The sequence below is a fragment of the Cucumis melo genome, chromosome 2 (genome assembly GCF_025177605.1).
Source record: "Cucumis melo cultivar AY chromosome 2, USDA_Cmelo_AY_1.0, whole genome shotgun sequence".
In the NCBI taxonomy this organism is placed as follows: domain Eukaryota; kingdom Viridiplantae; phylum Streptophyta; class Magnoliopsida; order Cucurbitales; family Cucurbitaceae; genus Cucumis; species Cucumis melo.
The window spans coordinates 9,775,318-9,847,406 of record NC_066858.1 but is presented as its reverse complement, the minus strand read 5'-3'; the positions used below and the strand labels follow the sequence as shown (position 1 = coordinate 9,847,406).

General features: G+C 32.3%; 2 protein-coding genes and 2 long non-coding RNA genes across 8 annotated transcripts; 1 reads left to right on the top strand and 3 right to left on the bottom strand.

Moving 5' to 3' along the window:
• Window positions 1-9,181: 9,181 nt before the first annotated feature.
• Window positions 9,182-17,519, bottom strand: LOC103487206 (polygalacturonase). Its single transcript, XM_008445434.3, has 5 exons — window positions 16,992-17,519; window positions 14,904-15,193; window positions 10,527-10,588; window positions 10,071-10,237; window positions 9,182-9,671 (listed from the first exon to the last, which is right to left on the bottom strand). The coding sequence occupies exons 1-5, from the start codon at window positions 17,499-17,501 to the stop codon at window positions 9,453-9,455; spliced, it is 1,248 nt and encodes a 415-aa protein (XP_008443656.3). The 5' UTR covers window positions 17,502-17,519; the 3' UTR covers window positions 9,182-9,452.
• Window positions 17,520-43,768: 26,249 nt separating this feature from the next.
• On the bottom strand, window positions 43,769-44,949 carry LOC103504427 (transcription initiation factor TFIID subunit 12-like). Its single transcript, XM_051081750.1, is given in 3 exon segments — window positions 43,769-43,927; window positions 43,930-44,775; window positions 44,922-44,949. Coding segments are annotated over 3 exon segments (978 nt in total). The 3' UTR covers window positions 43,769-43,823.
• A 495-nt stretch (window positions 44,950-45,444) lies between these two features.
• On the top strand, window positions 45,445-48,599 carry LOC103487205 (uncharacterized). 2 transcript variants are annotated; one of them, XR_007819111.1, is made up of 8 exons: window positions 45,445-45,591; window positions 45,874-45,927; window positions 46,627-46,703; window positions 47,000-47,290; window positions 47,371-47,513; window positions 47,604-47,644; window positions 47,750-47,826; window positions 48,351-48,599. It is a non-coding gene; the product is annotated as an uncharacterized LOC103487205 (long non-coding RNA). The 2 variants fall into 2 exon arrangements; XR_007819110.1 differs by having other exon boundaries at window positions 46,627-47,290.
• A 6,473-nt stretch (window positions 48,600-55,072) lies between these two features.
• Window positions 55,073-58,089, bottom strand: LOC103487204 (uncharacterized). Of its 4 annotated transcripts, XR_007819109.1 has the most exons (5): window positions 57,190-58,087; window positions 56,774-56,820; window positions 56,539-56,697; window positions 56,177-56,281; window positions 55,073-55,310 (listed from the first exon to the last, which is right to left on the bottom strand). It is a non-coding gene; the product is annotated as an uncharacterized LOC103487204 (long non-coding RNA). The 4 variants fall into 4 exon arrangements; XR_007819108.1 differs by having other exon boundaries at window positions 56,177-56,403; window positions 56,539-56,820; window positions 57,190-58,089; XR_007819107.1 differs by having other exon boundaries at window positions 56,539-56,820; window positions 57,190-58,088.
• Between the last annotated feature and the right edge of the window lie 14,000 nt (window positions 58,090-72,089).

The window sequence follows — 72,089 nt, the reverse complement described above, 5'->3', positions numbered from 1 at the left end:
CTCTTAGATTAGTTGCATATTGACTTTTAACTTTTGGGAGCATGTTGATTCTTATCTTTAAGATTCATTAATGGAGGGTTACACTTATAAGAATTGCGAAGATGTTAGTATATTCTTGACTAAAATAGCGATAACTAAGTGCTATAGGAATAAAGAGTTATTCTGTAGTTATCTTCTAGTTAAGATGGTCTCAGTTCAAAGGAGGAATAATTGACTATCTTTCGGTAGAGTTTATTTTAAATTGGTAAAATATCGTTGCAAAGCATCATAATGATGGGTACATTATTAATATTTGCTAAACTAGATTAGTTCTTAAACTAAATTATGGTAAGTTCACGAATCTTTTTTTTTTAATAATGTATTTTTTAAAAATAATGTCAAAAATAAGGTAGAAGACAAACTATTAACAAAAATATGACAATTTGAGCAAAGTCGTAGACGGGGTCCACGACTTCAATGCGTGGACCCCACATTTTCTTTTTTTACGTTATTTAATATATATATATATATATATATATATATATATATTTATTAAATATTTAAATTTTCAAATTCAAATTTTCAAAAATATCTTTCTTATTAAATATTTTTTCAAATTCCAATCTCTACAAAACCTTAATGTTTTTAAAAAACTTGGCCTTAATGCCTGGCTACCTGAGGAAGAGAAACTTAATACGTAAGTCAAATATTTAGTGAATGCTGAGTTTAGAAATACTTTTGGGGATACAAGTCAATTATATAAATTCATTTTCACTTTCATAAACATGCTCTTAATGCCTCATTTTAATAAAACATATAAATCACACATTACCCTCTACTTATTCTTTTCCACCAAGAACATGAACCACTTCTACATGTAGACCTTGGATTCAGTTCACCAACATCTTTTGAGTCTTTTTGGTTCATTTCTTGTTGCCTAGGTTGTTGACTCAAACACATTTGGCCTACTTCTCAACGTCATGCAGTCATTTTCTACATGGTTGCCTTTACTTATTATGTGTACATAATAGCTAGCTCATTGATAGGAATAAGGCTAATGGCTTACTCGAATACAAGCATCACAATCATCACACATGAAACAATAGTTTAGAAACTTTCTTTTCAAATAACAACATCAACATCAACAACAATACGTGGTAAACATAAATATAACACAAGACTGAAAAAGAATGCTTTCAAAACACCTCTTTCTTTTAGAAAATCACTCACAAAATACTTTGTCACACCCTGCCTCAAATGTTGTGCCCTGCGGCCAAATGAAGGGTGTGCCGCCTAAATGCTCAATGCATCTTCTCTTTTTGGGATGATGCGCCAATTGTCTAGTAAGCGAAACAACTTATTACTTTAAACTTTATACGCGGAAGGTAAACTTTAAAGAAAGGAGAATACTTCATTAATGTAGTTATAATAGTACACATGACCATGGTACCCTCAAAATAAATGAAATACACTGACTCGACTTGCTGGCGTAACCCCTACATGTTATGCGAAAAGACAGTGGCCACTATTAAAATGATGCGATTTTAAGGCACAGAAGGCGATTACGACTGCAAGTTCAACGCAGGATGTCCTTCACTACTTGGGGGGGATAAAAAAAAGTTTGAAAGGTTAGGCGAAAACATCTAGTGAGTGGGGTATTTTTTTTTTACTATTAAACAAATCAAGTTGCCGAGTGGCCTCATAATCGAGGATGATAAAATCAGTCATATCAAAAAGTAACTTTATCATTTCACAATTCTTCATATCGCATCTCTTAAGCATGCTGAATATTCATTTTATGTAATCATTTTACACATTTGGTTTACACACTTATACCCTTTTTCCTGCTCAAACATTTACCACACTCTTTTGCCCAGTTGTGGCCATGCGAAGTAAACTCGACGCTCGCATTAGCAATGCCCATCAATTTCACTACGCGTTATGTGTCTCCCAATGCCAGATCACACAACAGACAAAGGACATCTCATACTAGATCACGCAGTAGTTATGAGGCATCCTATTCAAGATCACACAACATGAATAGGGCATTCTATTCCAAATCACACAACAAAAATCGAGCATCTTACTCCATATCACATAGCAAGGGTAACACATCACTTCATCAAGGGTACAAGGTTAGCTTACTTCAAAACATAACATTAGATCTCAATATTTAACATGTAATGGTACAATATTTAGAACGTTAAACCACCCGATTTCAGCATAAAGTTATTAAGAGAGCATATTGTCACACATTCCTTTCATCGGTGAACTTACTTACGACGGTGGTGGAAAAACATGTGGAAGATTTCACATCGTCCATAAACTCAAAAGAAGCTAGTAAAGCATTAAATAAGAGATAGAAACTCTTTTCTTGTTTAAAAAAATTTTAGTAAAAAAACCACTCACTGTTATCGTCAGCCCTTTTTTTTGCTTCTTCGATCAAAGTCCCTTTGCCAATTTTAGAATCCTGGCATAATGAGCTTGCCCCCGCCTCAAATCCTTAAGCATCTTCAAATTTTCTCTCTCTTAACAAGATCAAGGTAAGAAGTATTTTTAGATGACTCGTGCTTTTTATTTATAGATCTTTCCAAGCGAGTCTCTCTATACTGAAATGATTTTCCTAACCGGCAGTGGAAAGTGGCTCAATCCAAAAATGCCATGTGCATCTGATACGTCTTATCCTGAACTCAGATTGGGCAACCAGGTACCATCAATCGTCAACCTACTATCTTTTGCATCACATCACTGTCTCTAAGTGAAGTAGATTGACTTTACTCATTTGATCATCGCGCCCCCTTCTAGCGTTAGGGTTCTTATTGCGATTTAGCTGTAGCTAACACTTTTGCAATCAGGAAATCTCCTCGCGTGTCATTCTTATCACAAGGCTTTTCATCGCATTGGCTACATGTGATCGAGGTCATACATACTTAGTTTCCTTCCTTTCAAAATACTTAACTTTAGCTTCTTCTTTTAGCCTAGTGCTTCTCTTAGCAGCTTAACACTAAGGAAATTATCAGAATGACAACAGTTAATTATTCCTCTTCAAACCCTTTAATCTTATTTATACTATTTCAAAAATGGATTAGTCATCCTTGAGTCTCTCTTAGCTCGCTAACTCCTGCTTAGCACTTTATACGTGTTGTTTGTAACTTATCAGACCATGCATTAAGCTTAAACTCAACATGTAACCAGCTGTATAATCGATATTAGACATTTTCTTGAAATGCTAAACTCTTCTCACTTGACATCACTTCGCAATCTACTTAGAATGCCTAACTCTTCTTGCATCGGAATGTCTAACTCTTCTTACATCGGAATATCTAACTCTTCTTGCAGCCAAATGCTTAGTTTCTTGCATCATTACTTGGATGCATGCTTTCTCACCACATCGCCTCTCTTCAATACCAACTTTAACATGCATCCTTCATAATTAATTCAAAATGACCCTTCTATTATGTACCTGGTCCTCGCAGATGGTTTAGAGGACCCATTGACTTATAAACATGAAATGAATGATGTAGACCATGATCAATGGATTAAAACCAGAGACCTTGGAAAGTAGTCAATGTACTTCAATTCAGTTTGGACTCTTATAGATCAATCGAATGATGTAAAACCAATTGGTTGTACATGGATTTACAAGAGAAAAAGAGACCAAACTGGTAAAGGGACAATTCCTACTGGATGCACCCTAATGGGACCCTCCAATAAGTCTATTGGAATTGGCTCTGTATCGATGGAATCTCATCAGCCATACATAACGAATTAATGTGGTATATTCATATCATAACATATGAACAGTAAGAACTGGCATTCTTATATAGACTCGAACTCATAGGGAAGAAAATTTATGGATGGAATCAAATATGCAGTATTTACAGACAAAAGTATTCAGTTATTGGAGAAAAATCAATATACTTCTAATGTCGAATCAGGATCAACTAGGACAGAAATAAAGCATTGGATTGAACTCTTCGGTGTCAAGGTAATGGCTATAAATAGTCATCAACTCTAGGGAAAGGGTAAAAGAATGAGACCTATTATGGGATGGTAAAGTACAGACTTTTAAGGCATGACTTGTGGCAAAGGGTTACTTAGAAAAAGGGAGTGGACTACGTAGAAACTCTCTTCCATTGCCATGCTGAAGTTGATTAAAATACAATTATCCTTTGAAAATTTTTATGATCATGAAATTTGGCAAATGAATATCAAGACAACTTTTCTAAATGACAATCTTGAAGAAATTAAATTATCTATATGGCTTAACCAGAAGAGTTTATTGCATAGAATCAAGAACAAAAGGTTTGTAACCTTCAAAAATCATTGATGGATTAAAACAAGCATCTAGATCCTGGAATATAAGATTTGATACTGCGATCAAATCTTATAGTTTTGAACAGAATGTTGATGAACCTTGTTTTTACAAAAAGATAGTTTTCCATTGTAATGTTCTTAATTTTGTATGTCGACGATATTCTACTCATTGGGACTGATGGAGGTTATCTGATTGATGTCAAGAAATGGCTAGCTATACAATTTCAAATAAATGATTTAGGAGATGCAGAATACGTCCTCAGGATCTAAATTGTTCGAAACTGTAAGAACAAAACACTATTCATGTCTTAAGCATCTTATATAGACAAAATTTTGTCTAGATATAAAATGCAAAATTCCAAAAAGGATATGTTGCCGTATAGATATAAAATTCATTTGCCAATAGAGCAATGTCCTAAGACACCTCAAAAGGTTGAGGGTATAAGACATATTCCCTATGCTTCCTCAGTTGAAAGTTTGATGTATCCTTTGTTATGTACTAGACCTGACGTATGCTACTTGATACGTATAGTCAGTATCTATCAGTCCAATCCCAGACGTGATCATAAACTATCGTTAAGAATATTCTAAAGTGTCTTAGGAGAACAAAGAACTACATGCTTGTGTACGATGCTAAGGATATGATCCTTACTAGATACACTGAATTTTATTTTCCAAACATAAAGATGCAAAAAAATCTACATCAGGATCAATATTCACTATGATTGGAGGAGCAGTAGTATAGAGATGCGTAAAGCAAAATTGTATGCTGACTCCACCAACAGAAGCTGAATTGTTTCCTTCCAAATTTATGCTTTAAAGCTTTATTATTCTACTTAAAAGACTACAATAACTTGTATTTCTACAAGTTATCACCGGCAGGCCTAAAGCTTTAGTTATGAAATGGAATAAATTTCTACTTCCATTCTCCCATTTTCTTATCGCACAAATTCATTTACGTCTAAGTAAGTATGGGTAAATATGTAAGGAATAATTAATGCTAGAGAATCTGGATTTCTACATCATTTGTGTTGTTTAGTTAAATGCAACCATTAATGCCTTGCCTTTTATATTTGAAAGAAAGGATAAAGTGTTAACTGTTATCATTTGATGCTTGCTGACCTTGATTTAGCTAAACAGGCGTTGAAAGGCTTGTAGCTATGCAATCCTATCGTCGATCTTATTCTTAGCATACATATCAGAAATATGAATGTGTGCGTTGAAGGCATTGAGAGGTTGCTTGCCTTAATATAGGATGAGTTGCATATAACTAATTTAGAAGGATTAGATACACATCATCTTTTAACTTTAAGTATTTAAATCCCAAAAACCGAGCAAGTATGGCGAAAGTACCAAGAGGTTACTTGCCTTAAATCTGTAGTTAACAAATGTTTTGTATCACCTTGTCACATTTAGTTATCCTTGCTTTACACGTAATTAGTTAGATATTCCTGCAAATCACTACCAAATACATGATTTCATATTTCATTTCATTCCATCATCTTTTCCATCTTGCTGCTCCACACACTTAGTGTAAATATCTAGGGTACGTAAATCACATTGTGCATATCAATTTATATTGTATAGATACCACATGATTTTGAACGCACAATTAACCTTTGAGGATCGGTAATTCTCTGTGTTCGACTCTGACTTACCCAGAAAACCTCTCTCTTCGCTTACACTTGCACAAGAGGGAAGAAAACTTGTACTCAAAACGATGAATTAATGTAGTTAGCAACATGTAGGTAAGATTATATCCATTTTATTACATGACCCTAACCTAGTCACCAACTCTAGTCACCTACTTAGATCCTAACTAGAACATGTTCACGAATTGATGTTGTAATATGAAACAACCATTGTCACATTCACATATGCCTACTTCTGTGTTTTGAGATGGCATCAGAGCGGTAGAGAGCAACGTCGTGGCACTGCCCAATTTTAAAGCTTGTTGTACCGTACAACATTTTGCCTTGTTTACCCTTCAATGACATTCCACTCATTTTTATTGTTCTTTTATCTTGATTGCTTTAGTCAGCCTGTAACTACTACATTTTAGTTCCTTTTGAATTTAGATTGTTTGAAGAGTCTTTGAAATGGTAAGTGAAGATAATGAAAACATAAGTTCTTACCTTTGTAATAACAAAGATAACTCAAGGATAACTAATCTATAGTCGTATTCTTACATTCGTAATAGGGAAAAAAGTGAAGGGTTAAACTTTTGTTCTGTTTTCTTTTAGAAAGTATATGTTAATATCTCCACCGACTTAAAAAAGAAATATTATTAATAGTATGTAATAATTTAGAATGGAAAGTAAATTGGAGAGAGATAAAAGTGGGAGGAGAGATGAGATGGGAATAAAAAAGGCTAAAAATAAAGATGGGGTGAGAGAATATATTTGGAATTCTGTAATGTCAACTCTCTTCTTTTCTAGAATCGAAAATCATAGGCCACACAAAGAACTTACTCAATTTAGTAAGCTTTGGGCTTCATTTTCTTTGTGGCAATGGATGACTATAAAGTTGAAAGGGAAATAACGTAGACCCATGCACTTCCACCCTTTGTTCTTCATATAAACTACTTTTTCATTTTCCTTTTTCAAACGTTTGTTGGAAATGTTATAGGCATTATGAAAAATTTCTTTTTTGTTCTTTTTATAATTAGTTGTGTTAAGTTGGTTCAAGATTTTCAATTTCATGGTTTTAATTACACACAATTTCATAATTTCACATGCCAAATCATATTTTTGACAAAAGGGTGAAGCTTTAATTTAGAACCAAACTACTTTTCGTAGTTTCCAACTTTTCTCTATTTTCAATGTTATTTTTAATTCAAAAGATTTTTCTTTTAAGAATTCCAACTTGAAAAAACTCCAAATAGAGAAAAAAAATTAATTTTCATAAATATTACAAAACACCAAAATATTTACCATCTGTGTAACAAATTAAATCAAAAGTCCATGAAGTCGGTAGAAATCTTTTATAAATTTCAAATTTGTCATTAATATTGCAGACGATTCATCACTTCTCTTTTTTCTTTTCCCTTGCGATATATTCATCTTCTCTTCCAGATTTCTTCAGCTCTTTCTTCTTCTACTTTTATTTTTATTCCATATTTCTTCAGCTCATCCGTTCATTTTCTTTTAAGTAAATAAAATATAGATTTCCTCAAAGATTTTTTTTTCTTTCATCTTCTCTTTCTTTCTTACAGCTTCTCTTTCAGAATATCAAGATTGTTTAAATATCACTTTCATATGATCTAAACGATCCTTTAGATTTGAAACATTTTTCTCATCGTTAAAAAGAACTGCACAATCATGTATCATTTCCTACATGATTGTGTATCATGTCTTACACGACAAAATCTTGTATCATGTCCTACACGACACGATCGTGTATCATTTCCTACATGATCACGTATCATGATCGTTTACAAGAAGAATTACATGCGTCGGTGTTGATACTGCCTAGATAATCGTGTATCATTTCCTACACGATTGCGTATCATTATCGTTTAGAAGAAGAATTACACTTGCACGTGTGATCGATTAATTGCTTGTTAACTGTGGTATTTTTTGTATTTCTCATTGTAGGCATGTAAACTTTTTTCGTATTAAAAAATTGTTTTATAAAATGCAAATATTTTTTAGTTTGTTATATTTGGAAGAAAAAAAAACTCATACTTACTTTTAACCTCATTTAAATCTTTTCAACTAAATCTTCACATTATTTCACCGGACAAAGTGAATTGATATGAGTTGTTTTTACTTTACTATCTTAAACTTTCATAATTTTCATATTATCTCACCTTAAAATATTTCTAAATTTTATATTATATGATAATTATTCCTCCCTTTCTTTTTAATATTTTTGCTGTTGCATCATCAACATTGGATATCTAAATATTGTCTTACTTTAAAGAAATGAGGATTAAAAATAGTGAATTATAGTTTAAGTAGGGCAAAATCAAAGTTTTATTAATTAATCATAAATTTTTATCGATTTCCATAAAATTCTCAATTTTTTTATCAATAAAAATATTTTCATCAAATCGAGATCGTGATACTTTCATCAACATCGATATTTCAAAGTTTAGTTATATCACACATTAGAGAATAAAGTTGGCTTTTAAAATAAAAGGATAAAACACGTGTAAACTTGAAGTTTTATAGGATAGATAATGACACAAAATATAAATGGAAAAGTAACATAGTATCATCGTCACAAAAGTGACAACAATAAAGTTTGGATTGAAACAATTTAATACGTTGCTAACTGATTTTAATATTAAAATAAATTCAATTTTTATGTGATTCATTCCAATAGAAAATGCTAAATTTCCAGCACGAAAAATATAGCACATTATCATAGAGAAGCAGAGATCGAATATAACTCGATTAAATAGTTACTCTACAAAATTCAAACTTGAAACTACATATATTTAACTTTTGTATGTTTAATTTTTAATTGAAACTTATCCATTTTGATGTTTCAATCTACTTCTGGAATGTTTTAAAATTAAACAGAAAATTATATGAATTTTATTACAAAGTTGTAATTACGTCCAACAATATGTATATCTAATTGACTGTTTTATTTCTAAACATGTGATAACATAATCGGAAATTTTCTTTTGTTTCTAATTTGATAAATAAAGAATATAGAAAACATAAAAATATTTGAAAAACAACACACAAATTTACATGGTTCACTAACAATTTACGATAATTACGTCCATGAGATAAAGAAGAACAACAATTTTAATTAGATTCAATACTACACACTACATAATGGTATTTGTTAGAATTTATGTCATAAAACTCGTAGTTTATAAAATTAAAACCATGTTATATTCAATAAGAATAAAGTGGTTATTAAAGTCTTACTAGCAAAAAGAAGCCACATATTATAATTTTGTTAATTCCTAGATTCTGTTTACATTTCGATATTCCTTCTCGAAAGTGAGAAAAACTTAAACCAAGAAACATAATACACTATATATCAAATCCTTACAGGTTTTTTCTTAAAAAGAAAACGCGAAACAAGAAACAGGGAAAAAAAAGATATATACTCCTAAATCTCGTGCATCCTTCTTTTTTGAACTTCTAGAACACTTCTAATAAGTGTTCTATCAAAACAACAAAGAGATTCATTCAAAAACAACCTTCTGGTTGAACTAAACCTAATGTTTTTCCCTTTGCATATTCACAAGAGGACTTAGCTTCTTCATTTTGGTAAGTCAAGCGAACATCTTCAAGTCTTATTCCATTGCAAGGATTCTTTGAACTACAATCAAATTTTATGGCAATTGGTGTTGCTGAAGTTCCTACAATGTCCTTATATATTATATTGCTTATCTTGATTCCTGATTCCTGTTATCAAATTATATTTAAATATTGTAAGAAAATAAAGACAACAAATTAGTCTTCTTTCCTTATCAAAGACGAAAGAAAGAAAAACATTGAATGTGTGAGAATATTGCTCAAACAAGAATAAGCTCATCCAAATTATATTATTCTGCCTTCAAAGCTTAAAATTTGCAAATAAAGTAGAATAACTATCGAAAAATTGTTAGATACTATATAAATGCATAGTATCTTCAAACTATTAGAAAAATAAGATGAGTTGAATGGATTATTTGGTTCAACCTCAGAATTATTATTTCACTTTTGCAAAATAAAAAAATGATATAAATTTAGTTTAATAGCAATTGAAGAACCTAATTTTTAGGATTGTTGTATTAAAAAAAAGGGTAGATATTTGGTTTATACCTGACCGGGGCAGTTTATGTTGTTGGGGCAGTAGTGTTGGTCAATGAGAATTGGGTTTTGGACATTATGCATGGTGGCTCCAAGAAATTGGACTCCGTACACAAATCCAGTGCTGGGTCTGGCCCATGACTTTATTCTCAGCCCATTTTGAGTACCGTAAAATATTGGGTAATTATAATAGGTAGCAATTTCTTGAATAATTATGAACTATGTAGCAATATTTTAAAAAAATTGTAAATATAGCAAAATCTATCAGTGATACACTTCTATCGTTGATAGACTCTTATGATTTATCAGTGATAGACCAACATTTGCTACATAGACTATCAGTGATAGAGCCCTATCGTCGATAGATTTTGACAGATTTTGCTATATTTGCAATTTTTTTAAAATGTTGCTATATACTTAATTATTTTGAATATAATTGCTAAATTTGCAACTATCCCTAAAATATTGCCTTTGAAACGGTGACGTTTCCTACCCCAGGCTCGTTCATGTTGTGTGCTAAGCTTCCTATGCTGAACACATCAGGGGGAAAATATCATTTGTCTATAAATTTTCAAATAGATTTCTTTTAGAGGATTTTAATCTTTAAAATTATAGATATGATGATGGTTTCACTTAAACTCCTCAAATTATTACTAAAGAATCAAATTGGACTTATTCATTTGAAAATCGCTCGATGTATCAACTTTTACACATATATGGACTTCTTTAATGGTTGGATTAGCAGAATATATACACAATTATACATCAAAGGAAATCTTAGCCAAGTGCTTTAATTGATTCTTAGAGGTTTAATTAATCAATTATATGTCTTACATGATCTTTATCCAAATGAAATCATATGTGAATGGTACAAATTAATACGCTTATGTATGTCTAAAATTCTAATGGATAGAATTTAGTAAGCTCATAGTTTTAATTAAAATAATTCAAAGATTTAGGAATCTAGCTTTAAATAAAATAATTCAAAGATTCAGGAATCGGTAATTGCTTAAAACTTTTGTTTAAATTGTATTTGAATCGTTGCTAAAACCTTTTAACTTATTTTATTTTAGTTTTAAAAGTCAAATATTTTGTTTTATTTCAAAATTTTCATAAAAATATTTTAAACCCTTTTTAGTAATTATTTGGTTTTTAGTTTCTCAATTTAAATATATTTCCTCTAATTTCTTACAATAACCTGCATTTTTTTAAATACAAGATTAAAATAGAAAAAAAAAATTTAAAAACTATTTATATTTTAATTTATAAAATTTATCTTGATTTTTTAAAATACGGATAGAAAATAGATAATAAGTAGGACACATTAAAATATTTATCATAAATCTTTTTACAATGAAGTATTTACATAAGGAAACCCATCTCTTTTGTTTTATGTATAGGATGTGTAGATGCTGATGAGGACAAATGTTTGATGCCTAATGTATGGTGGTTAGGTTATAGGGTTTTTTGAGAATGAAACCAAAATTTGTGTCAAGATTATCAACCAAAAAAAGAAAGTTAAAAATCGAAACAAAAATGATTTTTATGGACTAATTAAATAGTTCAACAATTACGGTTTTACAATTAAGAAAAATTTAAATTTTTTTTGTCCATGAGGTCAGACATTGGTTATTTTGAGATATATTTGAATTACATTTTTATGAAAAAAATTTAGACCTAACCCGTAATGGAAATAATAATTCAAAGGATGTATTTGAATTAATTAAAGTAAAAGATTAGCTATTTTGAAAAAAACGCACGTGTTTGGTAATTAAAAAAATGAATTTATAAAATAATGTGGTTTATAATAAAAATTTAAAACTAATTTTAAAAAAAAATGAATCTTAGTGTTTAATGGTTAATCTCTCTAATTTGTACGAAAAACTCTAGTCACCACAACTTCGGCTATCTTTGCTAGTCAACCTTCAACAATCGTCTCTACCAATTGTCATCGGTCAACATTCGATGATCACCACCTATGAATCTCTGACCATCATTTTTCACCCAATCGTCGACAACTAGTTTTTGTTTATCATTTTTCCTTCAACCCCCGTTGGCCAACCTCCAATGACCACTTTTCGACAATCGTCGTTAACTGAACTTTGAGTGATTATTTTCTAGCTACCATCATAGACACAAGTACCTACTAACATTGATCATCGTCAGTGAACCTCCAATAACCATTTCTTTGCTTTCATCAATCTTTGACGATCAACTTTCATCTATTGTTTTTTTGGCAACCATTGTCAACTAACCTCCAAAAACCATCATAGACCAATCTTCAACTAACGTTTTTCGATGTTCGCCACCTGTCAACTTTTAGTGACCAAACTTCAACTCAACGCCACCTGTCATCATTTTTCAATGACCACTTTTCGACAATTGTTGCCAACAAACTTTGACTACATTTTTTTATGATCGTTTTCTAGCAATTTTCGTTGGCACACCAACGAACACTATTGACCGTAGTCGGCAAACCTACAGTCATAGTTTTTTTTTGCAACCATTTTTTTGTCGACCCTTGATGGTTATTTTCGTGTACCATTTTCCCGCAACCGTTACCGGCAAACCTCCAACAACTATATTTCGGTAATCGTTGGCAACCAACATTCATCAACTATTTTTCGCTCAATTTTCGTCAATTGTTTGTGTTAACCGCTGCCAATTAAATTTCTTAGATTGTTTTTCGAGCTAGACAACTATTGACCATTGGTATTCGGTGATCATTTTCGACCCCACTTTTATTGATCGTAATTTAGTGATCGTTGTTAGCCAACTTTTTTTTACTGTTGTTGGATGATTGTTGTTGACCAAATTTAGGTTATCGTTGTTGGTCAACTTTGGTCAACCATTTTCATTGACTATTGTTGGTCAATTTCATTGACTGTATTTTTATAATAGTTGCTGGTCAACTTTGGTTGAACATTTTCATTGACTATTGTTAGTCAATTTCATTGAGTGTATTTTTAGAATAGTTGCTGGTCAACTTTGGTCAACCATTTTCATTGACTGTTGTTGGTCAACTTTCATTGACTGTGTTTTTATAATAGTTGTTGGTCAACCACCGATGACCATTTTTCAGTGACTGTTGTCGGCTATTGTTCGGGACCATTATCGGGCAACTCGTTGACTATTTATATGACAGTTGCTAGTCAACTTTTGTTCACCGTTTTCTAGTGAACGGTTTTTGTCAACTTTTTCCAACTGCTGTTTGGTGCGTTGTTGCCCAACTTTTGTCAACTATTTTTTGATGAGCATTGCCAGTAAATTTTCGTTGACTATTTTTTGTGACTGTTGTCAACCAACTTTCATCGATCATTTTTTTGATAGCAGTTGTTGGGCAATTACCTACGATCTTGTTTTGGTGACTGTTGTTGACCAAATTTTGTCAACTGTTGTTCGACGACTAGTGTTAGTTAACTTTCCGTGACCATTGTTTGTCAACTTCTGTGCATCATTTTTCAATGATCGTTGTTGGACAACTTTCATCAATTGTTTTTTGGTGACCATTACCCCCCAACTACCAACAACTATTCTTCAGTGACTACCATCAATTGACTTGTGACAACCAATGTTGTCAATTTTGGGTTACCGTTTTACAGTAACCGTTGTCAACCACCTTCGATCACCATATATCCTCAATAATTGTTAGCCAACTTCTATCAAAACCTCCATGAATTTGAAACTAGAACATTTTTAGTATATAACGATAAATCAAATAAGTTGTTCCCTAAAAATATTTTTGAAACGAGTTGCTAAACGCGTGTATATTTATATTAAGGAGTTTTTAAAATAACATGTTTAAATGGAAGTACATTTTTTTTAACATTTTTTTCTTCGGTTATTTTAAAGAAACCCTAAAAGTCCCTTTATTTTCTGAATTCACTAGAAATATATGAAAGGAATTATGTATGTGTGTGTGTGAAAGGAGAAAGAAAAAAAGAAAAAAGAAAAAAAGAAATTAGTAAATTGACTTTTGATATTGATTTATTTAATAAAAAATAGAAATATATCGTGCATGGTTAAACTAGCGATTTACTTTAAAATTCTATGAGATCGAACTTAAATCCAACCATTTGAGTTTGCATTTTATAAGGTAAAATAATAATGACCACTAAACCATTGAGATTTAAAATTGGTCATAAGTGCCTAAAAAAAATAAAAATCTCATAGATTAATAAATTAGCCAACTAATTGATATATTTATTAATATAGTAAAATGATTAAAAAAAACATCTAATGCAATATTGTCTTTTTCTTGTGTTTGGAAATATTTCAATATTTTGTTACTAGATTTTCTATATAACAAAGAAACGATACATAAAATAATTATGAATAATAGTATAATAAAAACGATTTAGAGATAGTTGCAAATATAACAATTAGATTCAAAGTATATTTAATTTATGTAGAAACATTTTCGAAAAATTTTAAATATATCAAAATATGTTAGAATCTATCATGATATAAACCTATCGCAGACAAATTCATATTGCAAATATTAGTCTATCGTTTATAGTCTTTGTTATATTTACAATTTTTAAAAATATTGCTATAAACTTGACTATTACCTCTTAAATTACTATATATTATATAATAAAAAAAAAGAAAAGAAAAGAATTAAACAATCCAAAATAATAGTAATAATAATAAGCATCCCATTGTTGTTAAAAGTGATGGATGACTTGATCTCCTAATTCTCGACATGGTTGAACTAAAAAATATTAAAATTTTAATAACTAAAAATAAAATATAAAATAAATTATATAAATTAAGAGTATGTTGTTTTATATGATCTAAAAATTCATAGCCGTGAAAGTAGAAAGATTGATGATATAAAAGTACCTAATGCCATGACCAGGTCCACATCGAATGCGTTGAATCCAAATATTATAGGACCCAGGACCGATGGAGATACAATCATCTCCCGTTTGAATGGTAGAGTCAATGATGGTCACATGCGTGGATGTTTCCACGTGAATGCCATCAGTGTTCGGACTATTACTTGCTGCCATCACGTTGACTTCTTCCACTAGTACATTCTTACATCCATTGATCACTATATGGAATAGTTGGCTATTTCTAGACATCAATCCCCTTATCCTTATATTATTTGAGTCCCTAAAACTTAGAGTCTGCATTATAAAAAGAAGATTTTTTTTTTTCTAATGATAAACATGTTTTGATAATTATATTTAAAAATAATAATTTCTAGGTTTCATGTGCTTGTAAAGTACACATTTAATCCTACATTGTTCAAAGTTTGTCTCTCTAAGAGATAGAGGAATGTGTTTATATTTCTTAATAACATTAAGATCAAGAGATGAGGTCCCGTAAAAAGGTGGATCAATCGATGAAATTATAATATTTTCATAATAATTTTGGAAAAGTACATTTTACACTAAATTTAAAAATGGCGAAATTAATAATATATTCAAATGCATTAACCCCTGTATAATAATTAACAACATTTTAAAATTGAACAAAATAAATTAAAATATTTACAAAATATAGTAAAATTATATATTTTATCAAAATAAAAACTTACTATCGTTTATCAATGCACTGATAGATGCCGATAACAGTCTGTTAGTGTTATTGTCTATAATTGATAAAATCTAAAATTTTGCTTATCTTTTGTCAATTTTGTCATTTACAATAATTTTTCTTATTTTTATATACTAATATCCCTTAAAAACTACTCATAAGATTTATGAAAAATATATATAGAATATATTTGTCTGTTTCAAAAAATTGTACCGGAAAGTGAATTATATTTACATAGTATTTATAGCAATAACTATTAGTATTTGGGTAATGTCCCAAAATTCTCACTTTATTCGATATAAAGTAGTTTTTTCAATAAATATAATAAATTGATAAAATATTTACACAGTATAGAATACTTTTGAAAACAGAAAAAATTCACACTCACAATAAGAAAATACTAAAAATGTCATAGTCAACACGCTTTTAGTTGACCACACGCGCGCGTGTAATTTTTCTTCTAAACGATCATGATACGCGATTGTGTAGGAAATGAAACACGATCGTGTACCAAATTATCTAAATGATCTTGGTTCAAGATTGTGTACCAAGATCGTTTAGATTTGGTGGTACACGATCTTGAGCCAAAATCGTTTACTTTTGGTACACGATCTTGAACCAATATCTTTTATCTTTGGTACACGATCTTGAATAAAAATTGTTTAGCTTTGGACACGATCGTTTAGATCTGGAAGAGCAAATATATGAGAGATGATGAAGACCGTTTACCAAGTGGGAATTTAAAGAAGTGAAAAAAAGAAAGATATAAAATAAAGAATAATAATAATTGTAGAACAATGATCATGATTTCAAAAAATATAAAAGAAAAATTGTGTAGAAGAAGAAGAGTAGGAAGAGATGGAAATGAAGAAGGAAGAAATCGTCGCTGTGGAAATTCAAAAACGACAAGGGTAAACCTGGAACATTTTAAAAAAAAGGCCGGTTTCATGAATTTTTCGATTTTGTTACATAGGTGATAAATATTTTGGCGTTTTGTTATATTTATAAAAACTAACCCAATATAAATGTGTGACTAAATGACCTTTTTTTTTCTATTAAAAAATGTGTATTCTTTTAAGATATAAATTGTAAATCCTACCCTTAATTTGTGATAAATTATGATAAGCTATTGCCTATTTCATTTTTAGTTGTTTGTGTTATATTTAAAAAAAAAAACTATGTAAAACTTCCAAAATTATTTTAGATTAAAAAAAATAAATAGTAAATAATAGTAAAGTTAACAAAATATTTATTTCTTTTAGTAATTTTTTTACTAAGGGTAAATAGTTGTTTTCTTTTTCTCGAAAAAGTCCATTGAAAAAAGGAATAGGTCCTAAAATTGAAAGTTTCAAAAGGAATAAGAAAGATAGTTGTAGAAGTAGTTACCCGGGCTCCAACGGGGCAGTGGGTAGTGGAGAATTTACAAGACCATAAGGCTTCACCATTGGCATAAAGAACTCCACCAGTCAAAGAAACGCCATTAACCTCCACAAAGCTTAGCCAACTTTCGACATTACCAAGGATCCGGTAGTCAGGAGGCCCGATGAGAGCTCCATCAATATGGAAACTAATATCTTCATTATGACATCCTCCACCATGGAATTCAATTGGTTGAACAAGAAACCTTCCCTTTGGAATGTAGACAATGGTAGATTCTTCGGACTTGCAGGCCACTGCCCATGCACGATGGATGGCTTGGCTCGAATCATAACCACGTATGGCACCAAAATCCAAAATGTTCAACAAGTTCGCTGAGTGCGATCTTCTGATTGTATGGGAGATCAGAATTACGAGGGCTAGGAGGATGATCGTTGGTTGAAATGGTGAGTGAAATGATGAATGGTTGGAAATTTTGGCCATTGGGTTTTGAAGTAGATAAAATGAGATTTGGTTCATTTTGGCCTAGAGGATTACCTACTACTTATAGGCCATTGGCATTGAATGAAGTTAGGGAGTATAAGCTATGAATCAATCAATGTTTGGTATGGATGTTAATCAAATGGTAGAATATAGATTGGGTGGAAAATGAAAGATATTTTTGGTTTTTGTTGGAAGAAATAGATATGTATACATCCTAGGCAACGTACTCTTTAATTTTTTAGGCACACCTTAATCACATAGCAAAAATGTTTAATTTAAATTTACATCCTTTTGTTTATTATGTCACTCTGTTTGATAGCTAAGGGTCTGTTTGATATTACTCAATTTTTTTTTCTATTTTCTGTTTCTACTTTCCATTTTTTTAAAAACAAACATATTTGATAATCGTTTCTGTTCACCGTTTCTCATCCCAAATTTTAAGGAATGTTTCTCAAAATTGGGCAACAATTGAGAAACCATGGAAAGGAGTTTCTCCGAGTTTTTTCTTATTTTATTTCATTCCTATTGGATGAAAAATTTATTGACCATTAAACGTTACAAAATTAAATTTTTGACCGTTAAACGTTACAAATTAATTTTTGACCGTTAAACGTTACAAAATTAAATTTTTTGATCGTTAAAAGTTTTATTATAATAAATTTGTAACGTTTCACAATTAAATTCTTTTGACCGTTACTAATCCTCCACCACTATAAATAAATCCCTCACTCTCATTCTCAAATACACAACAAAAACATTCTTCTCATTTCTTACAAAGTTTCCCGAGCTATGTTCTTTTTTGAATGTTTGGATTCCAATTAGTTTCTGTGCAAAACTAATTGACGAAAAAGGGCTGTTTTATCCTGGGGACGACGAGGCATAATTCTGTTTGCACGATTCAGAGCAGAGCCGCAAAAGGTCTTAAAGAGAGCATGTTCCGCGACTCAGCCTTTTACTAATCCAGTTTCTGTTTCTTTTAACAATCCGTTCAGTTGTTGCTTCGTTTCTTTCACCACTATTTTTCGGACTTGGACGATTTTTTGCATTGAAAACCAAAGTGCAACAACAATTCCATTTTCTATTAAAATGTTTAGTTGGCTCATTTCTAGTGAAGCATTCTTGAAAACCATATATTTGCAAGAATATATTTGTCCTCGAGTCTTGGGTTCAATTGCAAAGATTATGCTTTTGTATTTTTTTTTCCTTCTTTTATTAAATTTTTTATAAGTATTTTCATATTTATATGTTTTGTATTACTTAATTTGTTTTGTTTTTTTTTTTTCACATTTATATGTTTAATTTGATTTTGAATTTTGAACTCGTGCCGGCTTATGTGCACCTTAGATTAATCTGTCATGGGACGCCTGATCCTACGACGTCAAGAAATTAATTCCTAAGTAGGTGTCTACCATGGAATAAACCCGTGACTTCTTAGTTAGTTATTGAGAGTATGTCCCATTTTTAACGCTAAGGTTAACCCATGATGATTAATACAATTAAATTGAATTTGAATCAACATCATTTAAGACAAATAAATTAAAGGAGTTTTTTTTTTAAATATAACAAAGCGGCAAAGTATTTACATTGTATATAATAATTTCGAAAATGGAAAAAACCCAAAGGCCCACCGTGTAAAATACTAAAAATGCCCGTCTAGCTACTACGTCGTCAAGAACGCGCGCGTAAAATATTTTCGATCGTTTAGATTTGGTTATTGTTTGGTACGCGATCGTTTAGTTATGGTTATTGTTTGGTACACGATCATTTACTTATGACTACAATTTATCGTTTAATTTTGTTTTCGTTTAATTTGGTTACACAATCGAACCCAAATCTAAATGGTACACGATTTTTTTAATTCTTTTGGTACACGATCGTTTAGATTTCTCTAAACGATAATTTATTTTTTTACACGATCGTTTATTTTTTTTTACACGATCATTTACATTTGGCTACTCCAATCTAAATGACTTTTTTTCAAGATTTTTTATACACAATCTTTTATTTTTTCTACACGATCGTTTACTTTTTTTACACGATTGTTAATTTGGTTACTCCAATCTAAATGATTTTTTAAAGATTCTTTATACACGATATTTTATTTTTTTTTACACAATCATTTACTTTTTTTACATGATCGTTTATATTTGGCTACTCTAATCTAAATGATTTTTTTTCAAGATTCGTTATATACGATCTTTTATTTTTTCTACACGATCGTTTACTTTTTTTACATGATCGTTTATATTTGGCTAGTCCAATCTAAATGATTTTTTTCAAGATTCTTTATAAACGATCTTTTTTACTTTTTTTTACACGATCATTTACTTTTTTTACACGATCGTTTACATTCGGCTACTCCAATCTAAATGATTTTTTTCAAGATTCTTTATACACGATCTTTTATTTTTTTTACACAATCGTTTACTTTTTTTACACGATCGTTTACATTTGGCTACTTCAATCTAAATGATTTTTTTCAAAATTCTTTATATACGATCTTTTAGATTTTGCTGTCTTTTGTATATGGTCGTTTAGATTTGGTTACCTAAATTTAAATGACGTAAAAAAAAGAGGAAAAGAAGAAAGACGATGGAAAGAAATCACAACGGAAAATAATAGGAAAAGAAGAAATACGATGGAAAAATTAAATGACGTAAAAAAAATCAGAAAAAAAGAAAGACAATGGAAAGAAATTGCAGCAGAAAAAAAAAAGAAGGAAAAGATGAAAGACGATGAACTATCGCAGGAGGAAGATGAAGAAAGAAATCGCAAGGAAGAGAAGAAAGATTGAAGGGCAAACCTGAAATATTTAAAAAAAAATGGCTAACTTTATAGGTTTTGTTACACGAGTCGTAAATAATTTGGTGTTTTGTTACATTTATGAAAATTTTCCTAAATTAAACGAGAAATAACATTTCAAATCAAATTTTAACAACATATGATTAGTAAAATTTATTATATCATAGTTACTAATTTTGTAAAGGAATTTATGTATAGTTGATAATGTTAATGTCTTATAATTATTTTTTATATTTCAATGAATTTATATATATATTTTTTATTTTTTATTTTTTATAATTAAATTATATAAAAACTAAAATAATAAGCGAAAATATTAGAAAATATAGTGCAAGAAACCATAAACAAAAAATGATTACCAAACAAATTTCTATTTTTGTTTTTTTTTTAAGAAACAAGAGACATAAATAGTTATCAAATACAGTCTCGTTTTTTGTTCTAAAAAAAAAAGAAATAAGAAACGAGAAGCAAGAAACAATAATCATGAAATAAAAAATAGGAACGTTATTAAACAGACCGTAACTAAATTACAAAAGGATTACTTTGATGCATATGAGATTTTTTCGTTGGAATTTGGTGCAAGTGAATTTGGTTTATTTTATATACTTTAATTTATTTTCATGGTAATTATATTGTTAAAGTTTACTTTTTTTAGTTACGAATTTATTAGGAAAATTGTAAAAAAAATGTAACAAAACACCAAAATATTTACGGCTCGTGTAATAAAAATGAAAGGCCCATGAAATTGATAAAATATTTTCATAAATTTCATATTTACCTTTGATATTGCGAACGATTCGTCACTTCTCTTTCTTCTTCTTCTTTGCGATTTATTCATCTTTTCTTCTAGATTTCTTCGGCTTCTTTTCCCGATTTTCTTTCTTCTATTTTTATTCATCTTCTTTTTCTTTCTTTCTTCATCTTTTCTTTCTTTCTTCCAGCTCCTCTTCCATATCAATATAAAGATCGTTTAAATATCACTTTGATATGATCTAAACAATTGCTTACCTAGTCAACATGATCGTTTAAATTTGAAGCCCTTTTCCCATCGTTTAAAATTATATAAACAATCGTGTGAATATAATCTAAACGATCGTTTACCTAGTTAACAGGATCGTTTAGCATGGTCAGCATGATCGTTTAGATTTGAAGTCTTTTTCCCATCGTTTAAAAAGAACTACACGATCGTGTGGATATTGATCTAAACGATCGCTTACCATAGTCAAGACGATCATTTAGATTTAGAGCATTTTTTCCATCATTAAAAAAACTACACGATCGTGGTTATACTACATACACAATCGTGGATCATTTCTTACATGATCACGTATCATTATCGTTTAAAAGAAAAATTACATGCATGCATGTGATCGATTAATTGCGTGTTGACTGGGGCACTTTTTGCATTTTTTCTATTATAGGCTTGTAAATTATTTTTCGTTTCCAGAATTGTTCTATACAGTGTAAATATTTTGTCGATTTGTTATATTTTTGAGAAAACCCCAATTTATTATTGGTTTTAATTGGGTCTCTTTAAAAGAGAAAAGTTCAATACAACTTAAAAAGATGGTTATTCTAGAATAACTACAGAGAATAATAAAGATACAGAATTTAAGCAAGGATAAAATAAAATTAAAATCTATAAAATGTTGAATTATCTGTGACCATGTAAGGAGAAGTGATTTATCGGAATTGGTACATAGACACCCTGTAATATGGAAAATAAAAGGCTAAAGGGACATATACGTTTTGGACCACATTGTATGAATAAGTTAATTTATTGAAGTTTGCATAATTCCCCAATATCAATGGGTTGATTTTTGATCTACAAGTCACACTTCGATGTGGAAAGTTATGAGCTTATAATTAAGTGATTAATTTGTTTATTAAACTAAAGGTAGATGCCATTTAATTTTTGTTGTCCACACATATGAATTAATTATTAAATTAATTCTAACATTCTAGTCTCTAAACTATGCACACAACATTAGTTGATAACATTTGTTGAATTTTTTTCATTATCATTTCATCAGGTGCTAAGGGCTTATTGATAATTTCTTTCTTCCTCGATCTTCTGCTGGTGCCTATGTATTTCCCTCTAATTTGGTGAGATTAAAGAGCCATGGAAGATAAGTAAGGTAGCCTTTGTCACGCGGTTTCTGAAATTTCAATGTTGATGCTTCTTGAAATTGTGGTAAACGGATCGGTGGTTTTAATTAACTCTCAAGGATCTACTATTTGTATTTGTATTAGGTAAAATGTCATAAATCGCGAGGGTGGCCCATTAAAGCATTGGAGGACGAGGTTATAAGAGTTTGTTTCTTTTCTCTTCTCCAACTTAAAAGTGCAGTGATCTCACTATATTCGTTGTGGAATTTGATTTAGCACATATCAGATATGTTATTAACGAGTCATCATTTGAAATTTTCTGAAACGAAGAACATGGTTGATGGTGTGTTTTGGATCTCGCAAATCATATTGATATTATTTTGTTAAGTGTAGCTTCTCTTGTAATTTTGTAGCTCACGCTTTAAGGCAAACTATTCTCGATGTTTTTGTTCTACATTTTTCCAGTTTAGAAGCTCATGAGACTTATTATTAGGCCGTGATTTTTATTTTGAAGTTATCTTAATTAAAAGAGAAAACAAAAGAATGTAAATTTGTTTGAAAACTATACATTTAAACGAGATAATATCATTCTCCAACACTTTTGACTACAAAAAAATCATAAAATAGAAAAACAATGAAGAAGTTCTATAAATGAATTTCCTTTTCCTTTTAGCTTCTTTTATATTTCTTCTATGGTTGTATCATTTTAAATTTCTTTTATAAATATATTTATAGAATAAGATAGAAGGGTTCTTTTTTTTATACAAAAAAATAAAGTTAATTTTCACCAATATAACAAAACAACAACAAAATATTAACGGTCCGTATAACAAAATCAAAAAGCTCATGAAGCGGTCATTCTTTTTAAATATTTCATGTTTGTCCTTACTGTTTTTGAATTTTGCACGACTTCAATTTCTTTCATTTTCTTCTTTCTCTTCTTCATCTGCGATTTTTTTTTATATTTTTTGAAATCATGTTCATTGTTCTACGATTATTATTATTATTTTTTTATATCTTCCTTTTTTCACTTCTTCAAATTTTCGTTTAGTTCACGATCTTGTACCATGACCTCTTTCAGATCAAAATGAATGTACATGTACCAAAACTAAACGATCTTAATTCACGATTTTGTACCAAATATAAAAGATCTTGGTACACGATCTTGAACAAAAACTATTTAGATTTTGGTACACGATCGTGTATAAAATCTAAACGATATTGGTATAAGATCTTGTACCAAATGTAAAAGATTTTGCTACACGATTGTGAACCAAGATCGTTTAGATTTTGTACTCGATCTTTTAGCTCTTGGTATGCGATCGTGTACCAATATTTAAACAATCTTGGTTCATGATCGTTTAAAAGAAGAATTACACGCGCTTGTGTGGCCGGTGTTGATACTACCTACACAATCGTGTATCATTTTCTACAAGATCGTGTATACAGGATCTTGTTGATCGTTTAGAAGAAGAATTACACACGCATGCGTGGTCGATTAATTGCATGTTGACTTGGACATTTTTGGTGTTTTCTATTGTGGGCCTGTGAGATTTTTCCATTTTCAAAATTGTTCTTATATACAGTGAAAATATTTTGTCAGGCTGTTATATTTTTGGAAAAATCCTTGACTATTTACCCTCCATAGAAAAACAAAAAAACAAAAGTCATTACACGTAATTTTTCTATGAAGTGTACATAGTTTTTTTCTCCTATTTTTTACAATTGTTTTGACATAAATTATAAAATAAATTATTATTATAATTTAGAGAAGAAAACAAATTAATATTATTGCATCAGGACATGAATATTTGCATAAATATTTTAGTTCGTTTTACTATATATGAATAAATGTCCCATTGTAGAAGAAAATAAATTATTATCACAGTTATCAGTCTATCAATTTCATAAATATTTTAATTTATTATGCTATATTTGAAAATGCTCATTCCATTATTTCAATTAAAGGTAATTGAATTTTATAGTATTTTTAGAGTTAATAATTAAATATAGTATGCCATTTTTTAAAATATGCAAATACAACAAGATCCTTCGGTGATGCTCTTTGGGAGTTGAATTTAAATTTTGTGATATCTTCAAATTCTTTTGTATCGTACTATATCTATCTGCTAATATTTTGGCCTTGACGTTTATATTTTTGCAATTGCATGAGCCTTCTACAATGACACAGAAACAATTCTTTTGATAACTACTATTTAGGTTTCAAAATTTGATTTGGTTTGAAAACCTAGGTAAAAATTGGAAAATTCACAAAAGTAGCACTCTTTTGATTTTTATTTTCAAAAGTAGCACATTTTTTACAACGAGTAAAACTTTTTTTCTCGATCCATCTTGGGCAAAATTGACCACCGAGATTTCCCTAAAATATTATAATTTTCCAACTTATCGAATATTTTGGCTGTTTTTTGTTTTTTCTAGTGCATTTCGATAGACATTAAACTGAAATTCTACCATTTTTCAGATCTTCCCAAATCTTATTTATTTGTTTTTTATCTTCCAAATCTTTTCAAATCTTACACCAAACCTTAACCATTTATTTTTTAGTTTTTCAACAAAATTATGAATCTTTGTTCATCCCGTACAAAATTGTACCAAAAAAGCTTAAAAATTTGATAATCTCAGTTCATCTCCAACAAAACTGTATCGAGAAAGCCTAAAAAATTAATAATTTCAGACTTTCTCGGTACAATTTTATCTAGGATGAACCAAGATCAACCAAAACTTTTACTGAACTCTCGTCAAATTTTTTATTATAATCTTGCCAAATTTTATATAAAATTGTTGTTGTAAATAAGATTTCTATGATAATCTTGCCAACATAATTATGGAACACGTAAATTAGAATAAATTATTTGAGAAATTGTATAAAAATTAGGTCCGTAAATTTTTTGTTAAGATTCTATATAAGATTGAAAAAGATTATAGAAAAAAATTGTTATTTTCAATTTTGAAAAATCAGTATAAATCGACATTTTACAGATGAAAAAAGTTAGTAAAGATTTGGAAAGATTTGAATAAAGATTTGAAATTAACAAATTTTCAAAATTTCCTAATTCTTAACTAACCTTTTCTATCATTAAAATTATCAAATTTTTAGGCTTTCTCAGTACCATTTTGTTCGAGATGAAGCAAAATTATCAAGTTTTAGGTTTTTTCGATACAATTTCACCCGGGACGAATCGAGAACCATAGATTTTTTGAAAAGATAATAAAAAGGGAAAACTACCTTTTTAGTCCCCAACTTTTAATGAATATATGCTTTTGGTACCTGAGTTTTAAAAATGAACATTTTTAGTCCCAAGTTTATAACAATAGACACATTTGGTGCTCGAGTTTTCAAAATGTACCTTTTTAGTCAAGTTTTAAAAAACAGGTTTATCATGTCCTAAAATTATTTTATATTTGATTTTTAGAAATAACATGGTAGAATCTTGGCCTAATGTTTATCGAGATGCACTTGGAAAACCAAAAAGAGAACCAAATCAACCGATAGGTTGAAAAATTTTAATATTTTAAGAAAATCTCGATGGTTGATTTCACATAGACAAAAAAAATAAAAAGATTTATAGGATATTTTGGGATAATATTCGAAATAGTTAAATATATAGCAAGATTTAGAAAAAATAGAAAATATAGTAAAGTTTGTCAAAGTCTACTAACAATTTGATAGATTTTGCTTTGTCGAGATGTGATACACTTAAATATCATTATTAGAATTGCTATCTATTAAAATTATCCAATTTGTTAACTGAACTATATCGGGGCTAACCAAAGTATTTTCCAACTCTTGACACAATTTGTCCAGTCCAATAAATATCGGAAATTATACATTTGAATATAATTAATATTAGAGAGAGTTAGTTAGCTAACATACCTGATGTTAGTTAATTTAAGTCTTTGACAAACTTTTGTAGTTATACTTAACCCTTTGACTTTCGTTGTTATCTTTCCTTGCTGACATTTTGTTTTCACTTGAAAAATATTACAATAAACACGTACACACATAGACATATAAATATATATAAACACATATATAGAGTCATGATTTAGGAGAATTATCGTAGGATAATGGTAGCAATTTTAGTAATAATAATTATAATTTTTTTTAAAAAAAGAATAAAAGTCGATAAAATATTTATACTGTATAGAATAATTTTAAAAACAGAAAAAGTCCATAGACCCACAATAAGAAATACAAAAAATGTCCCAATCAACACGTAATTAATCGGCTACACGCATACGTGTAATTCTTCTTTGTTGAAGATTTTGTCTAAAAGATTTTTGGGAATATATTTAATTATATATCTTTGATTAATGAATTAATTAAAGAATGAGATATTCAAAGGATAAAAGATTTTCCACTATTTTAGGAATCTTGTTATTTAGCTTCAAAAGAAAGAAGATTTATACATGTAATATATATGTATAAATAGGTTGTTACGGAGTGTTTTTGCGTGTGACGAAAAACTGAAAAACACAAGTTGGAGAAGATTGTTCACGTTAGAGGTCGTCTGTAGAAGTTATCGGATTCTAAAGGTATTATGATCTTATGACTATGAGATCGACATGTTGATCTAAGTTGCAATAATGGATGAGTAACAGACGAGACAATGATTTGTATGATCATTGAGATCTTTAGAGGGATTTAAAGACGTTGTCAAAGGATATTCACTCATGTGTTTAGGGGAGCCTGAAGCCAGACATCGTGAAGAAAAGTAATTCAAAGGGAGCCTGGAGTCTGATGTCAAGACACATGTTATTAAGTCATATAATTGAACAGAGTACCATATGTTGTATTGATGTATATTTACTCAAGTGAATATTAATAAAGATTGCTCATTAAGGCTGTGCTCATTAAAGTTTCTTGTGTTATTCTCTTATGCTATCCTTCTAGTTATTACAAAAGTTATTTAATTATCTCACTGTTTTTTCAATTAGTATTAGAGCGGGTTATTAGATCATGGAAATAATCAGAGAGGGTCCATCAGCTTCTCGTCCTCCTATACTGGATGGAAAAAATTACTCATACTGGAAGCCTCGTATGATATTCTTCATTAAAACTTTAGATGGAAGAGTATGGAGAGCCCTTGTTGCTGGTTATGAACCTCCAATGGTTACTTTGGATGAAGTATCAGTGCCAAAACCGGAAGTTAACTGGACAGATGCTGAAGAACAAGCTTCAGTTAGAAATGCTAGAGCTATAAATGCAATCTTTAACGGTGTGGATTTAAATGTGTTCAAACTTATTAACTCCTGCACTACTGCTAAAGACACTTGGAAAATATTGGAAGTTGCATACGAAGGAACGTCTAAAGTGAAGATATCCAAACTGCAGTTGATAACTTCAAAATTCGAAGCCTTGAAAATGATTGAAGATGAGTTAGCCTCTGAATATAATGAGAGGGTTTTGGAGATAGCTAATGATTCGCTACTACTTAGTGAAAAGATATCTGAGTCTAAAATTGTTCGCAAAGTGTTACACTTTTTATCCAGGAAGTTTGACATGAAGGTCACTGCCATAGAAGAAGTCCAAGATATAACAACTTTAAAACTTGATGAGCTATTTGGGTCGCTACTTACTTTTGAAATGGCTATGTCAAATAGAGAAAGTAAGAAAGGTAAGAGGATTGCCTTTAAATCAGCCTATGAACAGGAGACCACAATAAATTAGTTTGATAATGAAGTTAATCAGAATGAGTCAATAGCTCTCTTCACGAAGCAATTCTCTAAGATGGCCAGGAAGTTGAAAAGTATGAATACTGCTGGAATAACTGTCAAAACTAGAAGACACGATGGTGAGAACTCTACAAGAAAGGTTAATGACTTCTCATACAGAAGAAATAGCGATCATGGTAAGAAAAAAGAAGATGTAGGGAGGTCTTTTAGATGTAGAGAATGTGAGGGGTTTGGTCATTATTAGGCTGAATGTCCCACGTATCTCAGAAGACAAAAGAAAAATTATTATCCTACCTTGTCTGATGATGACTCAGATGATGACGAAGTTGATCATGGCATGAATGCCTTCACAAAGTGTATTATAGAAATCAATTATGAAGATGATAATGAGTGTTTTGATAATGATGAGGATAAAGAGCTAACACTTAAAAAACTCAAAATGCTGAGGAAGGAAGACTCGGAAGCTAGAGCTATTAAAAAATAAAGAATTCTAGATTTGATGTTAGAAAATGAACGTTTGATGAGAGTTATATCTTCTCTAAAAGTAAAATTGAAAGAGGTTCAGAATGAGTATGATCAGATAATTAAGTCTGTGAAGATGCTAAATTCAAGAACTGACAGCTTAGACTCACTCCTGAACTCAGGACAGAATGGCTCAAGTAAATATGGCCTCAGGTTTAATGCTTCCATGAGGAGTGTCAAGCTTACACCTGAAGTAAGATTAGTTCCAACTTTAGTAAAAGGAATAACCGAACCAAATTGTGAAACTGTGATTACTAATACAGCTACTAAATCTTCCCGATGGGTCTGTTATTATTGTGGTCAAAGAGGTCATATTCGGTCATTTTGCTACAAATTACTAAGAAACAAGAGATATCAGCAGAAGTAAAAATTTGAAAAAAATCAGAATAATTTTATGTTTGCCAAATGGAACAAAAGTATAAGGGGAACTCACATGATTTGGAGAGTAAAGACTTTTGAGAAGTGCAAGGTTGCATTTACAACAGTTCAAACCTCTGTTGATGCTTGATACTTCGATAATGGATATTCAAGACATATGACTAGCAATTGATCATTCTTTACTGAATTAGAGGAATACGCCTTAGGTCATGTTACTTTTGGAGATGGAGCCAAATGAAGAATTATTGCAAAAGGAAACATTAATAAAAGTAATCTACTCTGTCTTAATGAAGTTAGATATGTTAATAGACTGAAGGCAAACTTGATTAGTATAAGTCAACTATGTGACCAAGGATATAGTGTAAACTTTAGCAACACTGGTTGTGTAGTTACAGAAAAAAATAATCAAGTGTTTATGAGTGGCAGACGACAAACAAATAACTGTTATCATTGAAGCTCCAATAGCTCAAACATATGTCACTTAACTAAAACTGATCAAACCTGTTTGTGGCATAGGAAATTGGGACACATTAGCTTGAGAAGCTTAGATAAAGTTATCAGAAACGAGGCTTTTGTACTCATTCCTTCTTTAGATATCAATGAAAAATTCTTTTGTGGTGACTGTCAAGTTGGAAAGCAAACTAAAACTTCTCACAGAAGTTTAAAGGAATGTTATACAATTAGAGTCCTTGAACTCTTACATCTTGATCTTATGGGTCTCATGCAAACTGAAAGTTTGGACGAAAAGAAGTATATGTTGGTTGTTGTAGATGAATACTCCAGACTTACTTGGGTTCAGTTCTTAAAAGGAAAATCAGATACTATTAAATTATGTATCAGTCTATGTTTGAATTTGCAACATGAAAAGGGACAAAAGATAATCAGGATCCGTAGTGATCATGGGAAGGAGTTTGATAATGAAGATCTTAATAATTTCTGTCAATCGGAAGGAATCCATCATGAATTTGTTGCTCCCATAACTCCTCAACAAAATAGAGTAGTTGAACGGAAGAACAGAACTTTACAAAAAATGGCACGAGTTATGATACATGCAGAAAAAACTTACCTTTGAATTTTTGGGTCGAAGCCGTTAACACAGCATGTCATATTCACAACAGGGTCACTACTCGATTTGGTATGACAATCACATTATATGAACTATGGAAGGGAAGGAAGCCAAATGTTAAGTATTTTCATATTTTTGGAAGTACTTGTTACATTCTAGCCGATAGAGAGTATCACCAGAAGTGGGATGTGAAATCGGATCAATGAATCTTTCTCAGATACTCTCAAAATAGGCAAGTGTACAGAGTCTTTAATACTAAATAAGGAATAGTTATGGAAACAATAAATGTTATGGTAAATGATTTTGAATCTAATGTCAACAATTTTAATATTGAGGATGATGAGACTTCTGTTATACCTAATGTTACTTCTACCCTTCTTAAGGAAATACCTAAAGATGATTCTCGGCCAGACAGTACGAAGATAAATTCAGAAAAAATAACTGATGAAGTTATGAATGATGAAACCGTACTTGTCCCGTCTACACTGTGAAAAAGAATCATCCCCCAAGTTCCACAACAGGTGATCCTTCAACTGGAATCACTACTAGAAGGAAAGAGAAAGTAGATTACACGAAAATGATTACTCATTTATGTTATGTCTCAGCAATAAAACTCACATCTGTTGAAAGTGCTCTTAAGGATGAATACTAGATAAACGCCATGCAAGAAGAATTACTTCAATTTAAGCAAAACAATGTGTGGACCTTGGTTCCTAAGCCTAACAAGGTGAATGTTATAGGAACTAAGTGGATTTTTAAGAATAAAACTAATGAATCAAGGTGTGTAACAAAGAACAAAGCTCGTTTGATGGCTCAAGGTTATGCTCAGGTAGAAGGTATTGACTTTGATGAAATGTTTGCACCTGTTGCCAGACTTGAAGCTATTCACCTTCTGCTCGGAATATCGAATGGATGTCAAAAGTGCCTTTTTAAATGATTACTTGAATGAGGAAGTCTTTGTAGCTCAACCAAAAGGGTTTGTTGATTCTGAATTTCCTCAGCATGTTTACAAACTAAATAAAGCTTTGTATGGGTTAAAGCAAGCTCCTCGAGCTTGGTATGAGCGCTTAACAATCTATCTGAGTGATAAAGGATACTCTAAAGGTGGAACTGATAAGACATTATTTATAAATAGAACCAGTAGTGAGCTCATTGTAGCACAAATTTATATTGATGAATATTATATTTGGGGGATTTCCCAAGGCACTTGTTGATAACTTCATTAACATAATGAAATTAGAATTTGAAATGAGCATGGTAGGAGAATTTTCTTGTTTTTTGGGTCTACAGATTAAATAGAGAAGTGAGGGTATATTTATCTCTCAAGAGAAGTATGCCAAGAACTTAGTCAAAAAATTTGGTCTGGATCAGTGTCAACATAAAAGGACTCCAGTGGCGACACATGTTAAAGTTACTAAAGACATTAATGGTACAGTAGTAGATCACAAACTGTACAGGAGCATGGTTGGGAGTCTTCTATATTTAAAGGCAAGCAGACCTGTCATTGCTTATGCTGTTGGAATATGTGCTCAATTTCAGTCAGGTCCTCGTTCTTCTCATTTGACCGTTGTTAAATGGATTCTCAAATATGTACATGGGACGAGTGACTTTGGGATATTGTGATGCTAATTGGGCTGGTTCTCCAAATGATAGGAAAAGCACTTCTGGAGGTTGTTTCTTTGTATGAAGCAATCTTATCTCATGGTTCAGTAAGAAACAGAATTGTGTATCATTGTCTATAGCTGAAGCTGAGTATATATCGGCAGGGAGTGCTTGTATCTGATTTGGATGAGTAATATGTTACAAGAATATGGGTTTGCTCAAGAAACCATGATTTTATATTGTGATAATATGAGTGACATTGACATATCTAGAAATTCGGTTCAACATAGTCGAACCAAACATATTGATGTCAGACATCATTTTATCCGTGAACTTGTTGAAAATAAAGTTATTAGACTTGATCATATTCGTTCGAACTTATAATTAGCTGATATATTCACTAAGCCTCTAGATGCAAATAAGTTTGAGTATTTACGCACTGGTTTAGGAGTTTGTCGCATTTAACTCCATGACCAGCTATTAAGACGGTGCATGTTTACACGTTCTAAATCATTAGGGATGTCAGTGCCGCTTGAGGATTTAATGGCTATCTTTTCGGCATATGGAGAGTCTTCCCTGACATAATGGGGGTCTTAACTAGTTATTATTTAAACGGCCATTGACTTGTTCGTCCCTTTATCCCCGTTGTTACAACAGTTCATTTTGGTCATTGTTCACTATGGTTAATACTCGCAAGGGTTCCTACATGACGCAGCCATATGAAGATGCACCTGAGGTTACAATTTCGTCGCCTCCTGTACGACAAGTGAAGGTGAGAGGATGAAGGTTCAAGAGTACTCCGCCATGAAGACCGTATCGACTTCCATCTGAAAAATCACAGGAAGAGGCCTCAAGTAAGTTGCATGAATCAGTGTTGCCTGAGTCTATGCTTGTGGTGTGTGAGTCTTCTGTTTCTGCTGCTTCTGTCGCACATGCCCTCGAGTTCCTACGACTACTGTGTCAGATATGGATTCAGATGACCAGGACGATGTACCTCTAGCTCGATTTTTGAAGAAGACCTTGATTCTAGATGTTTCAAATAAACTTCCTATTGATCCCCCTAGTTCTATTCATTCACATAAAAGTTCTTCTACTGAATGAGTACTTATTCCTACTCCTGGTATTCCCCCTGCATCTAATGTTTAACCGGGGCCGTTAGCTTGTTCCCCTCTTACATCGCCACCTCTATTTACTTCGGTTGATGCTCATAAATCTGTTCTTGATGCTGTTCCTGGTGACATTTCTGCTGCACCTATGCGTCATCTAAATGATCGCCAAGTTGGTGATATTTCTGGTGATATTTCTGTTGCACCTCAACACCCTGATATCGACACTGCAGAAGTTCCTCTGAATGATGATAACAATCTAGCTGTTCCTCCTGCTTCTGCTGATATACCCGCTGCATCTAAGCCAGCAGAAAAGAAAGCTCAACAAAAAAGGCGTAATATAACTACCAAAACTGACAGGAAGAAGATTCCTCCAAATGTTCCTTCTGTCCCCATTGATGGAATATCTTTTCATCATGAAGAGTGTCCAGCGTTGGAAGTTTGTGGTGCAGCGAAGGATAGCAGATGAGGTAAATGTTTCTGACAAACATCAATTCTGCATGAGTATTATGGACTTTATTGAAAGGGCTGGTTTAATAAAAACTATTTCGAATGTCGGTCCATTTTATCCTCAGCTTATTAGGGAGTTTATAATTAATTTGCCTAATGATTTTAATGATCAAAGTAGCCTAGATTATCAGACGGTTCATATTCGGGGGTTCAAATTTGTGATTTCTCCTATTGTGATTAACGGGTTTTTAGAGAATGTTATTGATGTTGACTATTCTCCGTCATCTCCTTCCACTGATGTTCTGGCTTCTGTCTTATCTGGTGGGACGTTGTCCACTTGGCCTGTAAATAGAATTCCTGCAGTCGCTCTTAGCATCAAATATGCCATTTTGCATAAGATTGGCATTGCTAATTGGTTCCCTTCCTCTCATGCCTCTAGTGTATCTGCTGCCTTAGGAATATTTCTGTATCGAATCTGCAACGATAATAAGCTGAATACGGGTGCATTCATTTACAATCAGCTGTTACGATATGTTGATTCATTTGGGGTTAAGATTCCCATTGCTCTTCCTCGACTCTTCTCAAATCTGTTACTACACCTTAATGGAGCTGTGCTCATTGCAGCTGATACTCCTGGACCTGACCCTAAAACTTTATCCCTTAGCTACAGACTCTTTCAGGGTAGTCATGTGTCTGATATTGATCATGATGTGCATCCATCTTGTGGCCCGCACGTTTTCGACACTAGGGACTAGGATGAGTCTGCTGAAGGTTTCTTTGTTGATCGTGAGTTAGTTGCCTGCATTGTTAATGCTCTGATTGCTAAATCTCGTGCTTTAACTAACTTCATCAATCTGTTGTCTGAACAACGGTTGGAAATTGATGCTCTCATTCGACACTTGAAGACCTTTACTCCATCTACTAGTCGTAGAGAATCAACTACTGATTGATATATTTTTTTTGGTTCAAAGGGGGAGTGTGCTTTTGTTGGGTTGGGTTTGTTGAAATAATCTAAAATGTAATTAATTAAATCTTCTGTTCTCTGTTATGAGAAGTTTTTTTTTAAATGAATGAATCAGAGTTATTAAGTGCTAAAGCTTGTGGTCTTGTCATGTGTGGAAGTTTTGTGTTGAACCAGAAAAGAAAGTCCTTTTGGATAAAAATGGGGAGTTTGTTGAAGATTTTGTCTAAAATATTTTTGGGAATATATTTAATTATATATCTTTGATTAATGAATTAATTAAAGGATGAGATATTCAAAGGATAAAAGATTTTCCACTATTTTAGGAATCTTGTTATTTATCTTCAAAAGAAAAGAAGATTTATACATATAATATATAATATATATGTATAAATAGGTTGTTACGGAGTGTTTCTGCGGGTGACGAAAAACTAAAAAACACAAGTTGGAGAAGATTGTTCACGTCAGAGGTCGTATGAAGAAGCTACCGGATTCTAAAGGTATTATGATCTTATGTCTATGAGATCGACATGTTGATCTAAGTTGCAATAATCGATGAGTAACAGATGAGACAGTGATTTGTGTGATTACTAAGATCTTTAAAGGGATTAAAAGACGTTGTCAAAGATATTCTCTCATGTGTTTAGGGGGAGCCTGGAGTCTGATGTCAAGACACATGTTATTAAGTCATATAATTGAACAGAGTCTTGTATGCCGTATTGATGTATATTGACTCAAGTGAATATTAATAAAGATTAATCATCAAGGCTGTACGCAACTCCCTAGATGTAGGTAATATTGGCCGAACTGGGTTAACAAATTTTCTTGTGTTATTCTCTTATGCGGTCCCTCTAGTTATTACACAAGTTATTAGCTTTAGTATTAACTGAAGATTTAATTATCTCACTGTTTTTCATTCTTCTAAACGATCATGATACATGATCGTGTAGAAAATGATATACGATCATGTAGTTCATGATACACGATTGTTAGTTCATGATAAACGATATTGGTTTTGAAAAAAGTCCTAGTAAACGATTGTGTAAATGATGATATACGATCGTATGTCGTTTATGATACACAATTGTGTAGTTCATGATACATGATCAGGTAGTTTATGATAAACGATAGTTTTGAAAAGCCCAGTAAACAATCATGTAGATTATGATACATGATGGTGTAATCTATGATACACTATTATGTAGTTTGTGAAAAATGATTCTGGAAAGTCCTATCGTAAACGATCAGGTAGTTGAAAAAAATACAAGATTGATGATTGATTGAAAACAAAGATAATAATAGCAAAAGTATAATGAAAAAGAATAATAATAATTGTAGAACAATGATCATGATTTTAAAAAAAATATAAAAGAAAAATTGCAAAAGAAGAAGAGAAGAAGAACAATGCCGATGACGGCCGCTGGGAAGAAGAAGAAAAGGAAGAATGAAGAAATCGAAGCCACGCGAAAAGAATAATAATAATTGTAGAAAAATAATCATGATTTAAAAAGTTATAAAAGAAAAATTGCAGAAGAAGAAGAGAAGGAAAACATCGTCGGTACCGTCGCTGTAAAAAAGATGGAAAGGAAGAAGGAAGAAATCGAAGCCGTGCGAAATTCAAAAGTGGTAAGGAAAAACTTGGAATATTTTAAAAAAATGGCCAGTTTTATAGGATTTTATTTTATTATACGGGTCGTAAATATTCTAGGATTCTGTTACATTTATGTAAATTACCCGAATAATTACGTATATAGTAATATTTTTAAAAAGCTTTAATATGATCTATCATTGATAGACTTTATTAATAAAAAGTGATAAACTTTTATCACCGATAGACTTTAATGACTATTAGTTATAGACCGATACTTTTAACATGGTTTATCAATGATAGACTTTGACAGATTTTGCTATATTTACAATTTTTTAAAATGTTGGTAAATCTGCAAATATTTTGAAACTAATTGCTATATTTGCAACTATCTCATTATCGTAAGTGACGAATATTTTGAAACCACTGGTGTCAAATTTTATTTATATGAATATATGATTACATCTAAGTTTTTTTATTTTTATTTTTATAATAATTATATATAAGGCCTAGAAGTGGTAGCTTTATTCTACGATCAATCCCCGGTATTTGCGCCATATCTATCTTCTCATGAAGGAATTTGGTTTGCCAATTTCAACACTATTAATCAACTTTTAGTAGTTTGGCAAGTTGAAATTGGAATTTGGCATTTAAAATTTTCAATTCTTTAGTTTGAATCTGAACTTTAAGTGATATTTTGGCTTTTTTTTAATTGAAGAAAGTCGAAAGGTAACTGTCTCATGACTCTCTTGAATATCAAGAAGGGTCTTCCTTTTTGTTGACCTAATCTCCTACCTTTTTTCAACCACATTTCCCAATTTGTTGGAAACTAACTTTTCTTTCTTTCTTTCTTTCTTTCTTTCTTTCTTCTTTTTTTTCTTCTTTTTGGGTATAGCCATTTTAAAGAAATTATAAATCAAAGAAATGTTGAGTTTATAGTGAAATTAGAGTTAATGAATATGCAATAAAATTGAGACGTGCAAAATACACAATATCAAAAGAGGTATAAATTTCTTACAAATATGACATTCTTTCTACTTACAATGTTATTGCATGACTTTTATTCGCCTGCCATTCTCAAAGATATACCAATATAATTGAAATATTGTATATTTATTTGAAATTTTTCCAAAAAAAAAAAAAAAAAAGAAGTTCACAAAATAATGTTTTCATAGGGATTTGAGCTGGAATTTATCATAGTTCTATTAGAGATATGAATTTACTCACCCTAAATTATTAGGATAAAATCTTGTACTATCTTATATTATTTTATCTTGATTTTTGACTTTATTTTATTGGACCAAAATTCATTCCTCGATCGTACCAAATTCTTATTTGAGTTATTAATTGTTCAGTGTGGTTTTATATTTCAAAATTCCCATCTAACAGAAAGAGAAAAATTCAGTCCTGATCGTAGTTAGTATTTAATGGATTACTTTCTAATGTTAGATTTTATTTTGCGAAAAAAATAATATAATAATTAAAGATCATAATCATAATTTCTTATGTAAAGTTTCAATAAACTGTAGCAAAATAAAAATGGTGAGTAGAGGTTGGCCAACAACTGTTGACATTGATGGTGCAGATGATGGTGACTAAAACACATACATTTTTTTTTTGTTGAAAGTGCACTGTTTTCGAAATGGGGTCGTCAAAAAACGATGACAATAGGTTGTCAACGGTGGTCGCTGAAAATTTGTTGTCCAAAGTTGGAACATGGCAGACATCCAAAAATGTTCATAAGAAGTTGGTTGGTGATGCTTGTCAGAAAGTGATTGTCCAAAGTTGGCTGACTGCAATTGCTAGAAAAACAGTAGACGAAAGTTAACAGCCAACTATCGATGGAAAACTGTAGCAAAAAAATTGGGGACCGAATGTTTGCTAGTTACGATTGACGATGGTCAGTGGTTAGCATGCGATAGTTGCTAGAAAATGGTCACCCGAAGTTGGGCCGACAATAGTTGTCGAGAAGCAGTCTCTAGAGGTTGGCCAAGAGCAGATGTAGAGAAAATGGTAGCTAAAAATTGGATGTCAGCGGTCACATGAAAAACAGTGGCTAAAGGTTCACTCGAGATGGTTACTGACGATAATCATATCTGTAACGATCGACAATGGTCATATCTGTAACGACCCAACTGTCAATATCTCTAAATAAAGTTGTTACTTCAAAATTTGTAAAATTAAAATTGAAATTTTTTTACTATTAAAGTAGAAATTTTTATTTTGAAATAAGATTGATGACACAAAAGAAAACAAAAAAATAAAAAAAAGGGATAAATAAATAATCCTAACATCAAGTATCTTATCAAAACATTTAAAATAATTTGAAAATAAATATAAGTGGAAGCAGTCCTTTAATTTCAAATGACATAATCATAGGTCCCACTCGTTATTCACCGGTTTGTTCTTGACTTACCAATAAGAAAGGATGGGTATAAAAATACTCAATAAGTAATCCCTTATTGTGGCCTTTTGGTGAACTGCTAACTTGCTCAAATATAGACATAATGTACAAATAACATGGCGTAGATAGTGAACCAGAGAGAACACAAATCATGGCATAAGTAGTGGTTCAGAAGAAATATAGAACATAATGTGTACACAAGCATGTCAAGAGAGTTAACGGTTACTGTTGCATTCAACAATTAATAGGCTTTAGTATTCAATAGCATTATCAATTATATAATAGCATGCCTATATGGTACCATAACTACAAAAAGATAATTATTTAATTTTGAGTGTCCAACTCAAGTTTATCTACTAGAAGAATAACTTACCTTAAGCTTTTAGAGTTTTAACCCTTAGTTGCAAAATAATTTTCAAATCCAATAAAATTATCAATTACAATCCAACTTTAAGTCTCCAATTTGCTTAGTCAATGGAGGTCGAAAACTAATTTCCAATTTGGAGGGAGGTCTACAAATTAGATAAAAAGAAGTCTCCATTGACTTCAATAAGAAAAGCGTAAATTAATTCAAAAAATAAACTCAACTTTAGAACCTTAATTGGTATTTCAAAGCCCATCTAAAAAGACCAAAAACACCTACCAAAACTCACCAAACTAAGCTCGGTATGCGAGGCTCTGATTTGGAGAGAGAAGTTTTTTCCAGATAAGTATGAAACATCTCGTGAGAAAAAGATGCGAAAGGAGAAAGATGACACGAAAAGAAATGCTTAAGCCTAAGCTCCATTGCAAGAAGGCAAGCAACGTGATAAGAGTTGTTAACAAAGAATAAGCATACGATGAACGCTAAGAGTTAGATGTTTATCATAGTAATGCGAAGGAAGTGAATATGCCTAAGAAAGTGAGGTGCGGAAGTAAGTGTCTTGTCAAGTTGAATTGACAACTTGTTGAGAGAAGTAAAAGTCTGTTTCTTCCCCAGAAGATAGGAGGGTCGTGCGATTAAAGAGTTTGGCTTCGCAAGGAGATAAGGTGTGCGTCTCAAGGAATGTCCAATAGTTGTTGTTGCGTTTGTAGGCGTGATATGTGAATGATGTATTCCATTGTTGATTAACATGAAAGTATTATGTCATTGATGCTTATTACATGATATTGTTGCTATTGTGATTTGGTGTAAGGAAAGTAAGCTAGGAAGCTAACCCTTCGATTGTCATCATGGAATGATGTAAGAAGGTGAGATCTATAGTAAGACGCTGGTGGAAATCCCAGGTAACTTGAATGATGCTGGTTGATTGTGAATCCTAGATCTCAGCAAGGGAATAATCCCAGGTTTGAGAAAGATTGAATGTGACAAGACATTGGTGGAAATCTCAGGTTATTCGCATGATGCTGGTTGAGAGTGAATCCAGGGTTAGGCGAGGGGAGAATCACAGGTCTTAGTGATGAACATGAATTGAGAGAGGATTTAAGCGCGAGGTGCTTGTGGCGTTGTTGTATTGATGATTGATTTGTTTGTGGCCTAAGGCTATATAAGGTTTATACGAGGTGGTTTGACCTTATTATTATTGATTCCATTGTGTTTTCTCCATAAAGGTTTTCTCAAACTCAACACTCACTAAGTCCATTTGACTTTACGTTTTAAGTTTTCCTCTCTTCATTTTGTTAGGCGTTGAAGCAAAGCAAAGGATTGATCTCAGACGTTGTAGCCTAGTTAAAGAAAGAAGGCAAAGTTCCTTTGTAGTCTTGCGTGGCGTGCTAGCCATGACATTTCATTATGCGTTTAAGGAGTTGGTTGGTAAGAGCATTGCTCCTTAACACCTAAAACTTAGTTTAGCGGGAAGGCGAGTGCACACCTAGGCTGGTGAGGCCAAGTCTAGAGAGTAAAAGAGTCGAAGAACTGAGTCAAAAAAAGGAAGCCCTGAAGGTTGTCTTCTAAGTTGGGGTTACTGGGCGACCAAGGTGAAGAAGGGAATGAGAACTTTACACCTCTAGATGCCTAGCCTTAAAGAAGCAATTGAAGTAGCAAAGAAAGAAAAGAGATTTTATACTCATGAACGTCGTGCGAAGAGAAGTCCCTTAGTTGGAAGAAGAAGGACGACGTGGAGATTAGACTAGGATTTATCTATGAAAAGCAAAGTCTATAAGGATTATATTTTGTACATTGCGAACGTTGTAAAAGTGTTAAGTTAAAAAAGAGAGAAAGTTTAATTTATTAATCCGCTGCTTATATCTTTATGTACTTATTGCTGCAAATTATTGACCTAAGTAATAAGAGCTGGTTAACAAGGTTAAGTTGAAGAGTTGTTTTTCGCCACAGAAACTAAGGCTTAATGGAAGAGCTTTGTGAAAGAGACAAGAGTAAAAGTTGTTCTGCATACTAGGTGTTCAGAGCGTCATCTCGCGAAGAGATACGTAATGGATATCTAGGCGGCACACCCTCATCTGGTTGCAAGGAGTGACCTTTGGGGTGAGATGTGATATGGTGAGTGGTGATGACAGATGGTAGCGACAAACCGATGACGCGAGCATAGGAGCTAAGCGACAAGGACGACTGCAGCTGGACAAGGTTGCACAATGAAGGGCAACACCTAGGTTTCTTAAGAAAGAAGATGAAGAACCTTTCATTTTTCTTTTTTTTTTTTCGTTAATTACACGAAACCCTAGATATTTATAACCATTAATAATAACAATAACAATAACAATAACAATAACACAATAACAATAACAATAACGATAACGATAACAATAAAATTTATTTATTTATTATTATTATTATTTCCCATCAAAATGTATAATAAACTATTATATTTATTTAAACTATTATTCCCTCTTCTAACTAAATCCTTCAATTTTTCGATCCAATCAAATCAATCATCTCTCTTCTCATTAATTATCTTATTTTCAAACAATGTTTTAATTATATTCCATAATATAATTAACATTATTTTTGAGTATTTTAAAAAATATAACAAAGCGGCAAAATATTAACATTGTATAGAACAATTTCAAAAACGAAAAAAAATCCACATGCCCAAAATGAAAAATACCAAAAAAGGCCAATTAACAACGCACGTTATATATTTGGTACACAATCATTTAGATTTGGCCATTGTTTGGTACATGATCGTTTTGATTTGATCTTTTTGATCTGGTTAAACAATCGTTTAGATTTTGGTACATGATTGTGTAGATTTGACTGTTTAGATTTGGGTAGCCAAATCAAAGACTCTTTGATACACAATCGTTTGGATTTTGTTACACGATCATTTAGATTTGACATAAACAATTTCTTCAAGATTTTTTTGGTATACGATCGTTTAGATTTGTCTATTTTTGGTACACGGACGTTTAAATTTGATTACTCAAATCTAAACGATGTTTTTTTTTAAATCTTTTATATTTATTACACGATCTTGAGCAACCAAATAACAATTTGAAAAAAAAAAGAGGAAGAGAAGAAAGACAATTGACATAAAAAAAAACGCAGAAGAGGAAGAGAAGAAAGACGATGAAAAGGCAATGCAAACCTGGAATATTTTTAAAGAATGGTCACCTTTACGGACTTTTTCATTTTGTTACACAGGCCATAAATATTTTGCCGGTTTCTTATATTTATGAAAATTTCCCTTTTAATTTTTCATATTAATTATTTATACAAAACAAAATAATTAATATCACATTCCACCAAAAATATATCCAGATTCTTAATTAAATATACACACTCATATTTATATATACTTAATTAATTCCAATTCCACCGAAACCAATTTTTCTTTCAAAATCCCAAATTAACTCAAAATTTCAATTATTTTAACTAATCAAATCTTCTCCAATAAATCAGTTGTTTTAAAGTTTCGTAAATTTTAACATGAATTATCTTGAGTAAAAAATATTCAATTTTAACTCAAATCTTCGAGTTATCACCCAATTAACTTAAGATAATTAATAAAAGTTTTCTAAAATTTGGAATATGGTACATGTGATAATTACAATCAATTTTAAGTGTCATTTTCCTAAGAGATGGTTTTAAGTGTTTAATTTTGGGTGGTTGCAATTTGGGTCAAAACAATATAATTTTTTTTAATTGAATCACTTAAAAATGCAATCCAAACACATTCTTAGTTTCTAGATTTAAACATAGTGTTAAAGTTAATCCCATGGATTGATTAAAGTAACCCAGCTGAAGTTTGTAATGAAATCAAAACCTTAGAATATCTTTTTCTCTGAATATTTGTTTGTCAATTTCCTTTTGTTTTCACAATTGTAAGACATTTATTTTGTTTCCTTTGCTAAAGTCAGTACAATTCTAAAATAGCTAAACAAAATTCCTTAATTGATCTTTGAAGACGATACTCGATCTTTATAAGTCATTTTGCTATATTATAACTTGATTGCCTACGTTTGGACGATTGCACACATCGAAATTGAAATACGGCATCACTTGAGATATAATATTCTTTGAAATATTTTAGATAACCTGCCTAATTAAATTTTATCTCACTCAAACTTTACATCAGGACGGTGGGAAGCCGACAAGTTCTATGAATCTTAGTTGGGTTTTCCTTGAAAATTCTTTTAATAGCAATTTATCTTCTGCTTTCTATTTAAGAGGCGTTCGCGAATTTCACTTTCATTACTATATGAGAAGAATCCAAAAATAGGGCAGAACATAATTTAATGTGTCTCAAGTTCTGTAGCCAAGTTTGATCTATATATATTCGTATACTTTCAAACTTTCTAATTACAAGGTAAATAATCTCTTGATTAAGCTATGATATATATACATGAAGGGATCGAGTACCATATATATGTGTGTGTGTGTGAGTTTGAACTTATTAGAGAATACAAATCAGTAAGTGTTTAGGCCCTTTTGCTAAGAAACAATTGAGTAATGATTAACTTTAACTAATTTCACATTTAAAAGAATTTACATCTAAGCATCTCTTACTTAAATTTTAGAACAATGTTCTCCGTTTAATTAGGATGAACTAAATGGCTGTACATTGTCACAATCGTAGCCTTCCAAACACGATTGTGCGGCACTTGTTCTACTTTGTCAATAAGTCTACTGTATAAAATCTGTAAATCACGAACAAACTTGCAGTATGATGTAATCTCCCTTCACATTCTTGGGAAAATTGTTTTTTGAAACGTGACACTAGAAGAAATCTAGTCTTTAATGTCGGGTGAAAAAAATGAAAAATGGGCTTTAATGTCGTTTTTCAAAAGGCGGATGTTTAATGTCGGTTTTAAACCGACATTAAAGATAGAGCTTTAATGTCGGTTTAAAACCGACATTAAACACCCTGCTTTTTTAGAACAGACATTAAAGCCCATTTTTATTTTATTTTTATTTTTTAATTTTGTAAAAATTCAACTTTCTCTCTCTTACTTTACTCTTTTCTCAAACCCTCCCCCACACTATTTTTCATCTTTCTCAAATTTCTTTCACCCTTCTCAATCTCGATCACTTTCTTCCCTATCTTCTTCGATAGCTGCTCAATCTCATCACTTTCCGACCGGCTCTACCACTTACTTGAACTACTTGACCACCGCAACCACCGACACAGCCCATGTCGAACTTCCATCTTCACTATCGCTTCTTTTTAGTTACTCTTTTTGTGATAGACACATTTACATACCTTCTAGACTCCAAATTCAGAACTCTGGGAGATGCTAAACTGCAGGTGTTTTTGTTAGACTGCTTTTGGTATTTCCAGCGGCCTGTCCAGCAGAACTTCTGGTACTTGCCATCTCGCTTGCCACAATAGATTTTTTACTGCTGCAAGACGTTCTCTGTGAGTATCATTTGTAAGCGGTTTTCTGAATATCTTAATCTCGTCACTACCAAACCCAGGAAGTGTTAGATTCCAATTTTTTTCAAGATGTAGAAGGATGTCTTTTGCTTCCAATGTAGTAGATTTGCGATGCTTCGCTAATGAGCAACCGAATGTTGTAATTGACTCAACAAACTCTTCTGCCAGATCAACGAGTATATCTTCCACTTCAGGATCCAATCTCTCAGATGGATCGATTTGGTTAACCAATTTGCCAATACTTCTTTTGCTGAGAATTCTACTACAGGGTTCTTCCATTTCTGCAGTTATAGCTCTGCTTGGGGCCGATGCCTGTGCATTATTAGTTTGTGCAGGTGGAAGAGGAGAAGCCTTAGGGTTTGCTCGCCCCTGAGCTCTTGCAGCCTGTTGTTGATGTGGTAAGCCTTGCGAGCTCCTTGATGGTTGAAATTGTTGTGCAAAATGCTCCTGCGGCTGATGTGATTGTGCAGGTTGTTGTTGAGGAGCTGATGAAATTTGCTGCTGCTGAGAAACTGGAGTTAAGGGATGGTTCTGTTGTTGAGGGATATGTGACCTTTGTTGCATAGCAGATGAGTTTGCCTGAGGTCTATATGAAGGTGTTGGGAGCGGAGGTTTTCCTTGTGAGCTAGATGGCAACCATGGTTGGTTGGTGGGTTGCATACCTTGTGATGTGTTTGGCAATGAAGAACTTGGAGAACTTGTTGATGGTACTCTCAAGAGACCATGGAAACTTTGGGAGGCTGAGTTTGGGGTAGATGGCAGCCTAAGAGAAGATTGCACTGGTCTATGCAACCTTAAAAGTCGTTTCTCAGCTAACAGAAGTAAAAGTCATGGAATCTTGATTCGATATGAGCTGTGTTCAGAAGTTTGATGGTATTTATTGTGATGCAGTGTCGTTGGATACACATTGAAGTGTTAAGACCCTTGTAATGCGTGGGGACTATGAAAGAAATCTTACCTTCAATTCCCAAGGAGCATCGTAACATGTAATAGTCCAAAGAGTTTAAAGTTTTTCATTGAAGTGTTGAGAATATTTTACTGTTCAATAATATTTGCTTTCTAGCCTAGCTTGTACATGATAAGCTAGGATTGTTTGGATATGAAGGTACTGCCCCATTATTTGTTTCCATGGTTGTGGATGGTTCCTGCAAGTTCTGATGCAGTCTGAGATTCATTTGTGTTGTTTGTTTCCTTTTCCCTTTCTGTGTTTTGTTTCTTCAGTTTCCCCCTTGAATGTTTAATTCAACACCCAACATTTGACAATATTTCAAATGGAAAATCTTATAGTATTTAACCATATGGAAATTTATGGGATATCTGTACCTGAAATATTTTGAATCGATGGGCCCTCATACCCTGGGTTGTCTCTTAAAAGAACTTATTTTATTTTTTCTTTTTTGTTTCTTTTTTTTTTTTTTTTTTGCTTCTTGGGTATTTATTATCTCCTTACGTGCTAAAATATTCTGAATATCCAAGGGCTCTTGTTGTCATTTTTCTGCAATTTAAAAATCTTTTAAAAATCGCTTATCGAGCTATTGGGTAAACGAACAACAAATGCAATTGGGACCTCACCGGCTTTATCAACAAATAACAACTTCTCAAGCTTCATCCGGCAGCTCAACACTTATGTAAGTTTCAAAATGTCTTCAATAATACTTCTAAGATCGAGTAAATTTAATTTATAGCTAGAATGGTTAGAGGTTCTTATATAAGTTATAAGTTTTTCTTTTTAGTATTTTGTGTGGTTTCTCTAGTTTTGTGAATTCTGGTTTAGAGTTTCTTTAGTTGGGGTGGGGAGTTTTGAAAAGGGAAACTGTCTTTTCCTCTCTCTTTTCTCTCTCTCTGACTTTCATTTTCCCACATCAAATCACCCCCTTAATATTTTTTCTCCTGGCTTTATTGAGTTGTAGGCAAATTTAGGTGGAGAAGGACTATGGTAGCCACAAGATGAATGTAAAATGAAGGTGTGTTTCTCATTGAAAACCCATTACCGCGATATGTTTTTTTGTGACTTTTGTAGGAATAAAAAGAAGAGTAATTTGTGCCCAGAAATTAAGGAAAGTTGCAGCAGAAGAAGGCAAAATGGAAGGGGACCCAAGTTGGTTTTTTTCTCTTTAAGCAGTTGGTAGTTAAAAAGTGTGGGTCGGTCTGATTCTTTGTTTGTTTTTGTGTTGTCCATTTGTGAGAGTTGCTTTGGAATGGTCGATGTTGAGCTTGAGTTTTCATTGTCATCCCACTTTAAAAAAAATCCCAGATATTTCTCCATTACCTTTCACTACCTTATCATATGCAAATGGTATTCATTGGTCATCCCATTACTTTTTTTTTCTTTTCTTTTTGCATTTTCTTATGATGTTTCATGTATTAAAAGAAAGAGCTTTGTGGGTATTATTGGGGGGTTAATGGGTATTTAATTCATATGCCGATGTACATTAAACATGAGTTTGTTTAGTGGTATTTTGAGATTTGTAAATTATGATTTAGATTAGTTTTTTTGTTTAAAATTTGATGCGTTTCTTGTTGGTTTAAAATTTTATTCCAAGAGAGAATGAAAGAAAAAAAAGAAAAACAAAAAGCAAGTCACTTAACAATTATTTGATTTTGTTATGTATAGGCCTTGGAACTTTTCAGAAAACAACAAGTTTATTTTCTTATTTCTACAGATGTGGCTGCTCGAGTGCGAACTCTTTTTGATTTTGTTTCTTGTCTTGTAGATACAATATAGTTGAGAAAAAATCAGGTACATTAATTTTACTGGTATGTTTTTTTGTGACTTTATTTGGCGAATGGAGATTGAGTGATGTTGGCTAATTTGTGACTTTATTTGGCGAATGAATATGGATTTCAGATGGGTTCTTTATACAAATCTCTAAATTGGAAAATATTTGTTGCTAAATGCTTGATTTTTCATAGTTCGGAAAACTCTTTTTTATGCTTTACTTTTGATTTATCAAGTATGGTGCTATGTTGATTAATTTAAGTATGTATGCAGTATGTTTAGTTTCTAGGACATTTCTTAACAATTTTATGGTGCAGGCTACAATATAGTAGACAAAGTCTTTTAAAGTGAGCAACTAATAAATGAGAGTCATAAGGTTTTTATCATTAGAAATGTAAGAAGAAGAGCTAAAGGTATACTAGAAATAAAAGTCATAAGTCATAAGGTCTGTTTAGTTCCTATTTATGTCGTTTGACTCTAGTATATTATGATTGTAGGAATTTTAGAATTGGAGTTGGGAAGAGTTGGCCCTGTACGATCTTGCAGAAATGATTAACTATATAAATTCCTTGACAAACAGGAAAATTTATATTGTTGGACACTCACAGGTCTCATATGTCTTTTACAAGATTGTTAATCTGAAATCGTATATTTTTGCTATGGTGTCATCTTTTATCTTTGTTCGCAGGGAATAATTATGTCTTTTGCTGCTCTTACCCAGCCATAAATAGCCAAGAATGTTGAAGCAGCTGCTCTTTTAAGTCTATATCGTACTTGGAACATATTACTGCTCCATTAGTACGTCTAATGGTTGACACACATCTTGATACGGTATTCTTGGCTTGATATTGTGCAATTACCATTGTCAAGTGATTATATTATTAATAGTAATAAACTTATTCTTTATATTTTGTTCGACAGATAATTCTTGCCTCAGGATTTCATGAACTCAACTTTAAAAGGTTATCATGTTATGCTATGTCCATTTCTAATTTTGTAATGGGTTGCATTTTTAGCTTCACCATAGTTTACAGTACTCATGCCTATGTTTCTGTATGCTATTTCAGCGATTGGGGAACAATCCTTTTAGATAATCTTTGTGATCGGCTTGTTAACTGCATCAATGTTCTTAGTTCAATAACAGGTTCTCTCAATGCAACTTGCTTCATGTTTCTCTTTCTTTTTATTTATTTACTATGTGAAACCTTGACTGTGGAATCCTTACCCAACATACTTGGATGATGCCTTCTTGAATCGGACATGAATCTTTCAATTCATTTGGCTCTCCTCTCACGCTTATTTATTGCTTTTATTTCAATTCATTTGGCTTCGAGCAACTTTTTTATCATTAGAAATGTAAGAAGAAGAGCTAAAACTTTTTTATCATAAAATGTTTTTTTTTTTATTTGGGAAAAGGATTGTATATGATTGCATCTATGGAATATTTCTAATAATAGATTGAAGAGATTTAGGAAAGCCTGATGGCTGAGGTAGACTTTTTTATTTGGAATATTTCTAATAATAGATTGAAGAGATTTAGGAAAGAGAGTTATGTGGATTGGAGTGTGGATATAAAATCTTAAAAACTTTTCATCCTTCTCTGCAATTTTAGTACTTCAAACAGCTTTGTTATTCTATATAAATGGTTTATTTGGACATTGTTTGTAGATAATTGAAGTCATATCGGGTTGAAAGCTAAGCGATTGTGCAGAGATTGCCAAGCGACCGTTGAAAATTGAAGATTGAGAAGGCATTTAGGATTTTTAATTATTTAATTCTTGTATTAGAATCTTTTTTCATGTACTATTGTAGAATGTATATATAAACATAATATTAAGATTTTATTTTGTGTATTCAAATGTAAAAGACAAATATTATAGTTTCTAACATAATATGAATTTGTTGGCGTGTGAAAAACATATTTATCTACATTGATCCAATGTCGGTCTATAGGACAATAATGTGACAATTAAATAAAAATAAATTTGTAAAAATGAATCCAAAAACTAGGCTTTAATGTCGGTTTTAAACCGACATCAAAGTTCAACCGACATTAAAGGGCTTCAATAACACTATCAAAGATGTCGGTTGAAAACTGACAAACCGACATTAAAGAGACCTTTAATGTCGTTTTTAAACCGACATTAAAGACCAACCGACATTAAAGTGTTTCAATAACACCATCAAAGTGTCGTTTTTAACCCGACATTAAAGAGTCCTTTAATGTCGTTTTTAAACCGACATTAAAGGTCTTTAATAACGCTCACAAAGATGTCGGTTGCCATGTGACATCAAAGGCCTTTAATGTCGGTTTTAAACCGACATTAAAGGCAAAATTCTTCTAGTGTGAGAAATAAAGGAAATCTTTGAGAACATCATAATTGAAAGCATTGAAGGCTATCAATTGCAGAGAAAAGCTTAGCTTGTAAAGAGTGCTACAAGGCTTGGTCGGGGATTCAACTATTATGTCTCCCCTATAGTACATTTTGAATATTTTTAGCCTTGGCAGTTTGCATATGAAAATGTCGAAATGTCACACCCTAGGTCAGCGACATAAAAATAAAGACAAGATGTTTTGGGGGTATTTAGACATTCAGCCATAGGCAAACAACGTCCTGGACAAGCATGTTCGTGATATTCTCCCCCATTTAAATAGTTTAACGTCCCTGTTGACCGGCGAAGCTTGAATTCTTCTATTTTCTGCATCCAGATTTCTAGATTTTCGACACGTTCCCAACTAGTTTCTTCTACAAAAAGGTTCTTCCACTTTACCAGATACTCGTGGATCCTTCTTGTGGGTCTTCTGCCCTTTCTTACTCGCTTAGCCAAGATTTCTTCAACATCTTTGTCTTCTTTCTGACTAAGGTCAATGATTGGGCAACCTACGACATTCCGTTGCATGTCTTCAAGATCTTGATGACAAAGTTTTAGGTTACTCACATACATAACTGGATGGATTTTCATCCATGTCAGTAACGCTACTCTTTAAGATGTATTCCTTACCCTTTTTAGCACTTTCATTAGTTTTTTGTATTTTCTGATGAGGCACTGGTCTTTGCGTCCTCAAAATCTGATATGCTCTAGTCGTAGTTTAATGAGGACCTAGTCTTCCACTCGAAGCTCAAGTGGGTGTTGCTTCTTATCTGTCTTTCTTTATCCACCTCGAGTCCTTCTCTAGGTACGCTTGGACGATATTTGTCGTCTGTTTCCACTCCATCGTAAAGTTGTGGGCTTGGGGGTTCTTTCTTACATAGGAAAGATCAACAAGGTGCGCCAATACAGGTTGCCTGCAACAAACAATCTCAAACGGACTTCTCCCGATAGAAGAACTTGTCTGAGCATTGAAACAGAATTGAGCTACATCCAATAGCTGAACCCAATTCTTTTGCCTTGCGTTTACAAAATGATGCAAATATTATTCAAGCATACAGTTAAATCGCTTAATTTGACTGTCGGTCTGCGATGGTAGCTTGAGGATATGTTTTGACTCGTCCCCAAAAAGGTAAATAACTATGTCTAGAAAGAGCCAATGAATCTACCATCCATATTGCTCATTATACTTGCCGAGACTCCCATAACTTAACAACATGGCTGCAGAACAACTGGACCATCAATTTGGTTGAACACAGCTCGATAGTGGGAATGAAGGTGGCATATTTTGAATACTGATCAATGATGACTATGATGGTCTCAAAGTTGCCTACCTTGGGAAGATGGGTAATGAAATCCATAGAAACACTGCATACTGATGCCTTGTTGGAAATGGCAGAGTTTGAGAAGTTCAACAACCTTCGCTTTCTCAATTTTAATTTGTTATCAATTTGTATAGTGCATGACATCATCTCTTCTGTGTGGCCAAAAGTAGCCATTTTTCAGCAAAACGTACGTCCTATGCCATCCAGGATGGCCAACCCATAGAGTATCGTGACACTCATGTAACAATTTCTTCCTTAGGTCCCTTGCTCTAGGGACTACATTCGATTACCGCTTATTACTAATAAGTTATCTTCAACCCAAAACTTACCCGTTTTACCCGCCTTAGCTAAATTCATGACGTTCTAAGTGACGGGATCTTTTTGCAAGAACTCATTAAAGACATTTCGAACTAACCCATCAATCTTACTCGTTTGAAGGTGAGCTAACATGCACATGGCCGCAAGTTCATATTTCTAGCTCAAGGCATCAGCATCCCGGTTGCTCGATCCCTTTTTATGTTCAAATTCGAAATCAAACTCGACCAGAAATTCTTGCCACCTTGCTTGCTTCGAAGTTAACTTTGGTTGAGTAAAGAAGTGGTAGGTAGTACTATTGTCCTTCTTCACAACAAATGTCGAACCTAGTAAATATTGTCTTCAACCCTTCAGGCAATGTACCATTGCAAGCAATTCTTTTTCAGACATGGTATACCTTTTTTAACTGCATTTAGCTTTTGACTTTCGTATGCGATCGGGTGTCTATTTTGTAGGAGAACATTGTCCAATGCATAATCAGACGCATAAATCTCAACCTCGAAAGGTTTAGTCACATCAGCGATCCCATGAACTAGCCCCTCTATCATGGCCTGCTTCAGACCATCGAAGGTAGCATGACATTCGAGGGTCCAACCCCTTTTAAATGTCCTTTTTCAGTAACTCAATCAGCGGACTTTCTCTTTTGGAGAATCCTTCCACGAATCGCTTGTAATAATTAGCTAATCCGAAGAAGGAACGTAATTTCATGACTGATTTTGGTACTGCCCAATCACGTATCACAGTAATCTTTCCTTCTTTCATCCCAATTCGCGCACAATTTATCACATGGCCCAAAAACTTTATTCGTTCTTGCCCAAATGAGCATTTTTCTCTCTTAACATATAGTTGGTTTTCCTTCAATTTTTGAAAAATCCTTTGAAGGTGGTTCTTTTGTTCCTCTATGGTTGAGCTATAGACCACTATATCGTCTAGGTAGACCATGATAAACTTGTCAAGATATTCATGCAAGACCTGGTTCATTAGTGTACAAAAAGTTGTAAGGGCGTTGGTAAGACCAAATGGCATTACGAGGAACTCAAACGCTTCATATCTTATGATACAGGTTGTCTTAGGCTCATCTCCCTCTGCAATTCTTACTTGATAATATCCCAACGATAGGTCTAGCTTTGAAAAAAACTTCACCCCATGGAAGCGGTCAAACAGGTTAGTGATTATGGGAAGCAAATATTTGTTACGAATTGTTAGCTTGCTCAAGGCACGATAGTCGATACACAACTGTAAACTCTCATCCTTCTTCTTCTAGAAAATGATTGGGGCCTCATACAGTGCTTTTGCAGGCCTAATAATCCTGCACTCAATAACTCATTTAATTGTTTCCAAAGTCCAACTAACTTCAGTGGCGTCATATGATAAGCATTTTTCGCATGCAGTTTTGTCCCTAGCAGTAACTCAATCTCATAATCAATCATCCTTTGTGGTGGTAAAGACTTGGACGAGTTGTTAGGCATCACATCAGGATACTTCTTTAGGACACACAGAATGTCCTTAGGGACTGTCTCCCTCGAGATTTCCAACAAATCAAGTGGGATGGCCATAAACGTTAGTTCGTGTTGAGTGAGACCTTTCTTCAATTGTTAGTGAATGTCAGTCTATACAACGGTGGGGGCAAACCTAGTGATCACTAGACATTTGACTAAAGGCATTGGTATCACCTGATGTTCAAGTAGAAATTTCATTCCTAGTACCACATCAAAGTCATCCATCTTTACAACAAAAATCTACAAGGCTGTTCCATCCTCCCAACTTTATCATTGTTCGTTTCACTAGTTCGATGATAGGTATGACAGCAAAATTCATGACTTTCATTCTCCTTGTATCCATCTCCCAATAGACATTTAATCACCTAGCTTCAGCCTCTGTTATAAAATTATGAGTTACACCGAAATCAACCATAGTGCTCTTTGACGGTTTCTGGTTGATCCCGATGTCAACATACAATAGACCCCTTCCCATTGGTGTACTTGTCTCCCCCACATTCTTCTGAAGAGACAACTGGAATTTTAAGGCACCCATTCTAGGGTTATCATCTTCCTCTGTCTGGCCCACTTCCCCTTTTATTTGACCTAGTTTAACGTTTGAATCTAAGGCTAAAAAGGCCTGAAATTCCATTCCTAGTACCATATCAAATTTAAATTCATTTGCAGATAGATGAGGATAAACAAAAATCACATTCTATCTAGATAGACAAATATCACAGTCTATCTAGGTAGGTAAATATTAGCATCTATCACAGTCTATCTGTTATTATAGGTACATGCAATGCTTTAGAAATGGGTGATAACAATCATTTAAAGTTTTGCTTTTGGCTTTTGGTGCATCAATTGAGGAGTGGAAATATTGTAAACCTATCATTTCTATTAATGAGACGTTTTTTAAGTGTAAGTTTGGTGGCATCTTATTAACAGCCTCATCACAATATGGTAACAATCAAATTCTCCCTCTTGCTTTTGCCATTGTAGCTTCTGAAAATGATGCATCATGGACATGGATTTTTTAGAAGATACGAGGTAATTTTTCAGAGCGAGCTAATTTAATCATTGTTCCTAATAGGCATCTTAGCATCGCTAAAGGAGTTTTAAGAGTGTTTTATGATGACGAGTATTGTGTGTGCACAATACATCTTTTAAGTAATTTAAAACTCCATTTTAAGGATCCACTACATGATAAATATTTCTTTAGTTGTGCATTTGTCTACACTGTTAATGAAATTGAGGAGCACATGATGTGTATGGAGTCAGTTAGTCCAAATATCAAAGATTATCTTATTAGTATTGGTTTTAAGAAGTCATCTCGAGCATATTCACGAAAATGAAGGTACAGAATGATGATATCAAATTGTGCAGGAAGTGTAAATTCAATGTTTAAAGATCTTAGAGAACTATATGTGGCTACCATGCTTAGTTCAATTAAAGATGTATTACAAAAGTTGTTTTATGAACGAAGTAAAGTTACTTTTGCAATGAAGAGTCATTTGACTTCTTGGGCTGAAAACGTGTTGTGTTTGAAACATGAAAAAGTCAAGAATATTATTGGTAAGAAATGTTTTCTTTTATGTTTGTATCTCGAACATCTTTGTCTATCTGATAGAAAATGATAGCATTTTATCTATGCCTATCTAAGATAAACATAGATAGATTGCTATCGGTATCTATATGATATATACAGAGATTGAAATCTATCTGTGCCTGTATTAGATAGATAGAGATAAATGGATATCTTTGTCTATCTATGTCTATTTGTGCATGTTTATTCTTTTTTTTTTTTTTTTTAATTTTCCTTTATTTTTCTTATGTATTATGTTGATTCAATTAATATGATTGAATATAAAGTAATGGATGGAAATCAACAGTTCATTATAAAGTTAACACATGAGATGTTGTAGCTGTCGAGTATGAGATGCTGAAGAAATTCCATTTTGCATGCGCTTGCTATTCTACAAATACTTAATTTAGATACCTATTCTTATGTATCTGAGTTTTATTATAGAGAAACGCTATCAGCAACATAAAGTGGTTGTATTGAACCTACTGAAACTCATTTAGATTGGAGAGTAGAAGGTGTTGTCATGAAAACATTACCTCCAGTCTTGAAACGTCAAGCTGGAAGGTCAAGAAAACAAAGAATTCCAGTTGTATGTGATTTTAATAGTTCATCAAGATGTTCAAACTATAATCGTAAATGGCATAATAGTAGGACTTGCAAGAAAAGTTTGAACAATTAATAATAATGTGTGATTTTCTTCATTCATTCTAATACATGTATGACATTGGAGTTGGTGAATGACTACAAAGATCATGGAGATTTAATAACATGATCCTTTAGATTTAGTTAAGAGATCGTTTACATGTATCAATAGGACCGTTTAGAGTTTACTAAACGATCGTGTGATATGCACCACACAATCGTTTCACTACTACAAAACTGGATTTACTTGACGTTTTCTACCTGTCAAGTATTGGTTTACTTGATGCTTTTCTATGTGTCAAGTAATCCAGTGTCAAGAATAAGAGAGGTTTACTTTACAGTTTTTAAGCGTCAAGTATAAGTATACTTAACACGTAAGAAGCGTCAAGTATATAATTATACTTGACAGTTTTTATGCGTCAAGTAATCCGATGTCAAGAATAAGGAAGTTTTTTCTTTTGACAATTTTTAAGCGTCAAGAATAAACAATTCTTAACACATTTTCCATGTCAAGATTTTTTCTTTCAAATAAAAAATTGTACAATTTGAAATATTCGTATAATTATACTGGACATCTGTTTTAAAGTCCATTTGCACACATATAAGTAGAGCCTGTGAGATTACACAAAGTTGCTAAACTGCGCATATTAATTGAACAATTGAATCAACACAAACTTTTCGTCAAAGAACTAATAATTTAACAAATTGCATATATCATTGAACCATACATATAGTTGGTCATTACATACTTAATTACAATAGCCCAAACTTCTACCATGTGAAGAAATTGTTTTACCTAGCTTTATGCCTAACATGAAAAATCTCAAAGTCTGTAAAATGTAAATATGTGGAAAAGCTAACGTTTGATCTATGCTCTGGATTCTTTCATAACATGCCCTTAATAAGTGTTTTCCTGCATGTAAAAAAGAGCAAGGGTTTCAACATTAGACTACATAAGAAATCAAGAATTAAGTCATCTCAATGTATGAAGTTAGTTCTTCAAGCATGTATTATCTCTTCATTAAGAAAATACGTATATATGCTCACTATAATGTGCAACTATGATCATGAATGCAAAATAATATATAAATAAACCTACAAGTCTATTTGTGCACAACTATTGTGCACAACAAAAAATTTCTACAAGTCTTGGACCAAAAGTATGTGCATAACAAAAAATTATAAGATACAAACCAACAAATTATAGGAGGGAAACATGTCTAAAGCAACAAATTCATTACCATTGAACTCAATAAATGGCTTCAAAGTATTATGACACTACTCAAATGGATGACCAAACATTCTAAAACAAGAGAAAGAGCAATCAAAACAACAATTGCCAAAACCTAAAATCAAGATCTTCAGATCAAGTCGGGCATAGGCATGAGTAAATAATAGAAAATGGGATAAAAACTAATAAAGCATGCAAATGAACTTTTTAAAATAAGCTAATGTAAAACTAAAAGATGAATAAAGGATGCCAAATTGAAATAAAAACTTAAGAAATATGTTATTGATTTAGTATACACTCGAACATAGAAATGTCAAACACTACAACTGGTCAATGGACGTCTAATCAACTTACAATTCTAACTTTTACAATACATTCATATTGGGCCTAGTAGCAACTACTATAAATCTCCACACACAAACTTTTCAATTAGGTAACTTTTATTTTACAGATCTAAAAAATTTCATTTTAAACAAGCCATCCAACATGAGTACACATAATATTATGTAAGACTTCATTAATGCAAATGACAGTCGTAGAAGTCTTACATGAATTCGATCACAGAAAATTAATTCGATTAAACCGCACAAGAAATGCTAAGCAATGCTTCAACATGGAAGAAACTCCTACTTAGCTTCTCTTTTGTATCGCACCTGTAATGCGTCCAATATGTATATATATATACACATAAGAAAATACCCAAAATGGAGTAGAATAAATAAATATAAGAACCAAATTGTGTAAACCCAATTGTGTGGAATAAACACCAAAAGCCCTACAAAACAAAAGCAGTAGAAGATAGAATAACACAAAGGGATGAACGTGTAACTTGTTCCAATACAGTTGAAACTTATTTATAGTCAATTTTAAATTTTAAACTTATTGATAATGATATTAATTTACAATTTACCTTTCCAAAAAGATTCATTCAACATATCTTGTAGGTTTTTCAGGAACTAAAGAAGATGAAACTGAAAGCTTTATCTTTGCATTACAGAAGTGGATTGGGTAGTGGCTTCAGCTAGTTTTGCTGTTCCAAATTTCTCTGCTGACGATGCTTCTTCAGCCGCTATAACATTGAACATAAATCTAAAAACTTCTAAAATATTTGAAAATGCTCATGCAAGGAAAAGTTAAAATCATACACTGGAATCCATCCCATATGCTATCATCTGTGGAAACTACTGTTGAACTATTATCGAATGGGTCATCAAAGGATAACATGTTAAAAAGATTAGTAACATACAAATATAGATAATAAATCCATCAGAAATTTCTTATCACATTGAGTAGCAAGGTTTAGATTTTAAACAATAGTTCTCTTAACCTTAATTGAATTGAAGCAATACTATATAACTTATACATGTTTAGTTCTCAGACCAAACAAACCAACATTAGTCATTACAAAATGTGCTATTGATAAACTATAAAATAATACATATTCTTTTAATTTTGATTGCATAACCTTTGAAATAAGCACAATTAAACATGTAAAAGTTCATTTAGCAGTAAAGAAGCAATATTATAAAATGAATTTCTAGCTATATATATGCTGACCCACTTCTTTTCGACGACCTTTGTCCATGAAAAGCAACTTTTCCTCTTATACTCAAGCTGGTGATCTTCTCTCCCTTGCATTTTTTTATTACACAGCTTCCATCTCTCAGTTGGTTTAGGACAAACTCCAAAAGCATGTACTAAAAGTTTCATTTCATTAAACCCCATTTTTCGAGCATATAAGCCAAAGAAGGAAACTAAAACTCATCAAAGAATAGGAAATAAAACATGGGTGTGATAGATTTAGTTTAGAATTTACCCCTAAACTCTATTTTTCTTTGGTGTGCGTCAGAAATCTAGCAATTGGGCAGCGTTGAGAATGTGACTGAGATCCCAATAGAGAGAAATTGAAAGAAAGGAATGAGAAGGATGGTGAAGAGGAGATAGGTAAGTCGTCATGGGGGTAGGTGAGAGGCAATAAATAAATTAGTACAAAAGAATTAGGGAGGGCCAGCCATGATTGATTGTCCTTGAAAAGCAAACGTGGAACGGTTTAATCAAATAATTGAGCTCAAATATTAGGGCGGTAGGCGTGGTTCGTAGTTGCTAGTCGTTAGCGTGGTTTGTGGTTCGACATGGTTCGTAGCCGTCAGTCGACGGTGGAAACTAGAGCACGATTGATAGTGAACAGATCGTGGGGAAGAAGAAAAGAAAGGTAAACTCGTGTAAGGAAGAGAACTTACGATCGAGTCACATCGACTGGGGCGGAGTCATGAACTTACAGCGGTGGAGGGAGTTGGAGTTGCCAACGTGCGGCGGTGGGCACTAGGATACGCAGTTAAGAGAATAGGATTTGGAAATTTTGTGGAGAAAGGAAGAAGAAAGGAAAGAAAATTGTGGGAATGGAGAGAGGTTGGAAAGAAATTTTGGCAAAAAGATAAAGAAAATATTATTTTAGAGAAAATAGGGAAAAAATAGGTAATTCATGACATTTAAAAAATGTCAAACGAATAAAACAATACTTGACAATTTTAACATGTCAAGTGTTGAGAAAAAAATTGAAAAAGTATGCATTTTTTAGCTTTTTCATTATTTTTGACGCTTTTTTATTTTACTTAACAGTTTTAATTAAAAGCGTCAAGTATTTCTAAACTACAAGCGTCAAGTAATGTTGTTTTTGTAGTAGTGTTTTGGCTTGATAATTGTATGTTTAAATTTTAGTCACGAGATCCTTTTGACTCAAGTACGTGGTAGTCTATGATGAGTCTTATTAACACGATCGAATTCGTTTATTTACGCGATCATGTAGACATTGCAAGATAATCAAACACAATCGTTTAGACTTTTATTGTGATATATGTACACGATCTTTTAGACCTATATACACGATTGTTTAGATTTATGTACATGATCGTTTTTATATATTTACCTGATTTTTTTTTAATAATATCTAAACAAATACAAACATTCAGTCAAAAGGTGATTAAAATTAAAAAGTAAAAATTGTACAAGTATATCATAAACTAAACAAACATTTTATTTACCAAAATAATCTATTTGCTAAAAATTCTACCACATATTATTGTCTAAACAGTTTCATGTTTTTAATATGTAGACAATTACGATTTGAATTTGTTACAAGGCATTCAACAAATTTAGTACAAAAAATCCTACAATTTAATAAAAAACCGTATTGCAATGTGTTTTTGGATCTAATTATTGGCCAAGGGCCGAATTTGAAATTTTGTACTGTTTCGGGTAGTCCAACAACTATTGCCAGTTAGGGGATGCATCATACAGATATTGCAAGAACTTCATCAACAAGTTCTTTTTAAATATAGTTGGGGATAGAGTCAAACACAAAAATCTTGTAGTTCCTTGTGTCAGCTGCAATAGCCATTAAGTGTTTCTGATGTTGATACAGGAAATGATGTAGTCAACACCTGCCCACTGTACTTTATCTGAGACTTCACCAAGAGCGAAATTAAAATAGTAAAGTAAATCTTTTTCCGTCCATGTAACTATGTATGCAGTTATGGTTGACCATTCAACCTTCTCTTTGTCTGGTGTGGACACACGATCATAAAAAATTCGTTCATGAATTGCTGATTCTTTGTTGATGCTAGACTTAAAGAACAAATAAAACAATTTAGTCAAAATATGATTATGCAGTTTAATTTGTGTACAAACAAAAAAAGGTTGAAGAATAACAACTAACCACATGATACAATAACGCAAAATGAGACTGTAAAGATGCTTTCTTGATAACATCTTATCCTGCACATGATACAATAACGCATCCATGGTCTATAAAAATACAAACGATCATTTACCAAATACAAGCGATCACTTATCAAAATTCAAGCGATCGCTTATCAAATACAAGTGATCGTATACAACATTCTTTTTTAAAGTAAGTGATCGTGTATTATGTGTCACCATGTATCAGAGACGACGCGGAGTCGCCATCGATCTTTTTTTATAGTGTGATTGGACACCAAAATAAAGTAAATAATTATAAATAAAATAAAAAATGATCTGTGAAAACATTAAAGTTGAGTTCGGGAGTCATTTGTGTACGGGGAAGGTGGTAGCACCCCATAACACCTGTTTAGAAACTGGTCGCCAAATTTAATGTTTTGAATAAAATTCATTTTAAAAAAATATTTTTTTATGTTTTATTTCATTGCTCACGACTCCAATATTTGAAGCAATAATCCCATAAAATAAGTAGGATACGTTCTACTAATTAGACTATATTGAGGAAAAATTAATCACCTTAAGAGAATGAGAAATCATCACAATTTCTCAAATTCCATCATAGGCTAGTCTTCGAATAAAGTTTATTTTTTAAACATTGATTAAACTCATTGTTTCTTGGGATCAAATATCGGACTGCCAAAGATATTGATCCCTCACCTCAAGAATCTAGAAATAACAAACTCCCATAAATTTCTAGATTCCATCGTAGGCTTTTTTTAGCGAAATTGATGTAAGTTATTACAAAACCGTTGATTAGGAAATCTTATATTTAATTTTGAGTTTTAAAAGAAAACATAAAAAAAATAATTTAAAGCAAAAAAAAATTCTAAATGGTTTAAAAAGGAAAATAAAAATATTTGTGGTGATAGTTGCACAACAGAAGTAACCCCACCAACATTTGCATTGGACTGAAGCAATGGTGATGAGCTTGATCGCAAACTATTCAAGTCATCGTGATCCGATGACTGATTGTTCATATCATCAGTAAGAGTATTGGTGTCATTGCTGTTACAATCTAGGATTGGTTCATCCTCCTCAATATCCATGTTATCATCCCCTCGAATTCGACTCTCTTTAAAAAATTTCTCTTGGGGTGATAGCTTCAGTTTAGGTAGAACAACAATCTGTAATGATATAATCAAATGATTGTTAATACATTGTTTATCAAAATGAGTCTTAAACTGACCCAAAAAAAAAAAAAAGAACAAACAAACAGGGAAAAAAATCACTTATGGTAAAGGATTGTTGAGCACAGGATACACGATCTGTTACCCAAGATAAATGATCTTACATTAAGGTAAACGATCATCTATCAAAAGATACAAGATCACATTCTCAATGTACATGATCGTTGACGCAAAAGGTACACGATCGTGCAACTTTTCAAAACGATTGTTGAGAATTTATACTTACACTTTTGTTATGGAATATATTTTTCTCCAGCATTTGGTAGGATGGAGCTTGTGTACAACTCCACCTCAATACTCTAAGGATTGATCCCTTTCTGTTTTTTCTAGCTAGGTTTTAACTTGCAGTTCGGAGTGTTTCAAAAGCTCACACCTATAACACTTAAACAAATATGTTAATGTTTGATGTTTAGTTTGTATTTAACTAAAATATATAAATAAATAAAAATCACCTGAAAAGAAAGCACATAGCCCTTGATGTTGTAGCATGCAACTATGTTGGAACTTCGTGCCCTCTTTAACTCGTATGCTTCCTTTTTTTTCTTGTAGAATTGTCTTCAAACTGTTGAGCAAACGAGTGTAGAAGAAAGTTGACCAATCAAAGTTCTTAAAAGCTTCTTCATCATCAACTCTTCCAAGAACATCCACATTGAACTTTGTTTTCTTATATTTCCCCACCATCACAATTTCGATTAAGAGAGTAAGGCAACCTTCACAGCATTTTCATCATCTGTAATGTTAAACTGTTTGAAAACTTTCTCAACTTCCAAGCATGTTATTATATCCTTGTTCTTTGATTCGAATAGGAGGCTTTGTAGCCACTTATTTTCATAATCTTTATCAAATGTTATCCGATTGACCATAAACCGTTTATGATGTTAAACTCATTTTGGGTAAAGCAGACATTTTACCCCAAAATAGAAAAACAGATTCCATTTGCCTTGGCTTCTTTAGGTATCGCTTCAGCAAGAAATGATGGATCAACTGACCATTGGATATCATGTTCACATTTAGTAATAGACGAAAATTTGTTTTTATGGAACATCTGCAACTATTTCTCGATTAGTTTATATTTAATAAGAGTGCCAATCTTGTGGACTTAGCACGAGATAGTGGCAAGAAAGTATTTGTCCTCAGGTATAGCACCTAAAAAGAATGATCATAGTATATTTTAGTTATGTACATGATCGTTAAGAAAACACTAAACTCTAAACCCTAAAAGTAAGCTGTAAACCCCTAACCATCGTTTAGACTATATGTACAATCATCTAGAAAACTCCAAATGATCGTGTAGAATATGTGCAAGATCGTTTAGACAAATCTACACGATCGTTTAGTCTAGGTTAAAATATGGTTTAGTTGATGTAATAGATCATTTGATCCAAACAGTAACCCAGTCATATCAGAATTAATCAACAAGTAATGATCAATGGAAACGTTTAACAATCTTGAGAATAAAAGTTTTAACGGAATTGGAAACATTTTAAAGCAAAAGCTTAACAAGAGTATAGGTTCCAAAATATCTAGAATAAAAATTCATAACATAATTAATCAAGAAAAAAGTTAGAGTTGCACGAACACATATTTGTTGTTGAAGTCAAAAGTCAAAACGTTAAATAATCTTGAGAATAAAAGTTTAAGAGAATGGGAAAAGTTTGAGAGGAAAAGCTAAATGACAAGTATGACTTTGACATATAAAGAAGATGAAGTGTTACATGATAGTACATTAGTCATAACATTGTTAAGCAACAAAAGATCAGAGTTACGTAAATATAGCTTTGATGTTAAAGAGGAAAATGGACGTTTGAGAGGAAAGGATTAAAGGAATTAAAAACATTTGAGATGAAAAGCGAAGAAAACAATGCGTTTAAATGAAGTGAGTGAAAACAAAGAAGATGGTACGTACTTGACTCATTTTTACCAAACGAGCAAGATTGTAAATTTTCGTGCTTTTCTAAAGTGTCGAATCTCATTCAAAAACATGTCAGCACATTTTTGTAAACGATAAGTGTAAACGATCGTTTAATAATCTACAAGATCTTGTAATATATATTAAATGATCGTATAATTAACTTAAAATGATCTTTGAAAAATCTAAACGATTGGATCATTGAACATAAACGATACATTGTAAATGATCATGTTGCTAAAAGTAAACAATTAAGATCTCCCAACAATATCAAAAAGATCATATTAATTAATCTACATGATTGTTTATTTAAGTCAACACGATCTTTGATTACATCTAAATGATAAACATTAGACCCTAAACCGTAAGCGATCTTGTTGTTATGGTAAATGATCACCGTTTATTTAGGTGGACAATTTAGTAATTCGATCTAAACGATCTTTTAATAACATCGAAAGGATAATGTTAATTATTTTAAATGATCGTTTTACATCATTTGAGCAATAATGCTATACAAGTTAAACGATCATGTTGTTAATTCATAACGATTCAATATAAATGTTTAACAAGTATAAAACAAAGAAATGTTGAAAAGTTCTTATACATTTATTGTAAACGTTATTACTTGTAAATGTTATCTGTCTTCGTCAAACTAGATTTCCATTGCACGTAAATGTTGTTATCTGTCTTCGTCAAACTAGCTTTCCATTGCACGTAAATGTTACAGAACATGTAAAATAGACATCGATAAAATGTGAATGTTCATGGAAAGAACGTGTTTGTAATTTTCACCATCCAAAAATTGTACAATCATTTCATTAAGAAACACTAAAGTTTTGGAACCCTTCTATACCAGTTGTCAAGCCAACTTTTCAGATCCAAGCTATTATCTTATGTTGTCAAGCCAACTTTTCATTTTCTTCTATCTGGATCTAGAAGCTTCAGAATCTAAGAAGTAGATAAGAGCTTACCATATTCTTTTCAAGAAATTTTCATAATCACCATCAAAGTCTAGGTGAAGAAGATCAAGCCAGTGTTACGAAACATGTAAACTACACATGCTTTACATGTAAATGTTATCTGCCTTGAAGGGAAGCTCCAAAATCATGAAACTTGATAAAAGCTTACCATATTTTTTTAAAAAAAATATCTTCGAAATCACCATTACCATTTCTAAACTGCTGAAGATAAAGGAGAAACAGATTTTCTCTTGAAGGCACTGCAGATGAATGACTACTAGGATTCAAATACCCCAACCCTTTTGAGCCAAACAATGTCATTATCTTCCTTTCTAAAATGCATCCTCTTCCAATTTGGGCCTGGTGAGGCATTAGAATCAATGAAATTGATAAGAGCATACCATAGTCTTTTATAGAGATTTTTGGAAGCACCTTGCACGTTTTTTCATTTTTCTTCTAGTTCTTATTATTCTTGGTTCAAATAACAGCATCTTGAATCTTAGTATGTTGAACCTCATTTTGTCAGAATGAGCAAAAGTTTGGAAACCCTAAATCTAATGTAAGAAAGGATTTTAAATGCAAATTGATTATTTACAACATACGAATTGACCTTTTTCACCTATAAACCCTACCCTCTTCACATGGTCATCACATGACCTTAATCCCTTTATCTTACAACTGAAATCACTTTTATTAGCGTGTTTTAGTACATGATAAGGGTAAACAATTGATTAAGATCATGCAATAAGCTACACAATACTATAATTTATTGTATTTTAAACAATCTTTCATTTACATGTAAACGATCGTGTTGTTAAACCTATACGATCGTGTTAGTAAATCTAAATGATCCTATTATACGTTTTACATGATGATAATATACATTAAACGATCGTGTAGTTAAGTCAAAATGATCTTTGAGTACATATAAACTTTAAACGATCATGTAGTGTTGTACAAACAATCGTTTATGTTAGTAAACAATTTGGTAATAAAATCCAAACGATGTTTAAACACCATGTAAACAAACGTTTATGTTCATTATTTTAAACGATTGCTTTACAATATATATGTGATGTTGCTATAGAAGTTAGATGATCGTGTAGTTAATTGAAAATATTTACATATTAATGATAGGAAAAGCTTGGAAACCCTAAATCTAATGGTTTGTGAGAATGGATTATAAAGGAAGATGAAGGGACTGAAAAGGAAGATTTTTTTTTTTTTTTTTTTTTGCATTACTCGCTGACAGGTTAATAAATGCGAATTGATTATTTACAACACGCGAATTGACCATTTTCACCCATAAACCCTAAACTCTTCACATAATCGTGGCGTGGTCTTAATCCCTTAAATCTTATAACCGAAATCACGAGGTTCATGTTAGAACGATGCCTAAAATCTATAATAATTAATTGTTTTTATATAATTGTTATATAATGGTTGTTAGATGTTTGTTATAAATTTTTCTAAAGTTTTATAAGAGTCATAAAATCAATTAGACATTTAAAATATATAACAAAGATAACTTGCATGCTCACCTAAGTTAAACAATATCTTCCAAACTTTTCATAGAAATAGGTCGATATCTTGTAAAAATGGTTACAAGTGGCACACCTGATTCGATCTTGTCAACAAGTCAGATAAAATGACTAAGGTTTGAGGTTCTTAAGTTGACGATTTACAAAACACCTACTAATTGGAGATCATAATCAGTTCTTGAGCCTAGTTAACCTTGTTTTATGAGCATACGTGAGAGGTGTGAGGTAATAAAACTTGTTTATCACCTAGACATCGTAGGTTAAAATCCAGTATAATGGTTATGCTCGGATGTTTAACCTAGCATATGATTTGTTTAAGTTAGTCTAAATATAATCCTAAAGTAATAAATTACCCTTAAAACTGTTATAGAACACTTCAGCTTGAGAGAAGTAATGTACTTTTAGCTCTAGCGTCCCTAACAGTTCACACCGTGAGGTCCATGCATGGCTTTTGCTGTGCATAGGAGCAGACTTCCTTCAGAGAGTGTTTGCATGGATCAATATCAAGGTGAATAGAGGAAGTAGTTCATAGTAAGTGGGTGAGGGATATGTGATGCACTTCAACATCGCCGAAGTAAATGGCAGTGCCATCGACGAGGCTAATCAAGTTAGATTTATTTGAGTCTCTTTTAAAGAGCTTCATACTATTTCTAACGAATGCATCTCTGGACAAGATAGAGTTTAATCTGACAACCCTTATGAACGAGTTCTAATGATTCCAGAACCTACCATGGGCAAAGAGAAAAGCAAGTGAAAGCAAATGTTGCTACCATAAAAAAGAAATTTTCAAGAGGATCGTCCTCTAAAATCAAAGTTGGACCCTTAAAACCTAATGCTCAAATAAAGAAGGAAAAGGGGAAGACTCTCAAGCAGAACAAACGAAAGAAAACTACAAATAATGGTAAGTGTTACACTGTTTGCAAAACGGGCACTAGTTAAGGAATTGCCCAAAGTACCTTGTAAAGAAAAAGGCAAAGAAGGAAACACAAGATAAATATGATTTACTTGTTGTTGAAACATATTTAGTGGAATATGAAAATTCAACCTGGATATTAGATTCAAGAGCCACTAACCATATTTGCTTCTCATTTCAGGAAAATAGTTCTTGAAAAAGGCTTTCAAGAGGCGAGATCAATCTCAAGGTTGGAACATGAAAGATGGACTCAGCTGAAGCAGTTGGAGATTTAAAGTTGTATTTTGAAGATAGATATATCATACTTAAGAATGTCTTGTATGTATCTCAAATGAGAAAAATTTTAATATCTATCTCTTGTATTTTGAAACAAATATACAAAATATCTTTTGAAATTAATGAAACTTTCATTTTTATAAAGGTATTCAAGTCTATTCTACTATACTTGTAAACAATTTATATAAGTTAACACTAACAAGAGCAAATTTTGTATTAAATACTGAAACGTTTAATATAGTTGAAACTCCGAATAAAAGACAAAAAGTTTCTTCTAATGCCTATTTATGGCACTTGAGATTTTGTCACAAAATCTCAATAGGATTGGGAGATTGGTTAAGAGTGGGCTTCTAAGTCAGTTAGAAGATAACTTTTTACCTCCTTATGAATCTTTCCTTGAAGGAAAAATGACTAAGAGATCTTTTATTGAAAAAGGTCTTAAAGACAAAGGACTCTTAGAGCTCCTACATTTGGACCTCTAAAGACCAATGAATCTCAAACTAGTATTAAATGAGATTTCCAAAAGTGCTACAGATAAACTTAGTTCCTCCACTAAGGCAGTTGATAAAACTAGGAAATCTAGTCAAACACATCTTTCTCAAGAGTTGAAAGAGACTCAACATAGTGGGAGCATTATTCATCAATCTGATCGCTACTTGGGTTTAAGTAAAACTCAAGTCGTCATACCTGATGTTGGCGTAGAGGATCCATTAACTTATAAATAAGCAATGAATGATGTAGACCGTGACTAATGGATCAAAGCCATGGACCTCGAAATGGAGTTTATGTACTTTAATTCTGTCTGGACTCTAGTATATCAAACAAATGACATAAAACCTATTGTTTATAAATTGATCTACAAAAGAATACGAGACCATGGTGGTAAAGTACATACTTTTAAGGCTCTACTTTTGGCAAAGGGTTATACCCAAAGAGAGGGAGTAGACTATGAAGAAACCTTCTCTCTTGTTGTCATGCTGAAGCCAATTAGAATACTCTTATCCATCGTCACTTTTTATGATTTTGAAATTTGGCAGTTGGATGTCAAGACAACTTTTTTGAATAGAAATCTTGAAGAGAGGTTTATAGAGCAGGGATAAGAACTAAAAGGTTTGTAAGCTTCAAAAATCCATTTATGGATTAAAGAAAGCATCTAGATCTTGGAATATAAGATTTGATACTAGAATCAAGTCTTATGGTTTTGAGAAAAATGTTGACAAACTCTATGTTTACAAAAAGATCGTCAATTCCATTGTAGCACTCTTAGTTTTGTATGTTGATGATATCTTACTCATTGGAAAAGATATAGGTTATCTAAATGACATTAAAAAATGGCTAGTTAAGCAATTTCAAATGAAAGATTTGAGAGATGCATAATATGCTCCCCAAATTGTTTGGAACCGAAAAATAGAACACTAGCCATGTCTCAAGCATCTTACATTAACAAAATGTTATTTAGCTATAAAATGCAGAATTTTAAAAAGATTCTGCTGTGGTACAAATATGGAATTCATTTTTCAAAGGAATAATGTCCTAAGACACCTCAAGAAGTTAAGGATATGAAAAATATTCCCTATGCTTCCGCTGTTAGGAGTTCATGTTATGTACTAGATCTTATATTTGCTACTTAGTAGAGAAGGTCAGTAGGTATCAGTCCAACCTCGGACATGATCATTGGACAGTCACTAAGAATATTCTAAAATATCTTAGAAGAACAAAAGACTACATGCTCGTGTATGGTACTAAGGATCTGATCCTTACAAGATACACTAATTCTGATTTCAAAACTAATAAAGATACCATTAAGTCCACATCAAGATCAATATTCACTCTAAATAGAGGAGCAGTAGTGTGGAGAAGCGTAAAGCAAACTTGTATAGCTGACTCAACAATGGAAGCTGAATATATAATAACTTGTAAAGCGGTCAAAGAAGCAGTATGGCTAAGGAAATTCTTGACATATCTAAAATTTGTTTCAAATATGCATCTGTCAATAACTTTATATTGTGATGATAGTGGTGCAGTTGTAAATTCAAGAGAACCTAAAAGCCATAATCAGAAAAAGTACATCAAACGCAAGTACCATCTTATTAGGAAAATTATACATCGTGGTGATGTTGTAGTGACCCAGATACCTTCTGAGATAAATATAGCTGCTCCTTTTACAAAATCCTTCACGACTAAAGTGTTTGAGGGTCACCTACAACATTTAGGTCTACGATGTTTGTAAACTAGGACAAGTGGGAGACTTATTGGGCATGTGCCCTAGTTTATTATATTCACATATTTATTGTACTCATATGTATTTTCTCTCTCATGGTTAAATTCAACATTGTTTTATCCTACTATGAGTATTAGTGCAAGTGGGAGTTTGTAAGAACTTATGTCCTAAAACTCGTAGTTTGTAAACATATTCTATTCAATAAAGTCGTTTTTGAGAAATTGAATACTATAATAATCTTAATCCAATAAACTAAGGTCCTTAGGTTATTTTGAGTAAACATGAACTTTATGTAGAGACATAACCATGGATCAAGTTTGAGTATATATACTAAAATGGTCTATAGTATATGAATAAAGGTTGAACGCCTTATTCGAAGACACTATGTATGCGCTCCGCTTTGTAGTTAGTACAAATGATGTGATTCTGAACCGTTCATGTAGAGAAATGAAAGTGGGAGCATCCTATGTAAAAAGTTTATATAAGGTTGAACCATAAAATAGTCAACTTTATGTTATAACGTCGTTTACTGTCTAAAATAGACTCTTTCGATTTTTGATGACCTAGGTAACTTAATCTTAATCCTGAGCTAACTATGAACTCCTACTCACACGAGACTATCCTTACATCTGCATAGATGAGGTAGCTCTTTAGCGCTGACCCAATAAGCCTTTCATTTCAAGGGTAAGACTAGGTGAATATCTAGGGACATGAGGTGCAAGTCGAAATTTACTCCTACCCGCTTAGCGGTAGTATCCCTTAAGGACTGAATCCAAGTCTTGAACAAGGGCTCCACCTTCTAGTTGGTTCAAGAAGAATTCGATTTATAGGTTGGACCTTAAACCAATTGTTCAATAGTGGATCAATGGAGTTAAGGAGCAAGATGTAGTTTCGGGGTAAAACTGTATTTTGACCCAGCCAAGCTTACGAACAACCTGTGAATAATTAACTTACTGATCATGATTATATCAAATGGACACAAATATATCTATAGTGAAGGGAGTGCAACTATGCAACTTTAGTGGAATGACTTGTTAGTTAACGAATGTTGATTAACTCGGTCTAAAAGAGTTTAGCCAGTTAAATCTCAAATTGTTGAAGCCCATGATCTACAGGTCCATTAGGTTTCCCTACTAACTCACATGGAATAAAATTAAAACAGTATGATGGAATGAGTCGAATTGTTCGACTTAGGTGAGGAGAGAGAAATTGATAAGTATATGTGATATAGTCATTGGTTATGTCATGCCTCACCCCGCACAACGCCCTTGCTTGGTATGTGAGACGTGGTGCAACTTGAGCATCCTTGACGTGTCTAAATGCTAAAGAAACTAAATCTTGAGTTCCCTAAGCTTTGTTTAATCGCCTTATGACCTTTCTTAAACTAAATTTATAGCTTAACAACAACCTTTAGGCGATAAGGATACATAACAAAGAGAAGTTTTCAAACTAAAACTTTATTAAACTTTAATAAGCATTTTACAATTACTTTCCAACAGTTACAAACACACAACTCTTAAAACTTAAAAGGGTAAAACGTCTTGACAACCTTCTCGCCTAGTAAGCCCTTCAACCTTCCTTACTTGGCCTTAACGCGTGTTCCTTGAAAGATGAATTTTAAAACATATGTATAAAAAACTCAGTGAGGTTTTAATAAATCTTTTTTGCAAATATCTTTTGTAACCACCATGCTTCCGCTGCCCCATTCTGATAACAAGCAATACTCTTCTTTCTACGGATTCTTGTGTAGTTCTTTCCTCAATCATTGCATTTAGTTAGTTGATCGTTGCTCCATCACGATCCTTGATTGACAATAGTCTTGGTTTTCTTACTCCTTATACTTCCTTTCTCTTCTTCTTCGCCCAGCTCAAAACTTGGCCTTTTCACTCCTAAGCTCTTTTCTACCCAGAAAGCTGCGTCCACCAGTAATGTATAATTACTTCTTATTACAATATGTACTACCGAAGTCCTGATTTCTCCTCGTAATCCACTTACAAATTGCCTACATTGTTCTGTCTTTGAGTCAATTAGTGCCATAACATACTTGGCTAATTCCGTGAATTACTTTTCATATTCCACAACAGAGAGCTCATCTTGCTTCAGATGAAGAAATTCATCTCTTTTCTCATCTCGATAAGTCTCAAAAAAATATTTGCCAATGAAAACCTCCTTTAAGTCTTTCCAGTCTACACTCCCTCGTCGGTTTTCCTCTAAAGTCCACCAATCTTCACCCTCTCGTTGAAGTAAGAACACAACCAATTTTACTTTTCTTTGTTTTGTGTACTGCATGACACGGAAAAACTTTTCTAGTCTTTTGCCATTTTTTCGCTTCTTAAGTTGTTTCCCTAAGATATCTACTAGTCTTTGAGCAAACCAATTGTATAACGCTTCCTTTTGCTATCTTCTTACGTCGAAGTTAATTGAGTGTGTTGTTCAGTCTATTGTGAGCTTAGTGGTTACTCTTGATCCACTTCTTGCACCCCTTCCTCACCTTGGTGGCATATCTACTTCTACTATTTCCTACAAAAATAACTTAAGCTCTTAGCCACCAAAATCACACTTAAAACTATAAGGTTTCCCAAAATCATGCTTTGATACCAAGTTAAGATGTTATGCAAGGCGGGGTGTGACAGTTTATCAGATTAGAGATAGAGCTTTATGTTTAAATGTGATTTAAATATTAAATATATGAATGTGAATTCATACTGGAAGCTCGAAAACAATGGAAATAGTCAAAGTTGTAAAAAGTCAAAATGTTGATTTTTTTCACTTTGAAAAGTCAAACTTTGACAGACAATATATTTAAATGTAATTTGAATCTTGAGAAAATAAATACAGATTCATGCTCGAGAGGTTGAAATTAGTCAAGACGGACAAAATTTTAAAAAGTCAAAATGTTGACTTTTTATTTGAAAAGTGAAAGTTTGACTTTCACCAAAGAACCTTTTTGCCCTTTGACCAAAGTTAGTGGAAAAATCCAACATTTTGTTGGATAATCCCACTAACTCTAGTGGGTTAGGTGTTCTCATTTGATGAAGACAAAAAGTCCACTAGAGAAAGTCTACTTTGCATTTAAATTCTCTATAAATTGGGCTCTTGATTTTTAAAAGACCAACATTTGGGCTGCTAATTTTTCCTTTGTATTTTCTAAAAACAAATTTAAAGCTCAACCCTATTCCTTAATACTATTTCCATCTTCTTTCTCTCTCCTGATTTCCTTTATCAAACGGGTCCCACAGTAGGTCAACCCTAGTGGTGGTTCTAGCAACAATTGGAGCTTTGCATGTAAGTTTTCTTAAAAAATCTTAATTTCAAACTGATTTACGATTTAGGATTTCTTGTTAATTAAGTACAATTAGGGTAAAATCTCGATCCATTTTCCACCGTGCATGTTTAATCTCAATAAAAAAAGATGAGAAATGAAGAAGAAGAAAGAATTTCTAAAGGAGCAAATGAAGAAATTGATAAATATATATTTACATAAATAATCATAATATTGTAAACCGAAGAAGAAGATATAATATTAAGAAATTAATAATATGAAGAGCAAATGAATAAATCACAAAGAAGAAAAAGAAAAAGAAGTGGAAAATCATTCGCATTATTAAAGGACAAACTTGAAATTTATGAAAATATCAGGAGCTTTTTTATTTTGTTACATGAACCATAAATATTTTGGTGTTTTTGTTATATTTA

Coding starts and splice junctions, on each gene's coding strand:
- LOC103487206 (XM_008445434.3), bottom strand. CDS start 17,501: ATGAACCAAATCTCATTTTATCTACTTCAAAACCCAATGGCCAAAATT. Junction 15,194..16,991: donor ACTGCCCCGTTGGAGCCCGG/GTAACTACTTCT, acceptor TTTATAATGCAG/ACTCTAAGTTTTAGGGACTC. Junction 10,589..14,903: donor GGACCTGGTCATGGCATTAG/GTACTTTTATAT, acceptor TGATGTGTTCAG/CATAGGAAGCTTAGCACACA.